This window comes from Mycetomoellerius zeteki, unplaced genomic scaffold (genome assembly GCF_001594055.1).
Source record: "Mycetomoellerius zeteki isolate Tzet28-1 unplaced genomic scaffold, Tzet1.0 scaffold41, whole genome shotgun sequence".
Lineage (NCBI taxonomy): Eukaryota > Metazoa > Arthropoda > Insecta > Hymenoptera > Formicidae > Mycetomoellerius > Mycetomoellerius zeteki.
In genome coordinates this window covers 705,399-777,487 of record NW_017257403.1, presented here as the reverse complement: position 1 = coordinate 777,487, position 72,089 = coordinate 705,399, and the positions used below count along the sequence as shown (strand labels likewise).

Here is a 72,089-nt window from a genome sequence, read left to right as displayed (position 1 = left end):
ACGAGAGTCCACACTTACTGCACCGCGGGATAGCTTTCAGTTCGCGAATATTCGCCAGCCATGTCTCGAGTGTCCCTATAGTGCTTGCACAAATGATTTCGTTGAATTTGTATGAGAAAGAGGACGAGGGAGAAAAAGAAAGAGGGTGTCCAAAGAGTCCTCGACATAAACTAGCGCGCAGTTCTCGAGAAAGTGCAGTCGGAATTCAACGAGAAGAGAGAAGCCTCGGCAGGGAAATAAAGACAGAGAATCAGGCGGTGTTGAGCACCACTGGATATAATTATGACATCTAATTAGGTTTTTAGCGGTTGGCGGCTGGTTCGGGCTGAGCGGCAGCCATCCAGGACTCGAGAGCCTGGAGTCGAGGTCTTTTTTTCCGTGAGGCCACTCTGGCTCTGGACTCTGGGTTCGCTCGTTCCGCGGTGCTCGTCGTTCCTCGCCGATAGAGATTCCAAGCGATTTCCTTTGTTTTGTCCCGTTCCCTCCCTTTTTGCACCGCGACTGATTCAATCGACTCCCGTATGTCGGCGTGGTTGCCGCCACGATGACGATATCACCGACTAGTCTTCGCGAGAAGTTGACCTTGGACTCGACTTCGTCTCGGTGGAACGTGGTTAGTCTTACCTGACAAAATGTTCGTTCAGTTTTCATCAAGTCTGCACCCTTTTAATTTAGTTGAATCCGGATCGATCGCCAAGATAAAGAAGAAAAGAAACAACGATGACGCGAATATGATCAAAAGAGAATGACATGTTATGAATGATTCAATAACGATGACGCATCTTGAGAGGTTTATTACTTAAAATCAAGTAGATTAATATATCACTGATATATATACGTAGTTATATATATTTTTTTCTCTCAAACGTCTTTATTTCGTACATACGGATACGCGGATGCAACATGAGGTACGAAGAAACGAGAAGCGGAAGGTAAGGTGACGGAGGAAGAGGAGGAGGTGGAGAGGGAATTGGAGGCGAGACGACTCCCGGAGGATTAGCATTGGAACGTGAAAAAGTCTCTTGTTAGATGGCGGTGGTACCCGTTCGTTCCGAGACGTCATTAGGGCACGCCACGTGAAGCCGAGAGGCCCCAAGATCGGGATGCGATAACGGAAGAGCGAAAGAGAGGAGACGAAGACGATCCTCAAAGAAGATAGAGAGGGAATGGGGAGGGAGAGGAGGCCCGGGCCCGATGGGTCCAGGTGAATACGAAGAGAAGAGAGAGGGTCGAGAAGAGATGTGGAAGTTGGAGCGATGGAAGCAGAGACGGGGGAGGAGGAAGATGCATGTCGGACCCGGAGAAGGAGGAGTGGAAGAGGGTACGAGACGAAGAGTGATTGAGCTGTAGTCGATCTTGCTGCCCTGTCGAAGTCTCGAATGTCTTGATGCCAAGCAGTCGAAGATCGAGTTCGCTCTCGATACGGAGAGAGGGGTCTTCTTTTCTCTTCCTCTAGCATCCTTCCGCCACTACGCCCTCCCCCGTCTTTCTCATCCCTTTCTTTGCCGTCTGCTCAGTTGCGTTTTCGCTCGTCTCTAAGTCGCGCTACTACAATAGAGCGTCGATCTTGCGAGCGTGCGTGCGTATACGTGAGTGCGATTTCACTCGAAAGACATAATCGGAAGACATAATCGCAGATAATGAGATAATTGAGGCAAACTTAAGATAATATCTCATGATTTTCGCGGAAGATCAGCTTCAAATAGATGTAAGTAGAATTTTGGATTTCCCTTCGACTTGTGAGTACATCGCCAAACGCGTTTAATCGGCCCTGCCCAGCAGATTCGAATCTCGCGCGTTGCCCCTCCCCGATAATGTCTTTTTCTGTTGGCGCGTATCCTGGTATACTGGCGCACGTGAAATTCCTGCATCCACAAACACATACGCACGAGCACGCGCACCACCACGTGGCGCACGAATACCCTTACGCAATTTTGTACACATCCCGAAGCGGGCGCTCCTTCCCCCTTTTGCTTAAGAACGCTGCCGGACGAACGTGAGAGAGACTTGGCACGCCCCTCCGTATCTCCGATAATTACAGAGTAGTGCATCCAAATTTATAATGTCCTTGCTAACTATCGGCCACTCCTACAGAGTTTAAGACACGAAGGAGAGAGGGGGTGAGGGAGGGATGAGTCAAAAAGAAAGATGTCCTCGGAGACCCTCCTGAGCGATGGCGATCGTCCTAACTCTCTTCGCTTCGCGCTTCTTATAAATTGTTTCGGTGAAAGGTCAGCGACTACTGTTCGGAAGAACGACAGCGGTGAAATACTTTCTAATCATCTAATACGTTTTATTGCCAAAAAAGAGACAGCTGATCGCACTGCGATCTACAAAGCCACGAGTTCACGGCGAACGATCCGTGAATTACAGAATAATGCAAAAATGGTTGCCATCAGCCGAGAGAAGATGGGCCTCGCACAATCTTCTATCGCAACAAGGATATCGCGCGAAATTAAATGCGGACACCCGGTACGTAATATATCGCCGTGCAGCGGGCGGCGGACGGCGGGCACCTGCTAAGAAAGAAAACTCACGAAGGGATACGATAAAGGGGAATGATTGTGATCTGAGACTCCGAACGCGATAGAGCCATAGATCATCGCGGACCCAGGCCGGCCCCGACTTTGCTCGCTCCTCTCCCTCGGGGGGTACCATTCGAGGAGCATCACGATGTATGCGCAGGGCCGCATCCGACGGTGGGCAATCTTCTCTCCCCCTATCTCTGATGACTCGTGCGAGTCTCTCGCAAGACGTAAACGTTCGAGATGACGCAAAATACACTATTTGGAGCGTCGATGCCACTTAAGTCGAATGCGATCATATTTGGTGACGTAGCGCAAATCTATCTTCGATTTATCAAGCGATCGCGGCGACAGCATTCGTGGTAATTATGACGCCGTCTTGTCTTACGCGGCAGCTTCCGAGTGCAGTATCTGACGATCCGACTAGTCGCGTCCCGGTAATTTATTTACTCATATCGGTTTACTCGTTATCATCTGTGCTTAATTTTTACCGTCAATGTGCTGGTCGTAGCTCTTTCTTGATTTGTAGCTCTTACCAATAATAATATAATATTAATGACAACCTAGTGGATCTGACAGAGAAATATCGCAAATCGCACAGTAGATCTTGTCTCAAGGAAACGGTCGCTCATTCTGTCGTGATAACGGCGATCACGCTCGCTGAATGTCCGGGCTCTATCCGCCGGCGATTACGCGACTCTGCAAGATCCGAGCCGGTAAGTCGCAATACTATTTCCTTAATCGCCTAAGTCGCGGCAACGATAAAGCGTATATCGCGAGTAATTCGCCCCGACGCGACGCGACGCGATTCGACGGACAAAGGCTCCTCGCCTCTTGCTGCGCCGTATAAACGTCCTCCCATCTTGGTCGCGCGGTCTCTTTCGCCGCTCTCGTTTTCTCTCTCATCCTCTCTCTTTCTCTCTCATTCTTCTTCTCTTTTTCTCTTTCTCTGTATCTTGCCCACGGTGGTGTAACCGACGTTGCCACGTCTCCGCCGACGATGAGTGGTCGATGGAGAAAGGGCAATGCGATGAAGAAGGTCGTAGGAAGCTGATCGAAGGGAAGAGCCGTTAAGTCGGTAGCATCCGAGAAATGATCAGTGGTAAGTAAGACCCGATTGCTCGCTATTCCGCGCGATAATACCAGAACCGGAAACTGTCGGGCAATTCGCGAGTCTCGACGTAAACGCCGTCATGAGCGCAGTATGATGTATAATCAATTATGATAGTTTGTCGATTCGGATGACAATTTCTATGCAATATATCATGTTTATTAACCAGAATGAAAAGTTGATTTCAGGATTGCTACAAATTAGTCATGCTAAAATTCCTAAAATACTTTAACTTTCCCTTAACTTCCAGACGAAATTTCATTTTTCTCTTGATGCTTTCAATAATTTTTAACATTTTTTGAGTTTTCGTCCTGATTTAGAAATCAAATATTTTGTTAAGAGAGTAATTTGACATATGAGTGTAGATTACTGTTACTGTTGCTGACACTGCTTGCATTAATTGTTAAGCTGGTACATAGTATTCCAAAACTGCGTAGGTGTGATGTACGCATATTAATCTTTTTTGAAGCCAAGAATTTTAATTTTCTAGAAAATTTTGCAAAATTCTCTAGAAATCTCTGACTTCCCTGATTTCTCTGACTGTTTTCAATTTTCCTAACATTTCCAGTTTTGTGATAACCTTGTAATTAATTTGTGATAATATATTTTAATACTTTATTGTCTTTTTAATAAAAAAAAACGTACTTTTATAAATATTACAAGCACGATAAATATTTTCAATGTATATTTCTGCAGGATATTCTTTACGATATCAAATATGAGCAACTCTTAAATGTAAAGACTCCATTGCGAATTGCTACGAATCCATTAGTACGCTAAGCTCGTAATGATATCGTTGATAAAGAAACGCATTTGAAAAAAGTATTCGCAATATTCGGGGCCGTTGACGTTGCTGTAACTTTTCGTGCAAATTGCACAAGTCGCGTATAATATAACGTAGAAATGGAGCCGCGTCAAGATTTTACGACGATAAAAGGAGGAAGCAGTTCCTGCTAATTGACTTTCTCGGCGCGCGAGAATCGACGAAGTATTTCGAGTCGCGGATTCCAGGGCGATGGGGGAAGCGTCGTTTCGGAGCTCGTGATTAAGAAACCGCCGGTGTTACGAGCGCGAGTATAGTCCTCATAAAGGAGCAGCACAGGGAAGCGACGCGCCACGAAGAGACTTCGGGTCCCGACGCAAAAACAGGACCCGGCGCACCGCTGTAAAATCGTTTCGCGTGCAGGGATGCATCTACTGATTCCCAACGATCGTCTTAGAAGCTCGCCCGCCACCGAAAGGACGTCTCAAGATCACAGAAGTGACCGAAATTGGTTCAGACATAAACGATACAGATATAAATCTCTCGCACTTCAGCCGTCCATTGACAGAAGGAATGGCGACAATCGTTGCGCGAAGATCTTCGTAGAAGTTTGCGGCTGCGTGTCAATGCGAGGAAACGAAGCGGGTGGCTGGAACACGCCATCGCCGAGGGGGCCACCCGAAAGAGAGCCAGGCGAGCGAGAGTGGAGCGGCAAACTAACTCCGGTCACGCGCGGCGGCTGTAATCACGTCAGCGCGGTACCCTGCTTCCTTGATTGGACCGTAGGTCCGGTCTCGTCGCGTTGGTCCCCCGCTCTCGTCCCTGTCCTCTCTCACGCGCCTGCAAACGCGCGTACACACGCGCAAACCTCGCTCGGTCGGTCCTTCTGTATACTCCTCTTTCCGCGTTCGCAGTGCCCACCCTCGCTCTTTGTCTCCCTTTCTCCCTTTCTCTCTTTCTTTCTCGCGTTGTCCTGCACTGGAAGCCGCCGCGCACAAATGAGGTTGTCGCGTCAGCGCGCGCGGTCGGGACACGGGACGAGTTTCCTTTTTCTTCGCCGGGGCTCTCTCATCCTACATTCGCCCGATATTTCTTCCTTTTGTCGTCCTCTACGGCGTTGCGACAGCTTCACTTCGCTGCTGATCGCATTTCTGGTCTATTCCTGCTCCTTGTTCTTTATACAATTAAATTCGGTCTTTTCGGAATTAGTCTTTTCAGAACATGTACAAGACAAGAAAAGAGATATTCATTGACTCACGTATATCTAAATAGGATTACATAGCGTGAGAAAATTAATTAACATATTTGATCATGTTCTTTCGTTCTTAATTTTAAAGACAATAAAATTCCAAAATATCTATCGTCGAATACACAGAGAGGACAGTTCTGTTGAAGCATCTAAAAATTAGCTGGGTATAGATCTGAAAACAATTTTGTTGGACATCAAAATAATTCTGTAAGACGTTCAAACTGACTGTTAGAATATATAATTTTTTGCAGCATTGCTTCACCATGCTCGACATTCTTATGTAATTATTTTTATGGTTTAACAAAATTATTTTCAAATCTGTATCTATCTAAATTTTTAAACACTTCAGCAAAATCATTCTTTCCGTGTACGAAATAGAACATATTCTTCGTTTATTTATCCGTGGCACTTACGAATATGCTTCAACAAGATTCAACAATACAACACATAATTTTATAGCAGTATACAAATTCAATCATGAAATCATTCGTCAGCCGTCCGGATAATTTTCGAAGAGAGAGAGAAACGTCGAAAAGTCGTAAATACAAGATACGAGCCACCCCAGAGGCGCGATCACGCATGCCGCGGATACCGAATACGGTGGTGCTACGAATACGGCTTTATGACCGGGCCACCATAAAACGCGGATGTAGTACAACTCGAGTAGTCCCTGTAGGTGTAACATTCGCGCGCAGGGGCGATGAAAAGGAAGAAGAGCGACGGAGTGGAGAAAAGAGAGAAAAAAGGGAGAGAGATACACATCCGGGAACGGCCATGAACAACTTTATTATTTTCAAGATGTTACGACATCGGTGGAAGATCCTGAGACTTCTGTTCAGAAAAGATAGCGGATAATATACGAGAAAGAATATACGATGGTGCAACCGGGAGCAGTCAATGAAATTTTTGCTTCCGTTCGGATGTAACTCGTATTTCCTAAATGCGGTAATCCTGGTACAAAAAGTCATGTTTAGAAAATTCGCGTTTAGAGACTTGTAATCTTCGAATGTCCCAATCTAACCTCCCCCATCCCAATGAATATAGTTGTTTTTGAACGCCTCTGACTAAATTCGCAAATATATCAATGAGATATTGTTAATATTGTTTTGTCAGTTTTAAACATCATGTTTTAATTATATTCCTATAATATTATAATAATAATATAATAATATATGTAGAGTTCCTACAATAATATTATTATAGAATTTCCAGTAATAATATTATTATAGGAACTCTAGAAGGCAGCCTGCAGCCTCACGCGCCAAGCACATGTACATACTATTAACAAAAATCGCTATTTATTATTTCAATGATTTAGAAAATCGCATTTCAGACATGCTTGTTTAAATTAGGGTAGAGCGGAGCTATTTGAGCATAGGAGCAAGTTGGTCAAATGCAAATATCTAAATAACCAAAATATATATAGATACGTCTATGCTTGCGTATATATATGTAGTACACAAACAGAGATTACTGAAATACAATAATCTGTGTCCGGCTGTCAACAGCCAAATACGTGTGCTTTTTCGTTTTTGTTTCGTTCGTTTATATCAAAAGTAAAATTATTAGGTAAGTATTCTTTTTGATCTACATGGTAATTAAAGCGATTGATAATAATCAAATGTGTTTCTTGGATATAAGTTATTATCGTATTTTTTAATTTTAATGTTTAAAAGTTGCTATTTTATTTACAGTTTTTCAGTCATGAAAAAGTATTTCAGTCAACACCGATAGAGGCTTTTTGGGCCAATATCTCATAACTAACCTTATAAACTCAGCTGCTTAAATGAAATCTGTCTTTATCAATGCTTTTTATTCTATGTTAACCATTAAACATATATATTTTACGTTTAATTATTATTATAAAGAGTAAAGATTTTAGTTTTTCTAATTTTGTTAATTAAAGAATTTAAAAAGAAAGAATATTAAAAATTATTATGTTTAAAATGCAAATAATAAAAATTTGATTAATATACACATAATCCTTTCATGTTTTTAATAATATATAACTTCATTAAATGATTATCTTCATGGCTCTCAACTTATCCTTCGAAGATGCTCAACATGCCTCATAGATGGGACACATTGGTCCACTTTGCATCCTTGCAATTAACGTAATTTTTTTCTTATTTACGAGATATATTAAGGATTTATAAGTACTTAATTATCGAGTCAGATGAACATGTAACGTTTTAAAGCATTTACCATTAGTCTATCATAAGTGTGTGAAGATTTATAATAATTTAAAGAAAAAGTGTCACAACTAGCCCCGTTCTACTCTACCTAATTTCTTCATTTTTTTTTTAAATCTGTGACGTCCTGATACTTTGGTGCTCTAGGTCTCCTAAAAGCTCATAGATAAACGCACTATTACTCGTGCAATTAAGTGGGATGTCTTTAATTTACTTGTAAAAATTTTAACCTTGCCAATTATTAAAATTGTTAGATCTTTTCCGTGCGTGTAGCTGGGTGCGGCAACGCGTATTTAGCTACGTTGTGTAACTACTTAAAAACAGACAACAGTCTTGTAACGGGCCCTACAATGTTCATTCGAGAACCACTCGGGGCCTTTCGGGCCCGGTTGAACATCATTACGAGCATGATCGAAGGCTGCCGCGTGTACGATGAAGACCTTCAACGATTTGCCACACGCACATTGACGCTGCCGACTTCTTTGCGGCAATCCAATCGTCGTCGCCGGACTTTGTCATTACCGCACGCATTAAATTCGTACCGCGGGCCCTGAATCCTCATTTTACCCGAATCGCAGGCTAACAGGATGAAGCGGTTATAGTTGCGTGCTGCAACAACTGAGGGTTGAAAAGGACTCGCGCTCGTACATCTCTCACGGGCACAAAGTGAATCCTTTTGTTGAATGATAAAGAGGGAAGAAAGGGCGATGTGAGGACGGAACTCGGCGCAACATGCCGGGTACGGAAAAGGCGGGGGAGAAGCTGCCGCGGGGGGAATAGTCAGTACAGCCCAACTACAAGTATTATGCATAAACGCGAGATTGGGCCTCATTACTGGCACGCAGCTGCTTCCAGGCTAATAAGCCGTCACAGCTTCTGTGCAAACGCGTCTCGATGCAAATTTTAGTTCTCCAAGGTGCTCCACTCCGGGGAGAAAGAGAAGGTCAGTCGGACGACATACTAATGAGCGAGAGAGAACGAAGGCGAAAGGAGGAACGGGAAGAACCTCAGGAAATACATATGTCGCTAAAAGTCTTTATGAAGAAGCGCTACGATGAAATTCTCTCATTCTCTCCTTCTCTTGATGCATATCGCGATAAACGAATCGTACACATAATTCCGACGCATGGCAACAAGATCGCTTGACTTACACACCTTTACAGAAATTCTGCTTTATTCACTATTTATAAACGAGCATGATAATTTGGTATTTCACGCTCTCTGATCACGATCTACTTCCCAGTAATACACATGTCCTTCCACCCACGAAAAAATTCCTGGTACGGTTAAAAGACGATCGGCTGAGGAGAGGCGTAGGAGGGTGTGCGTTATCCCGAAAGTTTAGTAGCTGGCGCGAAGCAGCGCGAGAAACCGGTAGTAAAGTTATTCAGCGGAGAAAAGAGAGAACCATATGAACGTGATAGAAAGGGACTATTAAGAGAGGAGAGAAAGAGAGAGAGAGAGAGAGAGAAACAGAGAGAGGCTGGGTTAGTATCCGAGTACCCGAGCGATCCTCACAGATAAGGGCAGAAGGTGTAACTTACTAGGCCTCTGGTATACCCCGATACATCGTGCCTTTATATATCCACCAGCCTCCCGTTACCATGCCCCTTCCGTGTGTGTATTCTTCTCGTCTCTCTTTCCCCTTTTTCCCTCCTTTCTCTTTTCTATAGTTGAACCACGTCCGTTTCTGCTTTTCACCCATTCCCAGCGTCTCTCTAAACCTGTGTTGTGGCTATTACGTAGGCTTATAAACCCTTCGAATATGTAACAAGTATATACAAAAAGATGTGTGTGCGTGCGGGCGAGATGATCACTACACGTGTATACAAAGAAGCTCCAAAATACGTTGCCAACATGTCGGATGATTCTGCGAACGGAAAATAAAGACAATGAACTCCCGTGTTACCAACCGTTAGGTCGCGGTTACAGCAGCAACATTTCGAATTATCGAATGTTTGATTTAGAGATTCGCTCGAAACAATCGGCCGAACTTCTTATTCTATATTTCTAGAAGATTTTTAATATTATATAGCAACAGGATTATTGAACTAATTGAAAGTAACATCAAAGTGCATCTTTTGTTTCGTCTTTAAGTGGGCAGATGGTCACAATACCTCAGGTATAGTCTTCTTTAAAATCTTGTTCTAGAAAAGGAAAACAAAAAGTACCGCTCAGACGCCTACAGATCTTGAAGTATATTTTTACATTATTTTTATATTTCTCTCTACATTTCTCTATTTCATAAGGATATAATTAATGTAAATTTATCTATAACATAATATACTATATATATATAGTAAAAAATAAATTTTTTATTATAAGCATATCCTACTTGCATATCTTTAAATCACCTATCTACTTAAAAATTAATCAGTTGGTAATTCTTTCGGAAGATAATTGACGAAAAGGAACAACGACGAAAAAAACAGAAATTAGACGAGTGAGAAGACATGGGAAAGTTAAAATGCTTTTATTTACAAAATATCTTTTTACTCTTTGGATATACTTCCTTATGAAGATATATAAGGACAAGGAGTCTTACATAATAATGATGATGGGTAATCGATTTCTCAATTTAAATATTAATGAGTTTTTGTAAAAGCATTAAAATTTTGTAAGGCATGTTCTACATAATATAGTTATGTACATTTCGAAACAAGCAAAACCGGTAAGTGATGGCGTGTGACGCGGGAGCAATCGCAGTACCTACACGCTAATAAATTGTAGACAGGTGTTCAGAAGAAGAACCGTGAAGCGTACCGAACCGTTCGCTGCTCGATAGCGAATTGTAAAGAGAACCGTAAAATCGTATCATGGAGCGTCTTGAGAGATGAACGTCGCGATCGAAACGTATATTTTCCGCGACGAATAAAAAATGTCCTCTTCCGAGTATTAAAAAGAAACGGACATCGCACAATGTAGCGACGAGTATGAAGCAGTGATTAGTTAAACAGTGTTTGTAAAAAAATTAAGTTGGTAGGATCGCCCTTATTTAGAAGCAGCTTTTTTTATTACGAACTCAAGGTCTTCGAGGTGATCGTCCTCGCCTGTAACAATTAGTTGGTAGACGGGGCGCGCGCGCGCAGCTCGTTGCGCCCAGGTTGCTTCGTTGTTCATGGGATCACGTGCTGGATCTCCCGAAAATTGACCATCTGCCGGAATAACGACTTAATTTGCCCGAGACTCCTTAGCCCGCAGCCAAGGTGGCGATCTCATCCGCTTCTTGGAAGCCTTCGCCTTCCGTTGGCATGCCGTCGAAACGAGTCATCAGTATATCTTACCGCTTATCGCCCAAAACTTGATTACAAAGGAAATTCAGAAACAAAATTCTCAAATCACATATGATGCTCTCAACAAGTCAAAATTATTATAAAGGCCAAGTTAGTTTTTTAAAAATTGTAAAAAATTTTAACTTCAATGAATATTGCGTTAAGAATTTATGAATTATCATATAAAGAATGTTAAATAATATAAGTAATTTCATAAATTAATGTATTTTTATTGCATGCTCATTTTTTAGCCAAGAATGACATTTCTGACGCAACGTATCAAGTGTCAGATGTTAAAGAAATAGCCATCAGATATGTATGCAAACAAATACACGCATATTTATCGAACGAAAAAACGTTTTCGCTGAAATATTCAAAAACTTAGCTAGATACAGATCTAAAAATAATTTTGTTAATCAAAATAATTATGTGGAAACTCCAGCATGATGAACAATGCTATATAAAAAGTTTTGATATTCTAGCAACTAGCTTAAGCGTCCTATATAATCCTATATAATTTTGATAGTTTAATAAAATTACTTTCAGATCCGTATTTAGCTAAATTTTTAGATACTTTGGCGCAAAACTGTTTTTTCCGTATAGTTCGGCAATAACTTATTCCGGAAGAAAGCAATTTTTTAATGATGGTTATCGAGAATTCACATTGAGATATTAAAAAAAAGTAAAAATTTTTATTTCAGTGAACGAATGATTAATATTATGTAAACCTCATCGCTGACGTCCAACATAATTTCGAAATAATTTTATTTTGAGGAAATGCCCTGTTAAGTTCTTTTTTTTCTTTATATCTGTTTTGCAACTATAAGTATACTTTTTCTTTTTGTTTTAGGTGAGTATTCCCGTTTCGCAAAGCAGTTACTTGTAATAGCGTTTGGTGAGTAGCGTGATCGATTTTTAAAAGATAGTCAGTCATCTTTTGAAAAAATTATGAGACATCGAGAAGTTAAAAAGGTTGATGGTCTACCTACCTATCAACCTTATATTCTGCATGCCATATGCGAAATGAAAATTTCATCAGCGATTCGGCTTTATATATTTGCGCACACCGGTTGGATTTAGACACGGGTGCATCTGGCACCACCTTCTCGCGTCGCTGTCGCTTTGATTCTCGTTTCTCCATGCACGTAATCGCCATCGCGCGATCCCCCGTGTATCCCGACGATAATCCTTTATCGCTAAAGAGCCGGAGAATCGTAGGCAGATACGAATGCGATTTTCAAAACCTGTTATGGTCGTTCCGGAGCCTCCAAGGTGGTCTACAATTGCAGTAATAACTCAATTATCCTCTCTGGGCTTCGTACCCGCCTATCTGCCTCTTTTACTCTCAAATCTTTCACTCCGCTCTTTCTCTCTCCCTCTCTCTCACTTCCTTCACCCTCATCGTCGTCGTTGTCTCTTTCTCGCTCTTTTTCTCTTCCTCCTCGCTTTCCGCTCTGTCTTTGTCCATCTCTTTTCCTCTTCTCTTGCGGTTTCTTCTTCCTTTTACCTCGATCCGATCCCCTCCTGAACTCCTTTGACTGCCACCCTCCTCTTATGGAGCATAATAAACCCTTCGATCCCATCACGATCTTTCCATCCACATATTATTAGGGCTTGCACACACGCCGGGAGTTCGGCTTCAGCTATCCTCACCGTCGTGTGCGTCATATGCGGATTAGAATCATTGCTTCACGATTAGCTTGTAGATCGCGGCAAATCAGAGATCTTTATTTAGTCCTGTATTGATCGATATTAATTTACTTTATAAATTTTCTATGCTGGGGGAATTTTTTAAAAACCTTAATATTAAATTAATTAGAAACAGTTCTGCCAGATATTCATTCATTCTAACTTCTTCAAATGAATTATATTTTTTCTTTTTCTTAATTACGTGAAATATACAAATAAATTTCTTCTTTAAAAGTTTTATCTCTGTCTTTACATTACTCGTCGCTATGTCCTTGTTATGTCGACTAATCGCAAATCCTCAAAGCTCGAGCGAGTCTTCAGGCGACACAGGCATGCATAAATCAGGACAATCACTAAGAGTAAGAGAGAGAAAGGATGGAAAGAGGAGCAGAGGAAGCTTTTGGTGCGAGTTAAATCATTATCTATCGTGGCAGATTCGTGAACGTGGTTTCGCCCCGATAAAACATATTTTCTCGTCACCTACTAGCAGGAGAGGAAATTGTGTAGATAGATGAGAGAGAGAGAGAGAGAGAGAGAGAGAGAGAGAGAGAGGGGTAAAGGGTGACGAATGAAGAAAAAGGAAGACAGGACGCAATGGAGCGAGTAGAAGAAGGAGAGACAGTACGGTACCGCGTGCCGGAGGCACCATGGGTTCGGTCCAGACTAGAGGGGTTAAGCCAAAGCCCCATCGATCATGGGATCCAGCCAGTCCACGATCCCATGACTCTGACCATAAAGCTCGGTAAGATCCGCGCCAAGAAGGAGTGCGAGCGAGAGCGGGAAAGATGGACAGAGAGAAAGACAGAGAGAGAGAGAGAGAGAGAGAGAGAGAGAGAGAGAGAGAGAGAGAGAGAGGCAGAGAACGAACGAGTTGGACCCTGTAACCGTGAACTCTGCACGCCGCGGCTTTATGGCGGCACGACGACGTAGAATTACCCCCGTCGTAAGCAGGTATATACTTAAATCTCGCGCGCATGCATGTAAGTAAGTCGCGCACGAAATTACGCTGACGATCGGGGATCGTTGGAAAATCTCGTCTCCCTGGGACGGGGGTGTGGCGCGACTTATCCATGTGAGTGCTGACGCATCGCTTGCAATTTCGCAATAACCAGTACAAGCATTTACCTGTGCATACTCGCTCTAGATCCCTCGATGTAGTTTAAACGTGTGATAAATAAGCTTCTTGCTTGTTAACGAGACGATAAAATTATAAACAAACGCGATATCTGTCAAACATTTTTTTTTCTCCATTTAAAAACGAGAAGGCAACTCGTAATAATATATATCTGCTAAATGTACATCCATGTTTCTGATCGCCACATCTATTAGTCATTGGTAAATGTAGGAACGTTTAAATTATTTAGCGTCCGATGTTGGAAGTGGATTGCGCGCGACGACACGTCGACGCGTTAAATGACGCGAGTCACGCAACGTGAAGTCGTGCGTCGTTCCGAGGCTACTAATGTAGTAGAAAGTATGAGACCGATTTAAAATGCAGAAGGATCAAAGCACATTCTGTGGCGAACAAATAGCAGCATTCCTTTTCAGATCATTTTCTTGTCGTAATTTTTGCATCTCGAAATTCGTCGAAATAAAAAAGTGCAGCAACCCTTCGGTTCTCTGCCAATTCTCTTCCTCGACGTTCGCCTTCTGTCATCATTGAAGATAGCTTACTCTCTTTCTTTCTTCCTTCCCTCCCCTTCTTCTTCCTCTCCTCAATTCGTATCTTCGCTCTCTACCGCCTCCTTCCCTTCCTCTTCCTTCCTTGCCAAACCAATCTTCCATCCCTGGAGTAAGACATTGAGGCACCTGCTAGAGTCCAGCTCAATCAGGGAGTATAGCGTGTCGGCACCCAGGCAGAAGGCAGTAGTGGGAGAGCTTGTACGGCATAGCTGTAGAACTGTATCCGGACGGAGCAGGGGCCCTCGACCGACTGGGTGGTCCTACCGCTTCAGTTGTGTTCCGACGCGCTTCAAGCCAACACTACGAACACTATTTCTGATCCACCGGTGTCTGTTATCCGGCGGCCGGCCTATCGAAAAGTAACCTCGCAAATTAAACCGGTATTCTCGCGGCGTCAGTAGCACAAATCGACCGATCGACCGACTGATCGATCGATCAATAACGATCATCGAAGATCTGTGATAATTCCGCTTTGTTTTGTGCCTTAAATCGATATTGTGCAATAATAATTGTTCGTTGACAGAAAACGGAATAGTAAGAAACTTATAGTTAAGTAGAACTGCGACTGAGCAACTCACAGCCTGTCATTGCAGAAAAACATAGATTTTATTGATTTTGTTGCAGTCGTATTTCAAAGACTTTCGTTCAAAATAGAAGTGGACATGCATACATGCTTTTGTAGTGCTGATAACGATGGTCGAACGACTTTAAATAACTAAGAATTTAAACAATAGTGATTATCAGCGATAAGCTTGGATGTCTTCGAGTTCCCTATCGAATAGATGTGAGAGAGGCGCATAGCAAAGATATACTCATGAATAATGCAGATGAAATGTTGGTCAAAATTCATGGAATCTGTGGAAAAGATAAACGATGGGAATAGTTCTTTCCTGTTCGAGCGGAACGAACCGATAGTAAGGTGCGAAGAGTGGAGGATGTATAAGAAACGATAACGACAAGGTGGCGCGGGGTGTAATCAAATGCAGGTTTATTTAGAACGGCTTTGATAAAGTGGTTAGTGCGAAAGCGTGGATCGGGCCAATCATACCTGATTGCCTGGACGTGAGTTGTGCGAACCGAGAAAGAGAGAGAGGAAGAGGGAAGGATCGAGAGAAGTAGAAAGAGAAGGGAAGAAAGAAGAAGGGAAGGAAGAAAGAGAGAGAGAGAAGGGCTAGTCCGTCCACCACCGTGGCTCGTTGCGCACGTCGAGAATGAAGACATCTCGTGCCGGTGGATGTTACGTGCCACGTGATTCATAGTAGCGTTTCCTGTCCTCTTCATTTTGGGCAATCAGCCGATCGCACCTGTTTTCATTAAAACCTCTGGCAGATAATCGAAATATGATTTCGTTAATAGAGTGCCTGCGATTTCAGGTAAAGGTGAGTACAAATTGAACGATCTGTCGTCTTTTTTATTTTAATTTTCTATGCACTTGAGGAAGCGCAGGTAGCGGCAAGAAATTTGATTAAAATTTAATATCTCGTAAAACGAGATACTAAATCGTGACATTATTAATAATAAACAATTTCGATAAAGTTCAAAGAAAATGTATTTAAAAAAAAAAATAGACGTTATGACCTGGTTATTTCCTGGAAAAGTTTTCCCAGTCCCTTCTTGGATGAAAAGGTTTTAATGTTTTGGTCCCTTCTGGCCCAGGTATCGACCGTAGCAACTATTCAGCATTTTTTCTTTTCTCAAGAGTTTCACTGACGTGTCCGGGCATGCTAGGCTAACATTTAATTCCTAATTCCTATTCCTGAACGGTTACTTTACGAAGCTTTATGGCTAAAAGACATATTTCGTCGCTTTTTTGAAGCAGTCTCGTTTTCGAGCAAGAAATATCTTTATTATTGTCATGGAGATGACTGCGTTGTGAAGAGGAGAGTATTAAAGGGAATATGGCGTCGATGTCGAATCCAGTTCTTCATTATTAACGACACGTCCTCGTCGCGTCGTATTTATGAACGAATACTATTTCGAATATTTTACTGACATCGGTATACTGTAATAATTTTACAGTGCTTCAAAATAGTATATAGACTCTTATGCCCGTATTCATAGTCAGGCCTTGTACTTAAGGCTTCCTTAAATATAAGGTCCGACTATGAATACAGGCCTTAGATATCCAATCAACAAAAAAAGAAGGATCTACGAATTCCAAATTTTTTTAAATTATGGTCTCAACAATACATAGCGTAAACATTTTTTTTCTATAATTTTTTTGATAGTCATTGAAAGTGTTTTTGTTTTACGAAACAAAAAAGTACGGAATGGTATTATAAACATAACTATAAAGACCTGTACAAAAATATTATGAGCTATAAAAATATTTAAAAAATAAAACAAAATTTAAAGAATAGATATAATAAAAAATTAGAAGTGATGTCAGTTTTGTCGATTTTATTATGTTTGTTAATATTTCCTTTCCAATAAAATGTGTTCCAATAAAATTTACGTACTATAAGATTTTTTGCTACTTTTTTTATACTTTAACTGAATTTTCTTCTAATTATTTTGAATTTGTCCTTTAGAAAGATTTTTTGATGATAAATGATGGAATTTCTACATCTTCTACATGTTTAACATTGATAATGACCCGATCGGAGTCGTTTGTATTTTGTTTAGTTCTTATTAATTATATTTTGCTTATTATTCATTTTCAATTTTAATTTTATGGTTCTTCTCAATATATTTTCAATTAATTTATATTACTTGAACCGTGTATTTTTCTCTATATCCTGTATATTTCACTTCCAACAAAACTGAAAAACATCTGCTGACAGGATCATTGTTATCGTTTCTGTTTTACTTTTTCTTTCAATATAAATGTTATATTATTATTTATTCATTATTTTTCTGTTGACTTTAAAATATCATACCATTTTCAACGACTCATATAATAAAACGTCTATCCAAGCTGCGAATCATGCAAGATGACCGTGAGTTTCACGGATCCACGGCGCATCGCGAACGTTTCGTCCCGTAATGGAGGAACCACTGGTGGCAAGAGGCTATCGTACAGACGGACGGACACAACGCGGAGAACCAGTTCTCTCATTTCATTGCGTTCGTTGTCCGATAATGACGCATAGCGTGGCGAGCTGCGTGCGGCATAACGCGCGTGTGAAAGCACCGCGACGCAACGCAACGCGCAAGAGCAAACACTACACGAAAGTGTTCCTCCGCACGTCCTCCCACGTGAACCCTGAATATAAGATCGAGAGAGAATTATCCCGACCCAGCAGATACCGCGGCCACTAATTTACGGCAATCACGGGATTTTCGCAGACGAGAGGGCAAGAAGATCGCGCGCCTAACGAGTGCCGCACAGCGTGTTCGAGAGCCGAGAGGCTCGTTACGCGATTACCGACATTTTTCGTAAAATCGGATTTATATTTGTGGCCTGGCCAAAGAGTCATTTATGTATCCGTTCATTTTCTTATTTCATTTACATCGTGTATAATAATCATATAATAATCGCGACAGCTTAAAATATATATAAATTCTATACACAAAAATGGAGAAATAGAGATGAATAATTACAAATACTGACACAAAATTGTTAAAGTGAAAGAATATTTCATCATTACGTTCGGAATTTTATTGAGTTACATGTAGATAATAAATTGCCTTCCTGTTCAGTCTACAATTACTTCGCCAATAAAACGATAGAATTCTCGTTTATAATATGAATGATATCAAGTGCTTCGATACCATTTTGATTTAATCGAATGCATAAAAAAAAATTCGCAGATCGTCATCATTGAATTAAAATCAAGAGCACATACGAACGAGTTATTTGATACTAAGCTGATTAATCGATCTATCTTACGTATCATATATACATGCAGATGATATATTCGGTGTTCTCATTAAGAAAATATAAAACTTTACTGCAGCTATTTTTTTAATGATATTTAATCGAATCTTGAATCTGGATGAACACTGATTAAATTTTCATTAACTCTGGAATAGTTATATGATTTTTTTACATAAACGATCGCTTAAGGTGTTTTTATACTTCAATTAAAATCACTATTATTAACAACATATTTTGTATATTATTGATTGTTTTCCGATTTATTAATATTGGAGAACATTATAGATATGGATTTAGTCACAATTTTTTTAGAAAAGAGTAAGTAGAAATCAAATATAACGTTAAGCATGTTAAGGCTTACTACAACAATATTTCTAAGAAATAAAGATATATTAATTAATATAACACTTTTGTGACGGGTTTTTAATGAAGTTGTATATTTAAAGGTTCGTAATTAAAATAATTACAAAAAAAGATATGTTAAACAATATTCATACAAAATGATATTTTACAACAATTCATATTTTTTTCACCTCTAGATATAAAAATACTCCTGGCGATTACTCCCGAGTTAATGAAAGAAATCACTTAAATTTTATTAAAGGAAATAAACTCCTTATATCAGATATTTTCCGGAACACCCGGTATAGGCACGCGCGCGCGTGTAAAGATGTAAGGATACTCTTAAGTAACTCGCGCGAGATATACGGCGATCGGCGGCGTGTGTTGCTCGAGTAATTAGCGAATGCTTCGTCTGGGTAGATGTTAATAGATGCGTCTAATACGGCTATAAATCAGCGAGATAATGTTAACGGCTAAGAATTACGTTGTACGACCGAAAATAAAGAAACGTATTGCGGCGAGGATAATCAGTAACCAAGATTATCCAACATATCAACAAGACGCTCATCAATTTCCTTCATTTGAACATGCGCAACGTCAAGTTTGCATTATACGTGACTTTATCGATTTGTTCATAATGCACTGGGTATTACAAATTATATTCTTAACGACAAACTTATTTCAATCGTGAAAAACGTAAAAGTAAATAACCTATGTAATAAATTGCGAGAATAAATTTGACACTACATCGATACGTAACACTGTGCAAAGTAACGCGAAAGGAAATATAAGACGATAAGAGACAGATCAGATAAGTATGTAAAGTGATCGGAATTGTCGATAGAAACTATTGCATTAGATACGACATTGTGTGAAAACATAAGCGTTTCTCTATTGACTAGTCGGCGATCGTGAATTTGAAGATTTGACACATTTACGCACGCGACTTGTGCTGCGCCGGAGTATCCACAATGACTTCATTCGCGCCAATCGTAACGTAATTCACAGTTGCAATTGCGCGGCGAACAAAACAAACGCCTCCGACCGCGGTTGTTGGCGGCCGAGCTTTCTATAGGTATCGCAGCCGCGGGAACTTCGATTGGACCAGAGACAAGGGAAAAAGGAAGATTCAGCTACGTGATCAGATCCGATTCTTCTTGGAGGCCGTAACTCGCAACCGATCGATTCAATATAATTGAGCTTGAATACCAGCTATCTTCTGAAACCGTGATACTACCATATAATGATTGATAATGCGAGAGAACATTCTATGGCAGATTGTCTGCGAATTGTTATCGTTATAGTTTTTGTATTGCGAAGAACTGGCTTACTTATGTCGAGGCCAGCATGCGAGACGAACCTCATCTTGGAGTTTAATCCAATTCGAAAACCTGCTACCTTGCGGAGTGAACGGTACTGCTACGTAACGATTAATAATGATGAGATGAGACACGCGAAACATGAGGGATAAAGCGGGATCGTCGGCAACTTCCCAATTACTTCGGCCGTACGTACGATCGTAAATTTTTGGATTATGAAGAACAGCGCGCTGTAGAACGAAGATTTCCAAAAATATTATTCAAACGAAGTCAATTCGTTTCTTGATTGCCCAACATTATTCTCAAGATTAATGCCAACATCGTCGAATATTTTCAAAGTAAAAGTCGATACTTACACCGTTTCCTGTGAGGTGATAAAATTACACTTATCGAAGAAATTTGTGAAAGTTAACGTTAGGTGTTTCCAGAAGAGATGTACTGTTTTCAGGGCGACAAAGAGCACCGAGCCGATCCTGAAGAAACGCGACGAGTTGTTTGCTCTCGCTCGGATTTTACGGCTCCGACAGGCCAGGCCGGACAATTACTGGTTGTTAAACTCTGCGCCGGCGAGGCGATCGCAAAAGTCAGCGGCCATGCCGGGACCACCGGCAGCTGTAACTGTGCTGCTCTGCAGAATTGTAATATCACTCGCGTTTTGTCGGCCACGCTTTTGTCTCTCGTTAACAAAATTATTAATAAAAAAAAAAGAAGATCGCAAAGACGTATGTAAAAATGCCAAGAGGAGGAAATACGTTGTAGAGACGGCGATCCTCTTCGAGGCCTGCTGAATGTTTCGCCGTCAAGTATTAACGAGGGTGGTCAGTCTGAGAAGACGGGCGTGTAGATCCCGCTGGCTAAGATTCCTGCATTTCACGTTGCGGCGCACGTTCATGAGCCGCGGAAAGAAACGATGAAGAAATTACGCATGGGATGTGCGATGCGGATCTCTTAATTCTGACGAGACAGGCGCGTATACGCCACCCTCCGCCTCCTCCGCTCGAGTTTCTCTACGAAGGGACGAAGCATGCTCATGTCCGACGGACAACCCGCAATTATCTTTACTAAACTAGAGATCTCTACGTGATTACAAGGTTACTCCGGTTATAGTTTCGCGGACGCGGATCCCTCATCCTCCCGATCGAAAACATCTCCCGCAACTTGTAACTCTCTTTGAATACCAAGCATGATCGATGGAGCAAGAGGGGACAAGATACGCCATCCCTTGGAATCTATCGCGATTTATCTTTATTGCTATATTTCTCTAGACAGTTTACGATGTAGTGATGGACTCGAGATACATTTAATCACTTCAAATGTATAACGAAAATTTCATACCATTTTGACTATCATTTAAAACTAAAATATTACTCTCTAAATTTTTTCGAATGGAATTTCACTCTAAAAATGGGTTCGGGGAAACGCTATGAATGCCATTTATGTCATCTATCTTCATCGTTCATTAAATATAAAACAAGGATAGACTGACACAAATAGCATTTTTATTTTCAATCTTTAAGTGAGATTTCACTCTTTAGAATAAAATACATTCTACTCTAAGTTTTAGAGTAGTGAAAGTTTTAAAAACCTCGAAGATATTAACTATTATCAAATTGGCACGATGTCGTATAAGCCGTATATTCTATCCATTTTTTTAATTCAAAATTGTAAGAATTTCTAATTTCGAGTAATATCTGAAGCAACATTCAAATCTTTATATCATTAAAATATTTGAAATTTTTCACAGAAGAATTTTATGCACGATTTGCAATGACTGATTTACGTAATGGGAGCGATCAGTATCCAAACGTACGTCTTCAACATTCTATTGACTCAAATCCTTTACAAACGCAAATACAGCCACAGAAACAGTGGAAAGAGTTCAACAAGGCTTTAAAAGATCAAATATATTCCTGATTTCTTTGTCTCTCTTCCTCTTTCTTTCATCTCTTCAATGATTTAGCCGGTTCTTAACAAAAAGAGAACGGCACGTGCGAACGTAACGTACTCTCCATTAAGCTGTATGCAAACATTCAAGCATTCGCGATCATGCTGTCCGCGATTTAATTTCGCAGTATTGCAGATCAGCCGACCGTAAATCTATTCGATTCGCAGGTATTGTTAAAGGTTCGCATATATATATAGACGAACGATCGTTTGCGACTTTTGACGAGTCGACAGAATGGATTCGACGACGCGTTCAAACTACCTGCGACACCTCGAACTCCTCGCCATTGTTTCTGCGGTCTTTTGAATAACGGCGCGAGCCGATCGCGGGTAAGACGGGGCGTGTGCCGTCACAAAGCTACTCCGCCTTGACGAGAGAAAGGGTTGATTGCTATCCAAAGTGATCTTGAGCCATTAATGAATGTCCCTACATCTAGAAAGCGAAGGGATCGGTTAACCTGCTCCCCGTTGATTGAATCAATTCAGTTAATATGGCAGGCAATCGAGAATGCATACGGTGTTTTTATCCTCTCGATTTCTTTGCTCGGAAAGACTTGTTCAACGACGGATAAAAACGAGTATTTAGACATTGCTTTATTAACATGTACGCTTAAATATACCTGATTCAATAATTTTTTGGAGGATCCTTTCAAGGATATTTTCTTCAAAGAAACTACATGCATGTTGATACATTGATAAATGCTTTTAATCAATCTTTCTTAAATATACCTGATTTAAATTATTTGTTGTATCTAATTTATCTACATTTAGCGCTCGTTTTATTTTCGCTTATATCAATATGTCAATAGAGATGACTTAATTTTGTTTCTATTAGATTTTATTTTTCTATTTCATGATTACCTAAAAGCTTATTGCGTGTTTACATCAGTGAAAGGATAATTCAATTTGAGTTGCTATTTATTTTTTTCCCAAAATTCAATAAAATATTTAGGGTTACATATTGAATTAATATTTATAAAGACTTAATATACTATTTATTAGGATATCGTGAGAGTGACAGACTCATAACGGACAGGTCGCGAGTTCAAATCCCGCTTCCTATATAATTTCATAATCCGTACTGACTTAGCGAGAGTCACAGAAGAATTCTTTAGATCTAGGTGACTCTTTAATTAGGTTCAGATATATAGAGACTGATATGGTCCACCCATCCCCCTATTACTATTGTAATTAATACACTAATTATGCATTGATTCGATTAATTTTAACAGAATCCGAAAGAGCAAGAAAGAAAGCGATATATTGACTAAAGAGAGACAGCGATTTTTAATAAAGAATTGATCATTCAATTCGATGGCGCTTCTCCTTTTTATACGAAAAATACGCGCGTTTCTCCTGTCTTTCTTTCACCTTAATTTTATAAATTTTCATTCTCAACGGAAAGGGTTTGCCGAAGCGTAACTGAGTCGATGCGACAGGATCGGCGCGCTTTATGGCGCGACAATATCATTATTTTATATGACCACGCGAACCACGCGAGGAAACTGAGGGTGCGTGCGAAAGCATTGTGGAGGAAGGAGAAGGAAGTAGAAAATCGAGTCGAGGTTCCACAATGAGCTGCGGGGGCCTCCCGTTTGTTTGCCAAACAATCAGCGGCACGATTTGGTTGCAGTGAAAACAACGAGCAATAATCGACCGTTCTTTCGTGCGGCCAAGTGGAAAGATGAGGGCACCTTGACGAGAACCCCTTTCGATCGAGCGGTCGTTCGGAGTCAATCGGTATCGATTGTTTTACAATATCACGAATCATCGATCTATGTGCTGACTAATTGGAAATACTTGTTTCGTTGCTATTGCAGAGAATATTAATACATGAATATGAAGGAGGTATTTCAAGCCTGGTCGATGAGGCCGTTTATCGCTTAATCATCACCAGGGAACACGACGACTCCTAGACCACGCTGCACGTTTAACGCCAATAATCCCCATGCGCGCGCGTAACTCTATATCTCTTCTCGTCTCTTCATCTTCCTTCCTCTTTCGCTCCTGCCGACAATGCGCCAGTCTCTATAAATACATACGTACATACGCGCGCGAGCGAGCGAGCGTGAACACGTCGCGACTGTCGCCACGTGTGAAGCAGAGTTCCGAGGATCTCTTTCGCCCCGTTCTCTCTTGCTGTCTTCAGACATTCATGAACTTGTCTCTGTTCGGCCTTCGTCTTCGGCTCCTCTGGCTTTTGCTCCACGTTCTCTGCGCCCTTCTCGCGCGAGACCCGGGAGGAATATTCCCGGTCGACATTTTTCTCGTAGGAATGCGGAGTCGTTACGTTCGCGAAGCGTTACGATCGAAACGCCCGAGATGTTCTGTACCGGTTCCACACATGCGCCCGGGAAGATTCTTCCGTCGGGGAGAGAGAGAGAGAGAGAGAGAGAGAATTCGAGATCGTCTCGCACCATTTCGCAAAGTTGGAGTCTCAAAGGTCCGCTAATAAGGCTTAACACGCTGACAAGCCTTCCGTTTATTCAGAACTGAAACGTAGGGTGGATGACAAATTCATGTCTCGATGTAATGTCAAATTTAAAAAAAGAGAGTCTTCCTCCAATTAATTACAAAATGGAGAGGCGAGAATCGTGCCAGAACGCGACCGCAAAAAGGGTGCGCTTTCTCCAAACGTGGGCGCACATTCTGTTAAAAATATTAGAAAGAAGAGATGAGGGAAGAAAAATGCCGTCGAGACAGCAAGGTTACAATTTTTTGTCGATGGTCTCAGTGCTATAATAGACATCATGCGGTACCCTATTCGAGCTACCGATTCAGCAGGCCTTCCACGAAGGGCTACGACCGAAAAAGGTTCGGTAGCATGAATTAAAGACGGCTTCTGGGTAAGTAGGCGCTTAATACAATAGATTCTACTGCCAGACCTCGTTATCGTCTTGATTTCTGTCTTCCATCTATCTCTGTGATTCCACGCGCACTCATACTTCCTCGTTAAAGTATTTCTGCAATTACCGATCTACTTGAAATGTTAAGTTGTCAATATCTTGCAATTCTCTTTGAAAAACAGTGTGTTCTTGTAAAATGTCGCGAAGTTTTTGCAATTTTGATCTTAGGCTGTCTTAGATACCTTAGAATGGGGATGAAAAGCTAATCGTTTCTGTTTTGTTGTAGTTAACACAGTTGAAGCTATATAGCAACTGATCGATCATACGGAGCTTCACGTTTGATCGGATGCGTTAGCTAATTCTTCTTTAGGACCTGTGAACATCACAGACGCGTCATCCTGGTCCTTCTCAAAGACCCCTCGGGACGAATACTCGGGCACGAGGATACCCGAAGTAACACGAACGCAATCATGAAGACGAAAGCATACGCATGCGCACACCCGCGCTGGAGGACTCCGTCGTCGGAGCAGACATCTCTTTGTTACGGGGTCCAGTTCTTTCCTCGTCGTAGGAAAGGCTTCGAGTCAGATTCGAGCTTAGATCGTTTTACTAACACTTGGGACATCTTCTAAACGACGAGATTTTTCTACCATCATTTAAAAAAATGCTAAGAACAAAAAATAAATTATTTTCTGGACTGGCTTGAATGTTTCCTCGTTATATATTCTTACCCAGACTATCTTCTCGACTTTTTTCTTTTATAATAAAAACAAAGATTCTCGCGAGCGTTTCATTAGCGAAGGATATGATAATTTTGCTCGTAACTCTAAATCTCTACAAAGATAACAGTGTTGATCGCGTGGAGATCGGATCGTAATCGTTGCTACCGGAACATGAACGCAGGAACGGCCGGTAGGTCGGACCGACAGGAACGTGTACGCTAGTTAGTTAGTCGCGCTCGTGTTAGTAGCCGCAGGTAGGCCGTCTCCACGGGTGCAGGACGCGCGCGGATATACGGAGAATATAGGGCCCGACCGAGGGAGATACATATTTGTTACGGGACGATGTCGCTCCTTGGCGCGGACGTGATTCGCCTTCGCGATTCGAATAAAGACCTCCGCCTGGGTGACTTCGTTGCCAGAGTGAAGCTCGCTTGGAATCGCGAACATGCCTCCAATAGGAAGACGGCGATTGACGGTCGGTTTCGAATGCGTCCAGTATTCAATCCCTGTATCCTTTTTTTCTGTTTCCCCTTTTTTTTCTCGATCGCGTGTCTCGACTCGGTAACTACCTCGATAACGTTCCGCGGAATAGCGGTATGTTTTCACTAATTGCGTAATAAAAACGCGACTTTCCCAATCCATCAAAATGTTAACGCAGTTAAGAAATGCTGAATACATAGCAAGTTTTATGTAAAACTATATTTTTAAGGTCATTATCACTTTTTTAATAGCTGTTACAATCAGTCATTATATACACGCACAGAAAGAACGATTTTGCTGAAGTATCTAAAAATTTAGTTAGATATAGATCTCAAAGTAATTTTGTTGGACCATCAAAATAATTACGGGAATTTCAAGCATGATTAGCGATACTGCAAAAAGTTTTAACATTCTAACAATCAATTTGAGCGTCCTACATAATTATTTTGATGGTCCAACAAAATAATTTTCAGATCTGTGTATTTTCAGATCTGTATTTAACTAAATTTCCATGCGGAAAGAATAGTTTTGCTGAAGTACCTAAAATTTTAGCCAGATATAGATCTAAAAATAATTTTATGGAACTTAAAATAAAAGTCTTAAAATAAAGCACAGACTTTTGCATAACGCTGCATAACACATAAGGTATAAGACATGAGAAAATCAACCATTTAAAGTTCTTCATTTCATACTCTGTCGATTCTCTTATACTTTATTTGTTATGCAGCGTTATGCAAAAGTCTGTGCTTTATTTTAAGACTTTTATTTTAAGTTCCAATAGTCTGTGCTACAGCCTTAATTATGTAGGATATTCAAACATGATGAGCAATGCTCTGCAAAAAGTTTTGATGTTCCGACGACCAGGTTATTAGATGTCGGTTTTTCTCTTTCGAAGCGAATATCGCCAGAACTGTAAGAGATAGAAAAACCGATTTTCTTCTAAAGAATGTTTCACCCCCTAAAAGTGCGTATGGGCACGTATTAAAAAATACGTGTCGCTTATTTTTGTCTGGAGAATAACATATTAAAAGCTCATTAAAATCGGAGGGGGATAGTTGCGTCCCTTTCCTTGTTAGTAAAATGTAGTCCTTTCTGTATAGTATAGATCGTTTTCGCTTGTATCATTGTCTACGATCGTATTGATATAGTTGTTGTCAATCGTTGACACGATCGGCCTTCGTAATTGAGATAAAGTTGTTCAAAGAAAATTTCGTTTTTGGGGTGGGGCTCGTTAGGAATGGAGAGTACGACTTCAACAACTACCAATCTTGTCGATTGTCCAAGAGTCTCTTTAAGACGCTTCTGTCAATCAGGATTTAATTGAAATTCTGGTAAAGGAGATACCGCTGTCTGGCTCGCACGAACTCGAATGTCGACGTTCTCCGGTTCGACGTGTACTAATTAAACCTCGCATTGTGCGCTGCACGAACGAACTAATTAACGGTAAAAAAAGACATTGCGCGTGCCCGCGATGCATGCCTTGGATTTATTTGCCCGCGTCAAATGATTTAATTATAAGGTGCGGGTAGCGGGATCGCTGAACAAAATTCATCGGAGATTGCATCGGCGAGCGGATCGTAAGTTCTTGGTTAAGTGAAATCCGGGAATCCCCGACAGAGGGGGGAGGGATAACGGCGCCCCGTCTTAAAATTTGCGCCACCGATCGCACATCGATCGCTACCCGTAAGGCGGTAATTACTCCGGAGGGAATTTCGTAATCTCCGCCACGCGCTTAATCGGTAATTAAAGCTTAAACACGCAGCCGTCGCTGTGCCCCTGCCACGTCCCTCCTTCTGTTTTCTGCCACCCCTGTCTCTTCGCGTTCCATTCTCTCTCTCTCTCTCTCTCTCTCTCTGTCGGTCTTGTATTCTTGGCATTACAGTATGTTTTTTTTTTTCGCGATCTTCACTAGGGCACTCATTAGGGGAAGACCGGCGCAGCGAAGGGGAGTTCTGGTCAGTTCGTAATTAGTGGCACTAACGAGGGACGCGCTTCTTGCGACGCGTGTACGCGCACCAATGTGCAAGGCCAGTACATTGCCCGCGAGAATAAATTTTCAATTTTCTTTTTTCTACGAAGAATATCTTTTGGCTTATTGAATCGATTTAAAAAAACAGAACCGAAATTTTCGTCACTACGTTCAGAAACTATAAAATTTGTTTTGGACGATGAATTATTGTTAGATTGATATAATGTCAATCATAATAGTCATATATTCCGTAAATAGATTAGAGTGCACCGCAGTTGTTTTAAAGAAGTAACGAAATACTGTAATGTATAGAATTAAGATCCGAAGTCGACCGCGATGCAGTCTCGATCGACCAGCCCCAGAGACCCTCGGCAAGTTTCACCTGTTCTTTTTTCCCCATCTCGAGTGCTATCTCTTTTAAAGGGCCCAACGCACACGTAGACGCTCCTAGTCCAACCGGTCCACAGATACAGCCATGCCACCGTGTTCAAGGTGTTCATGGCGTAGCCGAAAAACGTTCTGAGAGTACACGAGGAAGAAGAGGTAGAGAAGGAGAAACGGAGACAGATATACTTATATAGGATATATATATTTATGTGTATGTGTACAAGTGTACGTATATGCATGAAACAGAGACGAGACACTGGCGTAGCAGAATTATTTATGATGCCTGATAGAGACGCGGTTCTATTCCTATCTTCCTTCTTGTGCTCTCCCATTCTTTCCCCCTTTCACTGCCTCTTCGTCTTCTCTTCTCACTGCTCGCCAACTTCATCCTCCTGCGCACTCGTCAACTTTCACATCTCTATAGCTTGAATCGGCTTAATGACGAACAGACTCGACGCGAAATGCGAATTGTGTATCGCGTGTTGTTGTAAGCACGATTTTAGACGTGCATCATTGAGAGGAGATCTTGTAGATTCAGTATTGTGACACAGAGAAAATAAGCCAGCAAATAGAAGTAATTTCAACTAGATGTCATCGAAGATATCACTAGTTTTTTTTCTTACATTTTTACGCAGGGGAGAAATTTTCTTTCATTAATCATTGTGTCTGAAAGTTTATATATATCCTTCTTAAAAAAATTAAAGTCCTTTTATCCCAGCATTGGAATTTATATAAGAAATATACAAGTTCAACTTTCTATCTTTATCGTTTCTTATCTATTATTATTTTTGAAATTGAAGAGAGGTTTGTACATTCATATTCTGTTAATTATTATTGAGATATTAGCACAAATTTGCTCGAATTTTTATGTGTTTTCTTTGATCGATGGATATTTTTTTGCTTAATATTTATTTTTATAAATTCGATTTGTAAATTTTATAGTTCAAATTATAATGAAAAATAAATGTGCAATAGTCGATACAGCTTGCATTCTTTCTTTTCGAAATGGCAACATTGCTAGAGAATGCATGATTATTTCGTAAATAATATGAATCACCTGTCTTAACCCAACGATACATATGTATTGGCGAACAGGACGAAAATGAATACGAGCAGATAATGAAGGTTAAGCGTTTGCCTACGGGAAAGTTATACAGGTCGATTTTTAACGATGAAGCTCGTGCACGCCATGCTTCGTGTCGAGACGGCGATCATTTTTTTTTAACGCATTCTCGAACACCTGCTCTCTATCCAAGTAGATTATGTTTCCATAATAACGGAGGATTGATCAATGACAGTTAAAAACGTGCTCGCGAGTAGAGCGGAAATTTTTACTCTTTTTAAGGTAATGACAATCATCACGTTCGTACACGTTCGTCATCGTTGACTCGCAATTTCATTATGCATTTAAGTTAGTTATTACGTTAAACTATACGCCAGTCAGTCAGTTTATAACATAAATTATGTCATAGCAATATGGATAAAGAAACCTAAGCTAATATTAATAATATACAGTCGACAATTACGAAGGTAATTGTTGTATAGAACGCCATTATATCGATGATTTCTTCAATTTGTTATTCGGGTATTAAAAATTTTGACTCCAGACACGCCTTACAGTACTGATAGTTTCACAATTAGTTGTTCAAGTAAATATAAATTATCAATGCCATAGTATGTGTGTGTAAAACTATAATTTTTAACACCCAAACAATAGTTTGAAGAAATCATCGATGTAGTAGCGCACTGTTTGGACAATTATTGTCGTTTCGTAACTATATATAATTAATTTTAGCAGCAGTAATATTACAGTGCTTCTCAATTTAATTTCTGATATTATGCAATCCAGCTTCAATTTCAAGACTGACAAGTATTCGGCGCACAGTTATTTGAACTAGAAAATTCACACAAAAAAATATTATTAAGCACCAAGGTCCACTTTAATCGAATATGGCTTCTTTGCTTAATTATGTAATCAATTTTAAAAGATTAATAGTAAATATAGCGTGATATATATCGTAAATTTGTAATACTTCTTGTACGCACCGTAATACTATATCGTTACATGAAACGTTTTTTATTATAAGAAATTTATCATTACAAGAAATTCTTTATAAGAAATTTCGTTCCTCTCTGAACCGAAAGAGGAAGGGGGAACAGCAGTACATTCATCGTACGGCGGGCGAGAGCCCCTGCGCTGCGGTTGCCCCGCGAGCGTAATAACTTAATTACGCGATGCCGCGGCGGGATAACGTTCGGGTGTTAAGCGTGGGGGCCACAGAGGTTAAAGCGGAGCCCCCAAAGTTCCCGCTCGCGGAGCAAAGTGGAGGAGGTGGGTGGACGGGCCACTCCGGACTGTAGATACTACGAGAAACGTGGGCGTCTTGCTCTTTGGCCCGCGGGAAGTTTTTTGTGGGGCGGACAGAGCCGCATTCTCTTATTTATTACCCGGAATATTAAGTTACCCACGTTATACCACGGGGCACCGTAAGGCCCCCATGGATCCTCGTAACTATCACCACCACCACCACCAGCAACAGTAACAACAACAACACCGACATCGACTGTGCTTCTCTGGATCGTTCCATTCTTGTCGCTCCTCCCGTCCGAGAGATCGTGGATGCGAAGAGCACGATACCCCGTAGTGTGCTCTCCGGCTTCACCGAAGGGTATCGCGGAAAGTTTCGTGGGAGGGTAGGCACACGGAGAAGCTATCGCGGATCGAGGATCTAAATTGATTTTAGATCTCGGAACTCGATTGGTGTCCGCTACGAGTAACGCGGCGTTAATTAAGAGAGACTGCACTGCCGTCTCAATACAGGTGGATCCTCGCATTATGAAATTACGACGTTATTTCTGCCACCGGTATTTCCATCGAGCCGTTCGTCGCGCGAAATCGGACGGGCATATTTGTTTTGCGTTAAAATCAGAATATCAGATGTCAAACAGTAATAGAATTTTGTTTATAGAGACATATAGTTTCGCGTGTAAAGAAATCGATTTTCCCTTCGAGAATGGCACGTGATCGCGGTTAACCGCAAGTTCTGTGGCAAAAACGGCAAAGCTATGGAGCGAGGTGCATAATCGAATCGACGACTTGTCACGACCACGATGGAGACAATGTAAAATTTAAAGAGAGACAGGCGGCGGTAAGAGATGCAGGTGGAGGAAGGGAGCGAATGGAGAGCGCGAGGAGAAACGGGATGAAACTGTGCTTTTTGCGTGCACACGGCGCGGCACGATGTGGCGCGGCGGCGGCAAGACAGGGCCAGGTATACTACTCGCGCTAAGGTCGGAATACGAAACAAAAAGAAAGGGAAAAAAAAGAAAGGGAAAAAGAAAGCGGAGGAAGAGAAGCAGGCGAAGGGCCTAGGGTTCGCAGCCTGTTTCGGTCGTTCATAAATCCTCCACCTTAGCTTCGTTCCCCCCCTCCGTCCTTCTTCCTTTCTTCCCTTTCGCGCTTTCGCACACGCTCGCACACACGCGAACGCAAATGCAGCTGAACACGCACCACCACAACCCACCTTACTTTCTTATCCAATTTCTTATCCCTCTTTCTTTTCCCCTCCCGTTGCCTGCGTCATTATAGTCCGCGGCCTCTCATTTGTTTCCCTGTCTAAGCTCCCATTCTGCAGCGAATAGCGGGGGAAGTCACCCGCACAAAGTCGGATAGAAGCTGGAGAATGAAGTGAAATGCACACTCGGATCTCGGTATGGCGTGCGAAAACGGGATACGTATAACAATGACATAAAATTGGTGCAAAAATAAACGCGAAGATTGCATCAAGGTGCGAATAAATTCGATGAGTTTATCATTTTTGTGTGCTTACCTCGGGACATTTCGAAATGATTAATGCTATTTTACATCTAACATAATGTTTATCGTAAGCTTCTTAAGCCTACTCTACGATTATGTAAATGTAGTTGTAAGTGATTGTAAGAGTTGACCAATCATAATCGAATTCGAGGAGATTATTCGATTGTGATTGATCAATTCTTACAACTGCAACCATTTTATATAACTACGCTTACGCAATTGTAGAATAAGCTTTATGATCCTTGCAACAGCCAATCAGAAATGTCAATGGTACCATGATGCTTCTGATTGTCTGTTGCAAGAATCGCAAGGAGCTTACAATAAACATTACAATAAATAGCCTTAAAACATTAACAATATACGATCAACTTTACAAAATCAAGCACCCTTTCGTCGATAGATTGGCACGTGCACTGTACCATATCATGCGTATCGTGCACGGCCTAGCTTCGTAAACAGTTCGTCACTGCGCAAATTATCTCAGTTGTTTAATACGAAGATGACTCTTCGACAGAGCGAGCTTCTCCGAACGGACCGTGTGACGAGATACCGAGCTAGCGAGTCTCACTCTCGCGATTATCCTGTAAATATATGCTATTCTCCGTTTACCGAAGTCATATGCATCCCGCACGCTTATTCGTCGCCGTGCGATTGGATGGCATAATACTCGTATCAGGAGACATGGTAGTGTCTTGCGCTAAGAGCACGATATCTACCGTGGATCTTTACGCGAGCCATCGAGTTTTCCAGAACCGCCATTATTGAATCTCAATAAGGGCTAAACCGATCAAGTTCTAAGTAGAGTCAATCAATAGCTTCCACTCAAAATCTATAATGATTATGGAGACTACACCATCCCAGCTAAGTAACGCAGGTTCGACGCACACGATCCAATTCATACGCATCGGATTGCGTAACGATCTCACGTGCATTTCCGGTGATCACAATTACATACATTTCGCTGATTCAATTATAGGAACAACTTTACGACGCAGTTTCCAGATCCCGATACGCCCCTGGTGCCTATTGCATCCGGGGCCCGTGCACAAGGTGCCCGGCGGGGCCCCTGGGCTCGCGTTCACGATACGTATCCGCGATACATCGAGAAGGTGATACGCGCTCGCGCTCGCACACGAGTTGGTATGTTGGCGCGTTTCGTGGTGGAGGGCAGCGGAGGTGGAGGTGTGTCGACAATCAAGATTACGTGGGCGGATACACGCGCGGCCCAGCGCCGGCGGCCTGGCAGCCCAGTGCGCGTCCCGCTTCTTCTTATTCTCCACTTTACCTTCTCTCTTCTTCCGTACGATCCATCCCGTCCCGTTCCTCCTCCAGCGCTCCCGGCCGGACCCGGGCCCTGGGACCCCCTCTGGGTCCACCTCGACTCGCTCTCGCCACCGACGCGTAGCTCGCGTACCAGTCCCCATCCCCCTCCCCCCCGCACTATTTACAATTCGCTCAGTATCGCGTGCAAGTGCAAGCATCGAGCGCGCATCCTCGCTTCTATACATCGAATCGTGAACCGGCTGGCTACGACGATTCAGAATTGAATCGCTTCGCCTTTCAGGGGATGCTCGCTAATAAAAAAGAACGAGATTAGAATTTGGATAAAAAATTATTTTAATAAGAAGTAGATATATTTCTAAAAACTAATTAAGATAAAATGAGAAAATATTTATTCAAACTATAAAATTATATTGTTAAATATAAATGCTGATCGCGTATATTAAACAATTTCACATATATGTAAGGCTGGGTCCACAACCTTGCTTTATAAGAGGCCGTAACCCCGGATCTACAATAGAGTTTTAAGCCTTAAGCCATAAGAAATGGAATCATAGTCGATTATTCTCCTCGAATTCGACTGTAATTGAACAATTTCTTACGACTTAAGACTTAAAACACTTATTGGAGATCCGGGATAAGCCGTAAACTTTAAGTTATAAGTGACGACGGATATATCGGCCACAGAACTTATGCTTTTAGGCCGTAAAAATTGGGTTTAGCTCCAATTGGTTTAAGTCTAACGGTTAAAGCCTAAAGACTGTGCAAAAACAGTTTAAAGACAGAAATTATTGTCTTATGCCTGGCTTATGCTTCAGTCTTAACCTTAAAATCCTAAAATTCAGCCAATGGAATACAGATTCAGGATTTTAGGATCAATTAAGACTGGCAGCCCTATTGGCTGAATTTTAGGATTTTAGGGTTAAGACCGAAGTATAAACCAGGCATTAATCTCTTTCGACTTATGACTTAAGGCTTCTTAAAGCAAGGTTGTGAAGCGAAGCCTAACCTAACATTTATTTTTATACGGAAAGTATAAATTTCCAATTTCATTTTTTACGGAAACTATATATATATGTGTGTGTGTGTGTGTATCTTAATAATAAATAATATATCCTTAAATAATGATACATAAGCATCTCCAATTAATAAATTTAACTAATTAACGAAAAAGAAATTGAGCTTCGATATTCAATCAGTCATCGATATGATATTGGAGTTACACACGTGTCGTTGTAACGCAATTAAATCATAAAATGTGAACCCGTCGATTGCTTTTGAAACTTCTGATTGGAATCTCTCCGTCTGTGAAACCATGGTCCAGCGACACCAAGATCGTATTATCCCTTTTTCTCCCTCATGCTGTCCTCCTTCGTGCCCGAACACATCACGGTGTGTTAGTGGTGGAGAACGCGAGATAAATTCATGAGCGCGATGTCCTCACGACCACGTAGCCGCGCGCTTCGAGCGGCTTGGCCATGTAAATGTAAAGAGGGCTTTGCGAGAAGCGAACGAGCGGAGCGCATTTTATTAGCGCGCGAACGGGTAAGGTTCGAGAGATGGGAAGGTGGAAAAGAGGGAATCTTGTAGGTTCGCGCTTTTGGACCGATCTTGCCTCGCGCGAGCACACGCGTGCGATTACAGCGTTGTTTGTACAAGTTCTCTTACATACGGAATCGATGAGGTAAAAGAATTTAAGGGAGAGTCGAGACTGAGACAATTTGTATGCAAGATCAAACGTCTACGTGAATTAAATGTCTACTTAAAGATTCGTACCGTCTAAAAAAAATAAATATTTGCAGCGCGAGATTCCTCCGTTGGAATATGTCTTTTACAATTTTTATGCATTACGTTATTGTCATGTTTTTCAATCTTTTTCACAGCATATCAAATAACAAACCAAATTTCTCGAGATACATCATTAAATGCATATTCTTCAGCGTAAATTCTTTGTATCAAATATCGTTAATACAGCATTCAAAAATAATAAGTAAACTTTCAAAATGTTTATTTTTTATCATATTATTTTAAAAGTAATTTATCGCAATGATGATGATGTTGCTTTAATTAAAATAAGAGTAAACACAATATAATTTAGATAATTTTTACCATTTTAAATCATTTTTTACTTCACGTCAAATTCGTTTTTATCTATTTCTAAATTTTTCCGCCTTTTTTTACTTTCTCTAAAATTTTCGCCGCACACTTGGAGACTCTTTGCGACACGGCGGCTGAAAACCTCTGTTTTATTGCAACAGTATGTATACATGCGAGAATCTATTTTTAATTAGCAGATTAATTTTTTTAGATGGAATTTTTTAAATTCTTACGTTAATCATTAATTATTTCTTGAAATTCCAATATTATTTCGTCTACTATGAAAAAAAACAGTATCACGAATACACGTGATTTCACACATTCGAAAATAAGATGTCTCGCGTCACAAGTTCAATATTGTAATCAACATTGCCAGTAGCAAAGCATAGACCCGTCATTTATCCCACATTGCGAGCGCAGATTGGAGAACGAGCGTAATTTCAGATGAATGGAATGAAGCGTGGCGTCGCGATAAAAAAGGGATTCTCCGTAGTTTTGTGTCATGTTCGCGCCATGTTGTACATTAGGCGTGGGATATACATCTCGCGCCGAGCGGACAGCGAAGATGAAGAGAGAGACGGGCAGATTCGCCAGGTAATTGTACAAGGCAATCACGTGCACGTTACGGCGTTCTACTTAAAAAGCGTGACAAAACGCAGTAGCTCTTCTAACTCCGTACGCGGAAGGGAAAGAAAGGGAGATAGAAAGGAGGAACAAGAGAGGCCAGAGCATAACTAAAATCTTCATCATTGGATCAAAAAAATTTCTCTCGACGCATCCATGACACAGAGAAAATCGCGAAAGATGTTTGAGAGCGATGTTTTCTCGTAATTTAAAAAGAGATAAATTTTTTTAAAGTAACGTTTGGAAACACGAATGTAAAACCACCTCGAGCTTCTTCGTGTCGATAAACGTCCTTCGATTCTTCAGTCAATAGAGTCATTAGTCACGGCTCTCGATGTACCCACCATATTCGTATACCTGCGATCCTCTACGGATGCCGATCTTTTCTGCCTGCACGAATGAATGCATTCCATATGGCACTTATCTTAAAACCCTCGTTATGTTACTTATGTTTCGTATTTTTCGGAAATATTGTTTCATATTTTCTGAAAATCACTAAACAAATATTGGATACATTCCAGCAAGAGGCACAGATGACACAGTGTAACACAGTGAATTACTATTTCATTGTTTGCTAATGTTAATCCTTAGTACACACGATAATTTGTTGGCCATTTACTACACGAAATGGATTATTTGTGTCCTGGATTAATTTTCATTACTTCTACAAATATACAAAAATTATTACGTGTGTGTGATTTTTATATATATATTTCAACATGTTTTAACAAAATATTTATAAAATTATATACTAAAAAAAAGAAAAGGGTAGAGAGATTATTATTTAATCAGATACTTTTAGTATTTTAAAGAAGGAAATGTGCAAGACATGAATGACCCAATTGTGTATACTACACTGAAAAAAAGATTGGCTGCTGCAGCAAATTAGATGGTAAAATATGGGGCATAGCATTTTTAATTGGTTGCAGCAGCCAATTTTTTGTTGCGTTAGCCTATCTGCAATGTCAGTATAGGATTTCGATAGATTAACACAACCAAAAATTGACTGCTGCAATCAATTAAAAATGCTATGCCATATTTTACCATCTAATTTATTGCAGCAGCCAATCTTTTTTTTCAGTGTAAGTTAAGTATATTGCACTGTGTCATTTGTATTTCTTGCTCGAAAATCATTATGGCCGATATGTCTCAGGTAGAAATTTCATTCATTTTTTGAGTACTTGTTGGACAGTTATATTAACTCTGTTTAGTAACGGAGAAGTAAAACTACTTAGGATCTCAATCAAGATCTAAAAAATTAACGCTTTTAGAAAACTGTTCGACACGACAAATAAAACGATTTTCCAACGTTAAAGAGTCAATGAATAATGCAAGTTGCAGCGCGTAACATTTTTGCGCACAAATTACTTCGTTAGTGGCGCCTGGTCGACGACGATGTTACCTGCCTGCTTCGCATGTCGATTTTACCGAAACCTGAAAAGGCAGCGATGACAAAGAGAAGCGGCGTAGTTTCTGTGTTACAACCGGAACTCGAAAGACGGAGACTTGGTAAACGTCGCACGTACAAAACCTACGAAGGGATGTATCCTTGTATAATTGAATCCTACGGATAAACCGCGTGTTTCAGCTGTGTCGGAACGGTGAAGCAACAAACTCTCATCAAAGAGGTGTCAGCTACACCTTGAAATATCTTGTTATCGGGTAAACTGTTTATGGTAATAAGCTAATAAGTCATTTATGGAGACACGTAGAGTGAATATTTGACGAAATGTAATATTGACACGTTCATTTTAATATAAATGATATGAATCCTTGGAAAAGTGAAGCTGCAAAAATATCTATTCAGTACTGCTCTATAATTTAGCGATAAAACTCTTAGAAAATTATTTATCAGGACTAGAAGAATATTTATTATAAATAGTAAGAATATTTATTTTTTTTATCTTTACTGGTTTTTCTTTTGTTATTCATCACGCACTTAATCAACGAAAATTATTTGTTAGGGCTAAAGAAATTTTTATTTTATTTTAATTTAATGTTTACTAGATTTTTTTCGTTATTTATCACGCACTTGTACTTTTTAATTCACATTAGTGTATAATTACACTATCTACTGAGCAGATTTCATATCGCTTTTGGAATCCTTTCGCAATCGCGAAGGATACGTCGAGCAGAGGTGGAGATTGATCGAGAACCGCGATAAATCTAGCGGCTGGCGCGATAAATTTCTTTCGCAGAAACACAAAAAGCGCATTAACTTTATTCGGTTATTTCGTACCACGCGACAAAACTCCTAATCGCGTGTGAAGAGACTAAAGAGTAAAAAGGAAATAATTGAAAATAATCATAACTGCACGAAAAGAACGATTTTGCTGAAAGATATTGACAATTTTGTTGGATACAGATTCGAAAATTTTGCTGGACCATAGACATAAGATAGACCCAGCATTAGCTATATATACCTGAGTTCATTCATTTTATGCAAAAACACATCGAATGAGCTTAATTTCGTCAAAATCGGTGAGGAAGGTAGAATTCTTGTGAGTATTACCAAAGTACGTTTACTGTCAAGATGAGCGCGCAGAGAAGGGATTGCCCCGATATTTTGCCTCTAGCACCGTTCTGCCAAACTCGACATATACTATAGAAAAATATATAGGTGCTGGGTCTATCTTATATGTCTATGTGCTGGACCATCAATTTCTAATAATTTTATTAGAAATTCAAATTGATTGCTAGAATATCAATTTTTTTGCAACATTTTTTGCTCATCATTTTTTAAAATTTCCAATAAAATTATTTTAATGCTTCAACAAATTTATTTTCAGATCTGTATCCAGCAAAATTTTAGATCTTTCAGCAGAACCGATTGATATCATTGATCTGCGGCTAAGAAATTTCAACACATCGCATGATAGTCAATAAAGTCTCATACAAATGTAATAATATAAACGTGAATATAATACATGAATGTCAAACAGAGGTAGCGGCATTTGTAGTTTACAGTGATATCTAAATCACAGAATCTCGGAGAAAAATATCCCAACGGGTGTTAATAGCGTAGGCCGCTAATTCGCATATAACTTACGAGCGGCACGGTCTGTCTTCTACGAGGTATCCGAGGACGAATCTCTGACTCAAATGAATTAAACGCACGTATGCGAGACGCGCGCTACGCAGCGTTCGAATAGCCTATAAATAACACTACGAGCGAGCATATAGTGCGCCGTTAGGCCGGATTTGCAGCAAAGGCGCGGCTCCGATCGATCCGCGATGTTTCGCATATCGATAGACTGGCGACCGATCTCGCGTGTAAATACCTCGATTAACGAGACTTTGAGTGATCGTAATCGAGTTTTCCAAACTCGTCTTGAAAGCATAACACTGATTCTCGAGCGCATAGTCTTATTCCCGTAAGACGTGTTTCCCAAGTCTCACTCGTCGTCTTATTATTACTCCCCGCTGTTACAACGCGTGTTATTATTTTTCAAACTATATATATAATCGATGTGGGAGCTTACTTGTAAAATAGTTCATAAACAATATGAAGAAAGTTTTTAGAATTCTGCATATGCCCATAACGATTTCTCGCTCTACGAGAAATTCACTTGACTCGTCGAAGTCGCAGAGGGGTGTAACTCGAAGGGCCCGAGACGCGCTAAATATAAGATTATACGACTTAACCCCGCGATCCCGCGCGTAAGCGCCAGTCGCGGAACTATATCTGCGAGTTCATCGAAAATAATTCCAGCCTTTAGGCCCGCGACGTTTCACGACTTTTCATAGTAGGGGTTCACTACGTTCACTATACTGACTACTAAGTCGCCGACACTTTCGAGTCGAGAAAACGCGATCCTGGCGTAGGGCCAGGATCGCGACCATAGATCACCTCGCGAAGAGTGTGCAGAGTTGCGAAAAATTAACTCAAGCTCGGCACGGAGTTCCACCGACGTCAATGACTGGCTTATGGCGTAAGTCATCGTAGAAATCCGCGAGAGATATGGACGTGAATAGCATTGTTTATTTCCACTCTCATCACCGACCCCAAACGTTTTCACAATATCTTGCCAAGAAGATAATCCAAATCGCGCAACAACGATATTAAAAATATTTAAAAAAAATGGTGATCCCTCAGTGTCACTTTTCTTGAGTCATTATCTCCATCTTTCTTCCTTCTCTTCTTTTTCATGGTCGCGTTTGAAGCGCGTGCCACTCACACTGTCGTTGCAGTCTTTGCACCATATGGTTTCCTTCCCTTTTCTACATGCCGTCCTCGCGACAGCACATTCGGCAAACGACACAGCGATAAATATTATAACTTGGGATCTCGTGAATACACCGCACTTTCAACGTCTTCAAAGCTCGCCGTATGTCCTTTGGATAACATAGAAAATAATTGCGCCACTTGATCCAGCCAATAATACGAGTATTAATGATGTAGGATTCCTTGGGATCATAAAAATTGATACGACTCTCATTATAAAGCGTCAATTTTTTGACGAGTCACAGGATTATCGTTTGGCAAATTATAAGGAGTCATCTTACACCGACTTGCGCATATCCGACGTAGAGAGGGATGAAGTTTGGCTGAAGGCCTAATCTCTCGCCTTTCCACATCGCGCTGATCGGCTTTCGGCTCGTGCTTAAGCCGCATCCTTTTACCCCGTTTCGGCTCGGCTCTCGTACCCACACGAGCTTCTTTCCGTCGGGCGTCGTCGTGGTCTCTATATTTCTTTTTCAAGTTCCGAGGCAACAGGGAAACCGGGCAGATGTTCTCGGGCACCGCTTAGCTCGCCTCATTACCACGAGTCACGTTAATGAGCTTGCGAACCTTAATTCTTCACCCAACTTCGCCGACCCTTCTCCTCCTCTTTCTGCCTCCCGAGATTAAACCGACCGAGACGTCGCGTGTCTGTTCGGCGATCACTGAATTATCACCGTCGAAATTTCAAGAAATTCTCATCTATTCGATAATTCTAATTATCGCAAGCTGCACTTCTGTTGCGCAATTTTGCAGTGAAAAATTTACTCCGAAATTAGTCGAAATCACGCTAAGCTCTGTATTAATGAATGAATCTCGCATTGACTTTAGAAGCTATAAACGAAAAATATGAGATTGTAAGAGCTTAAACTTTCAAAAAAAAAAGATTAGAAATCAATGAGAATCAGCATTGTTGAGCGTCGCCGAGAAAGAACGAGCGGTGATCGTAAGAATTTCAAGAAGATCTCTGGGTTTCTGAGGCGGATGGGTAGATAAAGATAGATGTGTCGGTTTCCGGTGTGTCGAGTTAACGACTCGAGTTTTATCTGTCGGTGGGGGACGGAAAGCTGTAGCGTGAAAATGAGTGGAAGAAGAAAGTCACGGATAGATCGTGTGCGCGAGACAATGAGACTGAATTTCGAGGATACGGAAACAAAGAAGAGTGTGGAAATAATAGGAACAGTAAATTAAAAAAAAGGAGAAAGGAAAAAGTAAAACTTTCCTAGATATATGTGTCTTCAATACATAAATGAGAATCATTTTATGTCATATTATTAGATAAAATAATTGGCTTGAAATTTCAGTAGACTTTTTGCGAGAAATATTTTGAAATATTTCACCAGAGAAAATAAATCAGGTACGTTGGGTGTATGTCTTTGGTTGCATGGATATTTTAAAAACTCGCAGAGTGTGACAGACGCTTAAAGCAGTGGCTGCGAAGGGAGAAGAAAGAGAGTAATAGAAAAGGAAGGAAGGACAGCAGCCAGAGGCAGAACCATACTTCGAGTCATCTGGCAGTCAGCAGGATTGGAAATAGACACAGCTCGCTCTTTCTCTTTCTAGCTTTCATCCTTTCCTTCTCTCTTCCCAGTACAGGAACTCTCAATCTCCGTCTCTCTTTCGGCCATTTCTCTCTCGGCGCGAAAAGAAAAAACGGAGAACATGAATATGCCAAACCCGGCGGAGTCGACGATGTTTTCATTGTAACGGTGTCCCCGGTCCCTCCTGATTCTTTCAGTCGAACTTTTTTATGGGATCCGCTACTAAGCAGCCTGTCAAAGCGTTCTAATTTTTGTCTCGACGTCGTCGCTTTATTAAGGGAAATAATTAAATCGTTAGAAAAAGTGCATGATTATTCGTCGCAATTAACTTCAAACGCTAATATTTTCATTGTTTTATGTAAATTAATTAATATTACTGTGTAACAAACATAGTTATTTAATAATTTACAATCTTTGGTGTGTAATTTAAAAGCGCTAATACCGTGAGGTGTTTTTGCATCTTCTTGTCCTATTAGAGTCACGGGAACGATACGCAATTGAGAGATCCCTCGACCTGTCAACGAGTATCGTGACAAACGTTTTAACACGTTCGACCACTGTAAGCGGGCAGCCAACAGGCAGTAATCAAAATCCGTGGACACTGAGCAAAGTCAAACAGCCGACCCGGTTGTCTTTACTCAGCAAACTCGTGGAAGCGCGGAGCCAATATTTAGACAGCGACCGACTCAAACATCGTAATCCGCCTTAAAACGTTGCGACACGCGCCAATCGTTTCTCCGTCTCTGTTCCGCAGGATGCTATTTACTTTATCATTCGCGATGCCGCAATCACTGCCGGCTAATTAGATCTTTATATTTGTCTTGTGATATTAGGACTTCTTTCCCCACGTGGTACTCTCCTTTCCATTTGGTTGCGAGATTCGCTTAACTAAGAAAATTTCATTCTCTCGTGACCTCAAAGAGAAGTGTTGACGTTCGATCTTCTTCGTAGCTTAGCTACAAATCTGTTTCAATTACGAGATGTGACATTTTTGGGACTTAGCACAGACCACCTGACCCTGATCGTGAATTGGCCATGGCTCATTGTCAGCGCGATGGCATATTTATGAGAAACTTTTAAAAGAGAGTTCATAATGGTACTTAAAGGAAGAATACGAAGGATTAAAGGAAGAATATCTACAAAGAAAAAAACACTCAAGTATCTAAAAATTTAGATAGAGAAGGATTTGAAAATAATTTCGTGGAACCGTCAAAATAACTAAATAGTACGCTTCGATATTGATGGCAATGCTGCAAAAAAAAAAAAAATTTTCAACCAGTTTAAATGTTCTAAATAATTATATTGATGATCCAAACAAAATTATCTTCAAATCTGAATCTAGCTGAATTTTTAGATACTTTAGCAAAATTATTCCTTCCATATAGTTTCGAGATTATTTTTTGACTTCGGACGAAAAATGTAATGTATTGTATCTTCTTTTAACTATTTATTTTAAAGCATTCAAAACCTATTACTATACATAGATTTGTGTACCTATATCAATGTATTTATTTGAAATATATTGAAATATATAGCATTATAATATTAATTTAATATTAAGGACGCGATAAGCGCACGTTTATTATCTTAAAAGACACAACTCTACTCGCACGAGACTGCTGTTAATGAAATCTGTGTGCGGAAGAACCCGGACGTCGAAGGAAGAGGATCTTTGAAAGCACTGGACACGCATCGTTTCTCGATGTTTCGAGCGTGGCGAATTGCCATCATTCAAAACGAAACGCACTGCTTCTTTTGCGGCGGTTTGTCTCCTCTCTTCTGGACCGCGATCCTCCTTTCTTCGAGGTGAACGAGCGCGCGCATTGTGACGTCAGTGAGAATGACAAACAAAAACGCATTATCTTATCCCGCGAACAAAGTTATACTTTGATCATATGACTGTGCCATTGATGGAAGACACCTGTCTGTGTCAAGAAGCGACACGAATAGAAGCTTTGACGAAGAGACACGCGCCATTTGTCGCGTTTACGAAGTGTGTCGTAATTTCATCCGTCAAACATGAATGCTTTTTTTCTCTCTCCCTTCGCTATAAATCACAAACGTCTCGGTAGAAATACGTTTCGTTAATGAGAGTTATATGTAGGGAATGAAGAATAGTATTTATCGAGATCTATTAGCAATTTTTGCGAACGGCTTGCCAGGGTTGCCACAAAACTGGAAATGAGGAAAATGCGAAGAAAATTGAAAACAGCCAGAGAAATCAGGGAAAAGTCAAGGAACTTTCTGGAAAATTAAATTTTTTATTTTTAAAGAACTTTGACATGCATACATTACACACATGCAGTTTTGAAATACTATCAACTTAAAATTGAACAATTAAATGAAAGTAGTGTTAGCAACATTAACAGTAAATTATTGCTATGTTAAATTGCTCTTTCAACAAAATACTTAATGCTTTTCACAAATCAGCATAGATACAAAACGTTTCAAAATATTATTTATTGAAAGTCAGGGAAAATCATATGACATTTTGTTTGGAAATCAGAGAAAAGTTATGAAATTTTAGGACAAGGAATTTGTGGCAACTCTGTTCGTTCTTTTATAAATATAATAGTCGCGAGTGAATTAACGTTGCAATTCCAATTAACTTGCGTCAACTTTATGCTTTTCAGATTATCCAGCAGCTCGACAGCGATTGGAACACCCGGTAACGGCAGCGGGGGTGGCGGCGGAGGTGGAAGCGGAGGTAGTGGAGGCAGCGGAGGCGGTGGGGGTGGGACTACCGGCAACGGGACTTCCGGTGGTGATTTTCTGCGTAGAAGTCATCCCCTTGCGGAACATACGGCCCTACATCCCGCTTACCGGATCAACTACATGGACCACCTCTACCATCAGCTCCAGGCCTCCACACACAGTCCCAACGCCTCACTACACGGTAATTATCCGACTATATATATATACATACAAATAGAAGTGTTAGTGAACAGAACAGGGCACAAGAAAACTATCCGTTATCCCTTCTACGATGAACCGGAAGGCCCCGTAAAGGAGCCCCGCATTTCCGCCGGAAATCTCTCCTCTAGCGTATAAAAGCGCTTCTAACCCGATTCATCACGCGTGATCTGTACCGTGGTAATAAAGCGCTTTATTTTCCTCTTCGAATGACAACTAAGACACTACGGTGTCCATTTCGTGGACTCAGCCAATCCGTTGCTGTATTTTACGCGAATATTACCTTCTTTTTTCTATTTTCAGGACTGGGTGGTTTGGGGCCCGAATACCTCTTACACGCGGCAGGTCCTGCCAGCACCCTCGCATCGTCCGAATTCCCGTTCTCCATTGATGGTAAGTCCATCTCAATAACGTGTATCCTCTCTTTAATGTTCATGCTGACGTGTGTACGTGTGACTGAGTTATGTGTGCCGTGCCTAGCTAACACACATAGGTATAGTGGCACTACCGGCAGGTAGGAGATCGACTGGTTAAGAGGCCGAGAGGCTAAAAGACGACCGAAAGGGTAAACGGGGCCTCGTTAGCCGCCACCGCCGCATAATTGAATCGACTCGGAGCGACACGACCTCATTAACACCTTAGCGCCTACCCTACAGGTTGTCTCACATTTCCTCTTCTCGCCCTCTTTATGTTCTCTTTCTAACTCGGACTCAATTTCTTCACTATGCATAATTCTTACATATGTATGTATGCGTATGTGGGCGTATCGTGTGCATTTGTATGACTATAATAATATGTATATGCGATTTCAATAATCATGATACTGTAATTGAACACTTAAATTTTCTATCTAGCTATCTTAACGTCAAAATATTGAAGTATTTAAAACGTTGAACCTAAGACTTTTGCAGTAACAGAAAACTATTTATAAGATATACGAAGTTAAGAGTTGAAATGATTGCGGTCTTCGATTTAGCACGCGGACAGAACCTGTTTGAAAAGCGCTATAGTTGCCGTGGCATGCTTCGCGTAGAAGCATCGGAGGAGCCGCGCCGATCGGAGTGGACGATTGCACCAATTTACATGTCTCAATCCCATGTTCGACCTGCATGCGCGAAGGAGCGAAGAGAAGAGCTGGAACATATCGAGCGTGTCGGGATCCTGGAACTCGCGGAGAAAAGGGGTACTTTGGTAGATCGAGCGAGGGATGAACGGTAAGGAACGAAGGAGAGTCCACATTCGCATATTCATTAAAGTCTGCGAGAACTGTGCGACGCGATGCAAACCGGATATGGTGGAACCCACTCTTTGGTCTCACAGCAGAGACCTAAGATTCCCATCGCGAGTCTGGGTATTCGATCGACATGTAATAAATTACTTTATTTTAATCGCCAATTCGATTTGCTGCCTTTTTGGAAAACAATCAAGAGGATTAATTTATAGAAGATATAATTTCTCTGACATCGCAAATGACAACCGGATCGAATATAACACCAGAAAATCGCGGCAGTAAGTTTGTGAAAAAGCAAGTGTAGCAATGTGAGCCGATAAATCGCTCATTGAGCATGCATCCCATGTCATGCGGAAAAACCGCACAGCAGTTTAAGCCGTCGGTTTTCGTTCCGCTGCCGTCGCTGACCACCGTAAATTTGATCATTGACCGAATTAATAACCGATGAAGGGGACAAAGCGGAGCCCTCCGTGCGGGCCGGCGCGACGAGACAAGGAGGAGGAGAGCGAGTTTTGCAAATAAAAAAAAAAGAAAGAAGGCGAGCAAGGGGATCTCCAACTGCGAGTAACTCTATACTCGTTGTGCGCGAACGAGCGATCAACCGAGTGGAAATTGAGGAGAAGGGTAGGCTCGCTTCTCGTGCTCGTCTTCTGTGTGTATCGCGTTGCTCCTTACACAGAAGAAGAGGAAGGATAAAGAGGCAGGAGAGGATGAGAGAAGGAACGATGAAAGAAAAAGGGGTACGAAAGCGAGGTAGAGAGCACTCGCGGCTTAATCCCGCGATGGCAGAGCAAGAAATCGTGTTAGGGGAGGGAAGGAGCGGAGAAAGAGAGAGAAAGAGTTGATAGTGCCGAGAGAAGGACAAGAGAGCGTAACCGCCACCATGTAACCAACGATGGTAAGTACAAGCGAGCCGCCACCATACTCTTAAGAAAGTGGTTTGTATATTACGTCGTTACGCTGCGGTCCCAGGCAAATCGCCGCTAAAACGTTCAAGCCACAAGATCGGGCTCTCCTCTCAAGTCTTCTCGATTCTCCTCTCTTTCTCTCTCTTCTCTCTCTTTCTACACTCAATATTCTTGGTTCTCCTCAACCTTCCATCCAACTACCTATGTACCCGATTACCACCTCAGCGGTGAATGCTAAAATGCGTGTTCCGAGGAAGATCGTGTTAGCACATGACAGTGGTAATTAAATTATAAATTCTGTCAGCTTGTTTGACATAGGAATGACGAGTGAATGAGATTGAAAAAGTAATTGGAAATTGAAAGTTGGAAGTTTCTATTTACGTGAATGTCAAGATAAATCTATCCTTTCTTTCAATTTCAGTTTCAGCATCGTCGCGACTAGGAAGTCCGCGAGCCTCAGCGATCAGAGCGAGTCGGAAAAGAGCACTCAGTAGTTCACCGTATTCGGACAGGTTCGACATCGACAGTATGATTCGATTTAGTCCTAACAGCTTGGCGTCAATCGTCAATGGTTCGCGAAGTAGTAGCGCGAGTGGAAGCTACGGACATCTTTCTGCTGGTAAAGTAAAATTTCTATTTATAATTCCAATTAATTAGACAACTTAATCTTTAATAAACTTTTAATAAAATATTAGTAAAGATATTTCTTTACTAATATTTTCATTCGTTCATGTGAGAATCTAGAATTCTAATTCTTAGAACTAGGAAAGATACAACATAAGTTAAACCGAGATTAAAGTCAATCTAACTTGGAAGAAATGGATATAAATCAGTTTAACCCGCACGCGAGTACTTACGAATTAAAGGGCAAATGTATACTGTCAGTGTCGCTCTAGCAAACAGATATGCTTTTAAAGAACGATCGAAGGCGATAGGCGGCGACGTATTACAGTACCAGAGCATGAAGCCATTATATAGGCGGTAACCTTCTTGCTCGCGAGTTAAGAACGCCCGGTAATTTGCGATTAAATGAAGTAATTAATGAATTAAAATTCAGACGGCGTGGCATGCTGGTCGTTTGTCGGCGTTTGCATCGTCGAATACCCGCAGGATGTTGCTGCTCGTTAAATTTGCCTTCGATGCATACGCCATTGTAAATACACATCACCTGTATCGTTGTATCTCCTCTTTTATTTATTTCGATTTTATTCTATACAATTTTCAACGTTCTTAATTTACATTTCTATAATTGTTAACGGAAATTAAATTCACCGGAATTCTTTGATAATATTTCAATCGTTTATAATATTTATTCTGAATTTAAGCGAAGCTATATCAATTTTATCATAGTAGCGATAAAAGCATAATCGTAAATATAATTAATGTATAAATATGTAAGATTATATTCGGACGAATACAAGCTTCTTCGAGTTACCATGTATGCATAGTATAATAGTACAGTTCTACCTACGCACGATTATTTTATAGTTTCGTAACAGAGGCTCACGATTGAAATGCAAGCTTAGCCTACGTGCCGGAAGTTCGACGTGTCGTGCTCGGACTGTCGAAAGAACGGACATACGGCCCGATTTCGTTGTTATTCTTATATCGCAACCATATTCGAGCGATTCGATGTTAAAGCATTAAACATCCGATACTCATAAACTGCTAAATATTCGTAAACACCTAAACATCCTTCAAATTATAATTTCATTATATCTTATATAATAATATCTGAACATCTTTCATTTTTTTAATATATTACTGCTGCAAAATTATCGCATTCTTGGCATTATGATCGCGAAACAAACTCCACATCACCAAATAACCATATAAGATATAGATAAGAAAATTATATAAATAGTGCTTTATAAAACAAATCGTTATTCTCGTGTATACATGTATCAGTAATTAATCAATCTACATTGTGTTGCAGCAATGAGTCCAGCATTAGGCATGCATCCTGCCAGCATGACGCCGCACCTGCAGCAGTTACAAGCTCATCTTTTGAGTCGTGCGGCTGCGGTGGCGCTTTTACCTCACACGCATCCCCTTCAGCCACCCGCACCACCGCCACCACCGCCGCATCCTCATTCTCACCCCCATGCTCACGGATTGTCCCCTCATTCGCAATTGTACCCCGGTGTGCCACCTCATTCCACATCGGCGACGCTCAGTCCGCACGGAGCCGGATTGCCCCCGAAGAGTGAGGTAAACGAAAAAAAAATTGATAAGACTAATACTATCACAGGTAGCCTGTAAGTTCCAAAATTTTGGATGTTCTTCGATGCAAGTAACAGATAATGTTATAACAGAGTTGTCACAAATTTCTCATCCTAAAGTTCTATTATTTTTCTCTGATTTCCAGACAAAATTTCATGATTTTTTCTGATGCTTTCAATAGCATTTTGAAATATTTTGTATTTTCTCGTCCTGATTTGGAAACCGTCAAATATTTTGTTGAGAGAGCAATTTAATATAGCAATTGTTTTACATTAATGTAAATTATTATTAATATTGTTGACACTGTTTGCATTTAATTGTTAAGTTGATGATATTCTAAAAGTGTGTAGATGTGATACACATATTAAATTCCTTTAATTCCAAGAATTTTAATTTTTCAGAAGATTCCCTCACTCTTTTCCCTGATTTCCCTGACGTTTTCAATTTTCCTGGCATTTCCCTGGTTTCCAGTTTTGTGGCAATCCTTATATACAATATATAATTAAGTCATTTTTTTTATGGCAAAAACGATACTTAATCGATATGACACTTAAATCTTTAGTGTTAAATTTAACCTAATTTGAGTTGTCCTTTTTATACTAAAACAATGGATAAATTTGACGTTACATAGTGTCAATTTGACTATATGTATAGTCAAATCTAATTCAAATTGAACTGTTTTAAACTGTACAAAATAATTAAAAAGTATAAAATAACGATATATTAAATAGGAGCAGTGGTGACTTAAATTAGATTAAATCTGACACCTATAGATTTAACAGTGTTAGATACAACGAGAGTATTGTATGAACAGACATTAACTCTGGACAAGAGGAGAGCGCAATATGCTCGCAATAGCAAACCCGGGAGTGCCATTCGATCGTTATTGCGAGTCGAAGGTACGGCGATATACGCTCGGTGGCCCGTCATCGATATTCATTGGGAATAAATAATTGTACTCTGGTACCCCCCATCAGATGCCCGCTCGACCTTTCTTAGCTACGTCCCGTTGGCTTCGTCTAACGATGGGCGACAATGGAACAAAACGAAGACAGAGAAGGAGAGAAAGAGAGACGGAGAAAAAGATTGGGTTACTCTCTCGCGAGTGGGTCCTCGGGTTACAAGCAATCTCGCGCACATTATTTCGTCCGATTCCACCCCCTCCTAACGTTTATTTTCCCACCCCGTCCGATCCTTCTTCCTTCTTTTACTCTGACCGTCGCTTCCTCGTCTTTGTCGTTTCCTCTCTACCGCCATCGTCGCGGCGCGGACCCGCGCTGATTTATTTGCATCCGCGCGCTCGCCGACGTAGGCGCGGCGTTTTCATTTTCTGCCCCGCGTCCACACGCTGTAAAGTTTACCGGCGTGATTTGCATCGGTTTGCATTTTGCTTTCCATCGTCGTGTTCTGTTGTCGTCGTGCTCCTATACGCGTGTCACGTACATACCTATACGAACGAGAACTCTCACGATCCATGTTTACGCGATATTTTTGTTATGGAGCTATATGTATATCTGTGCTATAGTAAAAGATCAAACAGGTTTCTCCATTTCTCAATCTTTTTCATTGCCTTTTAATATCGAATATATTCGCGTTTTTAATTTCACTAATGAGGAATCATTTATATGTATATTAAAGATATACAAGTTAAATTATCCTAAAATATAAAAGTTGCTACGTAAAAAAGATTATTAGCATACTAAAAGCTCTCACGTATCATTAGTTTTTTTTTCTATTGAAAAATGTATCGTTACTAAAAGCACTTATTATTACTTTTATCTCTTCTAATTTATTTAAAAACTAATTAAGTAATAAGAATTTCTGCTGAAAGATTTATTACGCATGATAATAAGAAGCAAATAAAATATTCTTAAAAATGCTTACATTAAGCAATATGATATTTTACATTTCTAATTCTATTTTTATTGATCTACTTTCAAATATAGTAACCAGTGCGCTTGAATACCTATTTATCGTCTGTCAACCTGTATCGTAACATAATGCAGAGATGGAGAAACCTGCACGTACGCATACGAGCTCAATTAAGTATTTGGAGTTATGTCTCTATCAGAAAGAGAGACTATGTAAGATTGAAAAGAGAAAAGGGTATTATAAGCAATGCGATTTATGACACTTTGCAGCAATCAACCTAATCATTGCATTATAAACGCGATAATTGTGAAATTGTGTGCGTCACGCGATGCGATATGAATTCATAATAAATTGAATTCATTATAATTATACTGTAATTAATGAACGATTGGAACTTGTGAGATTTCGTTTTCCCAATGAAAATACTATACTCTTGGAATTATAAGCATTACATTCACGATTCCAAGCTCTCCGAGCATTTAAATAACAAAAAAAAAATATATAAGAGAATATTTATTTAACACCTCTCTTATTTTCATGTACAGAGCGTAGAGTCATGCAGGAAAGCATCGGAATCATCGACTCGCTCGGTGACAGCCGAGGCCGATACTTCCTCAAGGCGGGCCGCCACCAAAGTCAAGAGGGAACCAGCGACGACGACAACCAACGCAACCACCACTACCGCCCCACCGACTCACCCTCAAGGTCTTAGTCCGAGCGAGGACCTCAGAGATGAACCTGGTGATTTCATCGAAACGAATTGTCATTGGAGAGACTGTGGTCTCGAGTTTCCTACACAGGTAATATGCGGATATATGACGATATCTTAATTATTTATTTCTTCATTAAGGCAAGAATGATAGGAACAATTACAATTTTTATACTGCAATTTTTGGAACTTCAAACAGAGCATTAATAGGAATAATTAATTTTACGTATACTGAGAAAAATGATGTCGGTTGAAAATGGATCAATTAGAATCAATCAAAATTCTGGTTATCTCAATTCTAAAATTCTAGTAGTTTAACCAGAGAATTCTGATTCGTCCATTTTCAATCATAATTGAAATTAATCCAACTAGACATTTTTCTCAGTATAGCGTTGAGATATTCCTTGAAATTATTTAAAGAGAAAGGGAGAGAGTTAAAGATATAACACGATAACATCACTATCTGTACATCTCAACGAAAGGCTCGGTCTTATCCACATTAATCTGGCATGCATCTCCTCCCAAACAGGATGATCTCGTGAAACATATCAACAACGATCACATACACGCCAACAAGAAGAGCTTTGTTTGCGGTTGGGAGGAATGCTCGAGGGAGGAAAAACCCTTCAAGGCTCAGTACATGTTGGTCGTGCACATGAGAAGGCATACGGGTGAAAAACCACACAAGTGTACCGTAAGTAAAGTACTTACTTGTTTCTCCCGACCGAAAATTTTTTGTTTTAATCAATTACACATAAATGGGTACAAATACTTGTGAGAAGTGACTTTCAAAAATCTTATAAATCGCGCTATTCAGCGCACGTTTTATTTGATCTATCGCAGCCAACTATTAAAAATGTTTAAATAAAAATAGTAGTCAAAATTGTAGAATTTATAACATATTAATTTGAATATATCTCATTTTTAATTGTTAAATATATCTATATTAAAAACAATTTTTGTAAATTTTGTTTTTAGTGATAAAAAAAAGTCAAACTTACATAATTATTATAATTTTTCATATTGTATGGTTCAATAATGGGCAAGTTTTTTTATTAGATTTATGTTTGCGTTTCTTCGGTAAGTTTAAATAAAATTACGTATAAATTATAAACACGTACGCACCAAAATTTTCTATAAAAAATAATGACCGTCATTTCAGATATATATACGATATACTTATGTATATAGGAGATACAATACATATATATATACACAACAGATAATACATATATAGATAATACATAAAAATATATAAAAATTAAATTAGTATATTCATAAATGCTAAAAAAATATCAAATTTATATACAATAAATGTGTTTTTTTTATATAGATATAATTTTGAAAGAGATTTGCCATCATACGTGGTACTTAGATATTCGACCTTTCTTGCAAAATTTTAAATAATTAAAAAATTTTTAATATAATCTTTTATTATTTAAATTATAATATTTTTGTAAAATTTGGAGAAGTAATTAAAAGAAAAGAAAAATATTATTTACTTTCTTTTTAAATAAATTCTAAATTTTGTAAAATTTCAAGAAAATATAATTAAACAAAAAATAAGATTTTTTAATTTAAACTAATATTCTATACACTTTTGACTAAATTTTGAGAAAATGAAGTTTTCATTTAACTTTATATTTTGGAATTTTGGAGAATTTTTAAAATTTTAAAAGAGAATTAGAAATAAAATATTTTTTAATCTCTCTCCCTCTATTGAAATTAATTCTTAATACTTTGCAAATTTTCGAGGTGACTCACCGTTGGGTCGAATTGCGTTCATTTCGATCTTCACAGCAATTTCTCGATGTCTCTCGATGCATCCGTACCACTCCATTGCAATCGATCGTTTGTACATTTACCGGCGCTCTCCACGTTCCATCATACTCGCGACTAATGCGCGTCCGTATGTAAATTCTTCCAACAGGGACAGTCATGAGCGAGATTAATTAAGAATGATAGTCGCGGCGATCGTTCGTGTGTTCCTGCATTCGTCACTCCCGACTTGCTACGCGCGACGCGTTCTCGATCGGCGCAGGCGTTTGAAATTCCGAGAAATATCGACGCGTCTGTCAACAAGACACGAGCGAGATTATTCGTCTCGATTAAACCGTCGCGGTGTCGCGACGGCTTGTCTCCGACGTCCCATCCTTTCGCGCGCTCGTCAGAGCGAAATCACGAATCGCAAAATGAAGATTGCAAATGGCGCGGCGTCTTTCCGACGACTCCGACACGACGCGACGCGACGCGACGTCAGTCACGAATGCTGAGACTGTTAATTGCGGTTGTCCGACCGATTCGTACTATGGGACGATTAACGTCGCCAAATTCGATGTTCTCGACATTCGTTCGTACGTGGGATTCATCGCGGGACGGGTAAACAAACGTGAAAATCGCGGGACGATCACTTTACGAAGTTACGACGGCGCGAACTGATCGGCGCGGCGATGCGGCGCGTTTTCAAAATTGATCGTTGATCATTGGCCCGCGTCATCGCGCATCGCCCCCCTGTCGATCGACGCGGGAAATATAACGCGTCAATATGATAAGACGTCATTAGAAAATAAACATTTTCTCCAGAAAACATAATAGAAATCTAGAGAATAATTGAATAAGAGAGAGAGAGAGAGAGAGAGAATCGAGGATTTTTTAATGCAACGTGCAGCACATTTCTTAAAAACTTTTTTCTTCTTTATTAAATAAACAATTACATAAATATATAAATAATGTAATTATTAATATGGCTCAATCAGAATAAATCAATAAATAAAAGAGGTCTAGGGAATGGATTCCGATCGAAATTATTTCATTTTCTCCAGAAAACGTAATAGAAATCTAGAGAATAATTGAATAAATGAGAGAGAGAAAGAGAGAATCGAGGATTTTTTAATGCAACGTGCAGCATTTCTTAAAAACTTTTTTCTTCTTTATTAAATAAACAATTACATAAATATATAAATATATAAATAAGGTAATTATTAATATGGCTCAATCAGAATAAATCAATAAATAAAAGTAGGGCTACGAGCCAGTTACAATATAAAGAATATTTAATAATCATACAAACGTTTCGACGCCGATCGGGTCATTTTCAATGTAAACACAAACAATATTACATAAATTATCGGAATATTCAAATTATAATATCCAGTAAAAATATCGGTTATTTCGTATTCGCTATTATGTGCGGTCCATATGTAAAAGCATCACTTGAATGATGTAAATTCTTCTATATAAATAAGGACTTTCAATTTTAAACAATAAAATAGAAATTCAGACAAGGCTAATGAGAGTCTATTACGCTGATGTAAGAGTGAAGAGTTAGGAGATGCAGATAATACTCAGGTGTTAATGATTATCTTCATTTATTGTGTCGAACGTTTCTTTATTAAATGTTTTTTTATTTATTTTATAATAATATATTTACTGATTGCCGAATAGCATATTCGAATTATAATTAATTTATACGCTTATATTACTATACATATATATAATATATTGTATTAAGGAACTAACTAAATTTTAAAATATCCTTTTGAATACAGTTCGAGGGTTGCTTCAAAGCCTACTCGCGGTTGGAAAATCTCAAGACTCATCTCAGATCTCATACTGGCGAGAAACCATACACTTGCGAGTATCCAGGCTGCAGCAAAGCTTTCAGCAATGCCAGCGATAGAGCAAAACATCAAAATAGAACGCACTCTAGCGAGGTATTATCCTTTTTCTTATTAACTCAAAAGTCAAGAGAAGAAAAATATTTTAAAAGTTTGAAAAACAGTTATAAGATAATATTAGTTTCTTGGATTAGCTATCATTGTTGAATACATTAGTCTACAATAAAATGTTTTTTTTCATTACTTTGAACCAGACAAGGTATTTCTGATAGATTTTTGGATTTTAAAACAATATTGCAAGCTAAATTTCACCGGCATGTCAAGTTTCCGAAATAATTGAGTTTAATGTGTAAAAAAAACTATATTTTGCACATTGAACCTCAATTATTTCGGAAACTTTTTACGTGCTGGTGAAATTTGGCTTACAATATCGTTTTCAGCATAAATTTAAAATAAGAAACACTTTGTCTGGTTCAAAGTAATCTTTTGCTCGTTTTTTAATTAAATTAATAAATAAACTAGTGCGTATGTGTGCGTGTATTATCTTTTGCCTATGATAAACATGAATAATACACAGTGATTACTATCTGAAAATTTTATATATATTTAATTATTCCATTGGTATTCCTTGTCCAGAAACCGTACATTTGTAAAGCTCCCGGCTGTACGAAGAGGTATACCGATCCGTCGTCGTTGAGGAAGCATGTCAAAACCGTTCACGGTGCCGAATTTTACGCAAACAAGAAGCATAAAGGCGGTGGTGGTGGTGATGGTGGTGGCAGCGACGAGGCTGGTGCAGGAGGTAACAGTCCCAGCAGAAGTGAGGATCTGCCTCCGAAGACACCCAGTCTCTCGAGTCCTAGCGTCAAGTCCGAAAGCGAAGCGAACAGTCCGCCCGGCATCATGCAGCAACAGGGTAGTCCGCTGGTAGGTGGTTGTAATGACGAGGTCGCGGGAATTGGCACTCTTACCAGCGATGGAATCGCCCTTACCGAAGAACCATGGAATGAAGAGCCTGATGATTTGGATATCGCCGATCTCCCTGTAGCGCTGCGTGCGATGGTGAGTCTTTTGAGGATCATTCGAAAGACACTTCACTCTCTTCACGAGTAATACAACTCAAAAAACGTCATTTCTTTAGTTATTACCGTGAATGAGTCAAATTTTAATTTGCCGAAGCGATATCTCAAGAGTCTGTCATCAATTGATGTTACTAGAAGTTTGGAACAATCTAAAATTAATTTTCAGATATAAAGAAAAAATTAAAATAATTTGTATTTAAAAAAAATTTAACAGAAAAAGGTTTTATTTTTTTAATCAAATTGTTATAGCAAATTGTTAGAAAAATTAAATATTTGAATTGTCATTGTTTTTATAAATTATAAAATTTCAAATAGTAACTTTCTAACATATCTATAAGTGTACGTTGTATATGTGTAACATACATATGTGTGTGTATATAGGTATATACATACACATAAATATGTAAATAACATCGAATTTATTTATAAATTGTAATTATGTGTATATATATATATGTATGTGTATGTATATATATATATGATTTACTAATTACAATTTATAAATACATTTTTTTTGCTGCTACTTATTTCATTTCATTTATATAGGTTTTTCTCTTTATCAATATTCGTTACGGACAACATAGATTATTCATAAATAGAAAAAAATATTTAAATGTTTATTATTTTATAATAAAAAATATTCAAACAATATTTTGGTGAAATTTGGAATTTCTCGTCATACAATGACTGCGTCTTCGAAGTTATGTCATCCTTATACTAGTTTGCTTATTTGGTTCCCAATGAAACCTGCCGCTGCTGATACTGAACAAAAAAATTAAAATTTATAAGTAAGATAAAATTTATCCAAAATTTAAGAAAAAACAAAAGCATCATGTTATAATTATATAATACGTATAGTAAAAATTCAAAACGTTCATAAAAAATAACCATTTGCTTTATGAAATGAGTTCAAATAGTATATTTGGAGGAATAAATATTTCAGATGTTATTAATATAAATTTTGGTAAATATTGCGATTAACTGAAGACCCATTAATGCCTTTTCTCATTCAACAAAGAAAATTCTAATAAAGAAAAAATTATAATTTCTTTTAATTAAGTTATATGTATATCGTTTTAGTTCAAATATTTTAGCAAATATCTTACTTGGTTTAGCAACTATATCCGTGACTCCGGTAAATAACTCGAAGAGTTTAGATGCAGCAAAATATCCAGCACTGACAATAATTCCCAGGAGCACGAGCACTCCGAATAACGGAAGCAGCATCGACTTCACGTTCGTAGTCAATATTCGACTCAATATCATGATTAAAAGCAAATGATATTATTACATCCAAATAAGACTCTTGTCAGAACTACAACTTGGATTGAAGAAACTGTGTATATATACCACAGAAGATGTCAATCACTAATTAAAATTATCAGAATAGTGACAATCAATAGCATGACGCGACCTCATACTAAAAGGGATTGGTTCAATTTTTCAAAAGAAGATATTTATAATTCCTAGAAAAAAATAAACATACTTAAGCTTATGTAAACGTTGAAAACAATGTAGTTGTTTTTAAATTGTAGTAAATTGTGTTTACTTTAATTTTTTTATTAATAACACTAAAGCTAATGTTTCTCTAATAATGAAAAAGTTTTCCTTTCAGAACTTAAGAAAATTTCTTAACAAATAAGTTTTTATCTTCTACTGATATAAAAGTAGGTATGTTGTTTTTGTATGTTAGGAACAGCTTGTGTTTTGAAATTTACTTCGACAATTAAGAAAATTATTCATTTAATTGACGGCTTCAAACAACATTTCAAGAATCGATTTTAATTTTGTAACTTGCATCCAAAGAAGAATTTTAGTCTACTGGCTAAATGGCATTTTCACGTTACAGACATGGAAAAAGAGTATATGATGTGATGTAATATATATGCAGCTTAGGAAGCAATACGCGAATTATGTAGTTCTTCAAGCTCCAGCAATATCCTATTTTAACTCCTAAAATTTTGTTTACTTGAGCATAAAAGAAATTTTCAACACTATTGAAATTCTATATTTTAGTGACAAACAACATAAAAAAATAAGATTTCCTAAAAGCGCTCTTAGGACACACAAGCTGGCCTTATAATATAAAAAACAACATGCTTTTATATCAGTAAGAGATAAAACCTTATTTATTAAGAGATTTTCTTCAAAAATCCTGGAAAGACCTTTTCATTATTAATGAAACATTAGCTTTCGTGATATTAATAAAAAATTAAAAAATATATTACGGAACAAAAAAAAACTGATGCTTGCTTTGGGAAATAATTTATCTATGCATTAATTCGTGAAAAAAAACAAGGATTTGCCGAAGGCAATTTTATAATTTGAAGTTATGACTTTTTCAAAAAACATTTATTTCCAATTAGAATTTGTAATAATATTTTAATTGATCTGTGATTTATTTTCTGTGGTATTCCGTTCTTCAATTTACAGTTACGACACTAAAAATAATTCAGATGTAGAAACGTTGTTTGTTTCGGCAGTAATAATCACAAACATGAAAATACTCTCATTTGTTTTTGGAATTAATCTTGGCTTTATCACTGGAATCATCAATCAAATAAAGTTTCTGAGAAAATTAATTTTTTTAATTTTACCATTTTTGAAGTAAAGGGAGCGATATATAAATTTTACTACTTTTAGGTAGAATAAGAAACGTCTTAATACAGAGTGATTCTTTTAAGGTTTGTCTTTCCTACATTTCTCCTGTGATATTCTTCAACCTTAATTCTTAAATAACATTGTTTTGATTATTCACAGGTCGGCGGTATGGAATCGCAACAACAATTGCAAGTACCGGCGCCCACGTCGAGAAATCGCCTGAAAGGAAGACTGAACGCCAAGGGTATGCCGAACATGCCGATCGTAGGCGTAGCAAACATGCGCGGGATTCGCGGAGTTGCACCTCAGGGTAATATCGGTGATCTCAATAAAAGGATCACCGATTTGAAAATGGAGGGCGGTGGTGGTCAGACGCGGCAAACAAGTCTGTCCGATCTTCAACTGAGATTGCAGCCGTTCGGTGAGCCACGAAGGGACAGCAACAGTACCGTCAGCACTTATTACGGTAGCATGAGATCGACAGATTTCAGTAGCAGAAGAAGCAGCCAAGCAAGCGTCGTTAACGCCATCAGAATGGGCCCAGGACCAGAAAGCTTATACGATCCGATCAGTCCGGGTACGTCCAGACGAAGCAGCCAGATGAGCACCGCTTCTAGCAGAATCGATCAAAATCATTTTCAGGGACCTTACTCGACGAATAATCTTGTTGTTCAAACGCAGAATATGTCCCTTCAGGTATGCTCCGTTACGATTTTTACACAAACTCAATAAAGGATGATCTTAAATAAAGCGACATTCTTTTGCAGAATATTCAAGCAATGCCAAGCGACTGGAATAATCCGAGCGGTCATTGTACTCAGCCATCGAGTGATAGACGAATGTCCGAACCTATTCGTAGTAACCCAGCCCAAAGGACTTCTCCTCCGATCCCGCCCAGGCCGAGATCTGCACAACTGCCCGAGCTTCAACCTGAGCTTCATCCGAACCAGGAGGTAATTTTGGACGAAGTGGGTGAAGGTGAAATGGTAGAGAACAAACTGGTTATTCCTGACGAAATGATGCAGTATTTGAATCAGGTAATCACGTTAGAGTATTTTTTTAATAATTTAGGTCCACAATATGTCTCTCACGCTAATTTCTTTTAATCTCCAAATTGATATCACTACAGGTTCAAGCAGGCGGAAATCAAGTCAGCTATCGCGGCAGTCCTCTGCCAATCTGCCAATCCCCGATATGTACAAATCCTTTGCATTATCAGCGACAGATGCAACCCACGTGTAATTATAATCAGTCACATCAGCAGAACTGTTATTCCTCTCAACAAGTGGTACAACCTTGTCCGAATTATCAGAGTCCCTCTTCTGCACCTTATGGCCAATGTCCGAATTCACGTACAACTCAGCCTCCGTCGCAGTATTGCCCGCCGCCTAATTATGGGTCTCAAGTAACAGGCGGACAAGTAGCAAGCCCAGCTGCGGGTCAAGTCATGTCACCGAGTTCTCATTATACCTCGGCTCACGTGAGCGATCAGCCATTGACATCCCCTGCAGCTGGCGCTCTGGCACCACAACACGCGCCGCAAAATCTGCCCCAGAACTCTGCTCAACTCTCCAGAAATTGTCCTCAGAGCCACGCACATCATGCTTACTATCCTAGTTATAGTTGCGCGAATCAAATGAATGCGAACTGCAATGGCACCGGTGGCCAAGCCGGTGGTCATCATTCTAATCAGACTTGCACACAATCCAATCACGCTGTACAGATGCGGCTAACGAACAACTGTCAACAATTGTCGCCGCATTGCACTCAGCAAACCGCGCCCATACCCAATCCGTCGAATATTGCTCATCCGAGTGCTCAGTGTAGTCAGCCGTCCAGTCAGTGTACAAGGCCTATCGTAACGTCCAATGGTCAAATGCCCAACGTACACTCTGCCCAATCTCCGGTGACTAATCAGTGCAGTCCGATGTCACCTCATTGTTCTCAATTGAACCATGCGAATCAAGGCAAACCGATGAATACGCTTGCGACAAATCTTCAAAGCTGTCAACAGCAGACTCAACAATCGGCCACAGCGTCCTGTTTGCAGATCAACAATTGTATTCATCCCAGTGGTGCTCATCGTCAAGTCAACGACGGTGGTGGTGGCTCAAAGAGAACGTCACCACAACTTTGTAACGCTCAACAAACTAACTGCAGGATGCAACAGCAGCAACAAACCTGCGCGCATAATTGTCAAACCAATACGAATCCTCCAGCTCAATACAATTGCAATTGCGCATGGACTTACGGAAATCAATGTTATCACGGTCAACATGGTGGATCGTTGCCGGAGATACAATGCAGAGATATTAGCCAATCGCAACAAGGCTCGCCGATAAAACCGCCTCAAGGTATGAGACAAGATTCCTATCGCAGAACATTGGAATATGTTCAGCAATGTAGGAACTGGTCGATTAACGCTCAAACCCATGAGACCAACGTCTCCAGCTCGACGCATCCTTTGTCGTTGCCGCAACCTTTGCCAGCTAGTGCCAATATGGTTGTCAATGACATGACATCTTCGCTTAGTTCTTTACTAGAAGAAAATAGATATTTACAAATGATTCAATGACCCATGTCTACTAACGAGAAACATCAATTTAATTCCACTATCGATCGATAAAACAGTTGCGCTTAAACAATTTTTTACTTGATTGTTACAGATAATAAGTTTTATGTTTAATATAAAATTTGCTGTACATAAATAAAATTAAAATATTAAACATGAAACATTTGACAAAATTTACGGGACCGTGTAACTTTATGTAAAAACGGTCATAGCTTGCAGATTTCCAGATTCAATATTGACCTTCAACCCATATATATGTCTCAATTTATTGATTTAAGAATTAAAGGTTGTGAATAAAAAAGAATAACATAAATATGTAACACGCGTTTCGAAAACAATAAACTAATACATTTAATAAAATTAAAAATGACACGTGACTTTATACATATAGGAGCAGTACACTCGTACTTGGCAAATTCTTTATGTCCAATCTTGACTCTTTTCTCGTATACGGTTTATAAGAGAAAAATTGTTTAAAGAATTAAAAGTTTTAAATGAAGCGATTATATTCGATTTGGAAACTAATATATATACTTTCGGCAAAATTTAGTATGTTACGCGATAAAAAATATTGACAAATTAATAATTAAATAAACTTAATTTTACATTTAATTGGAACTATTATTATCCCATCACTATATCTACCCTAGTAGTGGGATTTAATTAAAATTTTCATATCAACATTCACTAATTTCTCCTTTATCGTTCACATCGTAGCGATGAGCTACCAGACGTAAATAAAATAAATAATCCAGATAGCGCACAGAGAATTTAAAAGAATTCAGTCGTACGTCATCAATTTTGAATTCGTTTTTAGATGCAAAAAGAATTCTTTTTCTGAAAAGTTCTGAAAAGAAGAATTCTTTTTGCATCTGAACATGAATTCAGAATTAATGACATACGATTAAATTCTTTTGAATTCTTTTTAAACTCTCTGTGCTATCTAGAAACATTTAGACTCCGTTTTTAAATAGCAGGATTGGTTTCATAACATTAACATACACACACACACACACACACACACAATCAATATATGAATAAAATTTGTACCGTCGCGATGTAAGACTACAAAGTGCCTTAAATAACATGCATTTGATGAGTGCCACTGATGTAAATTATTATACTACAATTGAAAATATTAATTCACGACATTAAGTACCTCGAAAATTCCGCTCATAGTAAGTTAGAAGTAGGCAATAGATCATAAAGATAGTCCATATTTTATCTACGAATAAAAATAAAATATTGTTTCTCTTTGATAGAAGACAAAATTATCAATCACGCAATATATGATTGATCAATCTTATTGTGCGGGATATTTTTTGAAAAAAAACTTGTGTATTTTAAATTATTGTAAATATATTTTTATAATATTATATACTTTTTGTACATCAATTTTAATATGCGACAAGCGTGCCAACATAGCATTATCTTATTATAATTAAGCTCAATAAGGTATAGTGTACATCGCCGTACAGTGTGATAAAAAAGAAAATTTATAAATAATCATTAGATTATCAAAATTAATAAAAGTAACAAAGATTTTGAATACAAGAAATCGGATTAATCTCAATAAAAATTCATTTGTAAGAAGCCAATATTATGAAATAAAAAGTGTAGATACCATTTAAGATAGCACTATTAAAGATGAGAAATATAAACGTAGGAGTGTATACGCGGACGTGTTCTAAAATGTCTTTCATAGATATTATTTTGGAAATTTTAGAAAATAAATATTACAACACACAATTGCCTTCGACCTGTAATAATATTAAAAGTGTTTTTAAATATCTCCAGTAAATATTAGAATATAATAATTAATGGCAACTATAATAAAAGATGAATATTTTAGAACGTATTTTAAAAATCTGAAAACACATCAATGTATGCCTAGTGCTGTTTTTGTTATACAAACGAGTTTTATATGAAATTAAATTTTATTACATTGCAATTACGATGTTAATTATTTTGTGAATATTATACATATTTACTATGATAGATATCATGAGCTAATGAAACATGTATGATAGCCTATTTGAATGAAGATATTAGAACGGAGCCTTGTAGAAGTGTCTATGCATTTGCAAAATTGTTAATTATTTCGAGAATAAATCATATCAAATCCAAAATTATATCTTCTTAATTAAGATATCCTTTGCGCTTACACATATAAAAAAGCACATATCTAGTATTTTATATTGATTGAAATAACTTTATCATTCTTCGACGAAATAGTGGATCATCCCATTTGTTAAAATTAATACAATATAAAAAAATAAATTGACATTTATTAATAGCAATAAAATCATATTTTTATTTTCTAATTTATTCCTTTTACAGTTATTTAATTGGAGATTATGACGATCTGAGATCAGATGTACATTGAATTCTTTATTTATATATTTATCGAGTTATGTTCTATCCAATCACACATAAAGTATGTTATCCTTTGATAACTTTACATTATAATAATGTACATTTAATCGGTACGTATACATATGTCATTATCGTATAGAGTAGAGGACAATAAAATAAGACAAGGATGTATATGCAAGCTATAATGAAAAATAATAGTTTTGTTTCATTATCTCAAAGTATGATATATTCAATATATTATACATATAAAATGTTTCGTACCGTTACAAAACATTGTAAAGACAATGTGAATAATCCACCGATGCTTAGGCTGAAAGACTTGCTGCTTCTTATTACTAAAAATAGTATCAATTTTTGTATATGTATATTATAAATACACTTTTTTGTTTAAATTTAATTGTATCAAAAATAGAGAAATAAGGGACATTAAAATATCATTAAAATACTAAGAAAACAATACTCTGGGAAATAAAATTCTATATTGTTTATATCCAACACGTTTTATAAAAGACACTATTTTATTAAAATGATTGTATTTATGTATTCTTTTTAAAATATTCTTTTTAATATGAAATGTATGTAATTTTATTAGCTATTAAGGGGATACTGGAGTGGCCAAATTGTCGGTATTTTGCAGATCGATATAAATCTGCGAATTTATATCGAAACTGAACAGAATCAAAAATCCTTTTACAGGATTAAAATAGACACAAAATTTGAGAGTACTGCAATAGACTTTATACTAAAATCGGGAAAAAAATTAAAAACTTACATTTTTTTCAACTCGTGGAGCTGTCACTTGACGTAGACGTTTCCTTAATACAAAAGTTTTATAACTCGTATGAACCAAACGATAGTGCAACACTTAGCGCATTACATACACAAACAATACTAAGTTTATGAAACTAAAAACTTCAAAAGAAAGATTTATATCGATCTGTAATGACATACGGGTGATTACTAATGGTTGTACCAACTACTTACCATAAGACTTACCTACTGCATGACTTACCGACTGCACTTGTAATTTACTAAACGCTCCTTAGATGGCAGTTGCTTCGTCCGGCGCGCGAGCAGGTCCGACGTACATACAAAGGCCCTTGGTGAAAAATTTTTCTCAGATCTTATTTGTATAATTTTTCAGAATATCTGTGTGATTTTATAATCTTTTCAGATTTTTTTATAACAATTATAATACTTTTCATAAATATTTAGAATGTCTACATCTTTTTTCAGAATTTTTTAAATTGGTAATTATGAAGTATCCTAAGATTTTTATTATTTTTTGTTCTACAAATTTCTGATAAAGTGTTATAAAATCTAAAATAGTTAAAAGTATTTTTTTTAAATTGTGGAATGAGAAATCTCAGAATATTTCAGAATTCACATGTATGAAAAATTCAAAGAGAAGATGTACACTTTCCAAGTAAATCTAATGATTTCCGAAAAACGTTCCAATTCGTATAAAGATTATGAGAAAAACTTTTATCACACAGATATTCTGAAAAATTATACAAATAAGATCTGAGAAAAATTTTTCACCAAGGGCCTTTGTATGTACGTCGGACCTGCTCGCGCGCCGGACGAAGCAACTGCCATCTAAGGAGCGTTTAAAGTAAATTACAAGTGCAGTCGGTAAGTCATGCAGTAGGTAAGTCTTATGGTAAGTAGTTGGTACAACCATTAGTAATCACTCTGTATATATATTTATAATTCAATTTAAAATAATTCTCAATATTCACTTACGCGTGTAAAATAGTATACTAATAATTTTTATACAACTCTAAATTTATTAATCTATTTAAAATATGAAACAGGATAGGAGATAAAAAATGTTATCTTACTTGTAAGCGCAGTTGTACAACGATTTGCAATGTCTCCGTATGTGTCGATAATGGCAATTTCGTTATTGTCTTTTAAATCATCACATATATATTGAAATTGTTCCATTAAACATATTATCTATTTGTTTTAATAAGTTTTTATGTTAAACTTTTTGTAACTCATTTTCTTACTCATACAGCAAGTAATATTGTTGCATGTAATATCACAGTAATATTATAATATAACACTGGTGCAATATTACATAATAATCTATTAATAAAATTGCATAAATGTCAGTATAATATAAATCTTTAAAAGCTTTTTCGCGGTATGGCATATCCGGATTTTTATCAATGTTTTTCCAATGCTTTTTTCAATATTCGTAACATTTTTATTAATAAAGGTACATATATTTACTTGCTACCAATATGTTCTTTAACGCCTAGTTAAAGTGCAATGTGTCTACAACATTGTATTGCAATATATAATGTTACAAAGTTGCAGCAAGTAATGGAATAGTGTAATATTTGAATTTTACGGTAATATTACAGTACAATGTACTGTACTACAATATTTGTATAATATTGTAATAATATTACGTTGCGGTACATCGCGTTGCAATACCTCAGTTTAAATACTGCATTATTATACTTTCATAATTCAGTCAAATAGTTCATAATTCAGTGAAATAACACAAAATATCTCGTGAAATTGAAACACATTAAGACTAATAGTTAAAATACGGTTGCCCATTAAATAATCGATCTATAAACGCCAAAAGAAATTCAACAGATGTTTTTTTCTCATGGAATATCATCCATGAGAGAGGTATTGAAGTGAAAGTTACGCAAGCGCATTAACCGTTTCTTACTCATCAATGGCGCATTTATCTTCATTCTTTTAATAAGTGCAGTTGTAAGTTTATTATGTATGGAACTTCTAATTTTGTTATTATCTAATTTACATATATTTTTTATATGATACGTAATTATGTAACAAATATAAAACAGAATATAATAAATAATTTTCAGATATATTTATGTACTATACAGTACTAATACTAAACAGTAAACATCCTTATTAAGTTTCCCGATTAGTCGCCGGTAATTCTACGTCTATTATAAGTTTATGAAATATGTATTGGATTTTACTTAGCAATTTTAAACATTCCACAGACACATACTGAAAATTCGTATGCGATGTTGCAAGTAGGAATAACCCAGGTAGCAAAGTTTGTCATTTTGACGTCAAATTCAAGTCATGTTTGTATGAATGATGTCAAGTGACCAAAAAGTGATCACAGGTTTATTTGACGTCATTTCAATGACGTCAGTATGATGTCATTTTGTAACGATTTTCGTAACGATTTTCGTAACGTCATAAGTCGCTAGTTGGGTAGTATAATGGTCAGTAAAGGACCAAGATATAACATCAAAATGACAAACTTTGCTACCTGAGAAATAATCCCATGGAAATAATTCTAATCTGTAGAGATTCTCAATAAATGTTTCTTTTTTATGTAATAGAATGTCGTCCACGAGAAAAGTTTTATAATAAAATTTGTGCATGCGCACTAACCAGAGATTCTTATTTATGTACTTCATTTCGTTATGTATAAGCATATGCGATTCATACAGAGAGAATTCTTTTAAGAAGAAATATCCTGTTTGTACTACACAACTACAAAGTATAAAGCACATGTATAATGTTACTTTTCATATATACATATGTTATACATATAATATATAATTTTGCTTTTTCTTCTTTTTATATTTTGCTAGTTTATCTATTGAAGAAAGTTAAAAATTGAAAAATGTTTTAGTAACTATAAATGACTAAATACGAGGAATATAAATATAAATAGTTATTTCCACATTAAAATGATTGATTAAATATTCTCTATATCTCATCTTTATTATAAATTTTAGAGTTAATTTTATAATTTAAATTAATTCGATAATTTAACTGCAAAAATACAAAATACCAGTGAGAGTAAAATATTTGTCACTTAACACTTTTTGTGGGGTAGAAGTCGACGGTTAAATAATCGATCAATGTCGAACGAAATTTAACAGATGTTTTCTTTCATAGAATATTATTCATGCGAGAAATTATAAAGTGGAAGTTACACAAACATACTATTAGTTCGTCAGTTTTCAGTGTTTATTCATGTTTCATTTGAATACATATATACTTGTATGCTACAGGGTCGGATAAGTTAATTTTTTTTAACTGAATAAAATTAAAGTTAATGGCTTTACAAAATTAATACAGTTAAGTTAAAAATTGAAGGAATAAAAAATTAACTTAACGAAAATTAATTGAATTAACGTAAGTTAAAAAAAAATTAGTTTCGAAAAAAATTATTTTTGAGGTCTAAATGTCCTAATTTTTCTTAAAATGAGATTAAATAATAACTACAAAATATAGATTATTAAGTAAATTAATTTTTAATTTTTTTATTCATATATGATATAACATAACTTTTTAAGTTTTTACTTTTTAATAAGCCTTAAATCGTAAAAAAGGACCAATTACAGTCAAATATTCTCATGGCATTCGACTGTAATTTGTCAATTTCTTATGACTTAAAACACCTATTGTAGATCTGGACTAAGGTTTATGACATAAGGCATAAGCCAATCAGAATGTATTAGCATCTTAAGAAATTACTTAAGATGTAAATAAAAATAAGTATATATCAAAAATGGAAGAGATTCTATCAAACAATAATACATACGAAATTATTAATAAAGATCCGACTAATAAACTTACCAGTGACTTACGCTCCTTACTTGTTAGATGGAAAGGTAAAAAGTTTATTGACGACTCCATATATCGAAGATTACTCATGACGAATGGTATCATTTCCAGAGCATACGATTTAATAAAGATTCATAAACAAGGTAACTCCTTAAGAATTATTATGTAATCAATAAATAGTTCACTATATTATTTTTCGTTATATCTGCATGATATTATTAATGATTCCATATCGGGAGCCCCCAGCTATACTAAGAATAGTTTTCATCTTACTGAAAAATTAAAGGATGTTTGTATTGAGCCTGATTACATGTTTGTTTCATTGGATGTCGTTTCCTTATTTACTAATGTTCCCGTAGAATTGGTATCTGATTGTATTACAAAAAGATAGGAATGTATATCCATGAAAAATAAAATACCTTTAAAGGAGTTTTTAATTGTTGTTCGTATGGTTTTAAATTCTACTTTTTTTATGTTTAACAATAAATTTTACAAACAAATTTTTGATACTCCTATGGGGTCACCTTTATCTCCAATTGCTGCTGATATGGTCATGCAGGATTTGGAAGAAATAGCAATTGAAAAATTACCAGTAAGGCTCTTATTTTATTTTCGATATGTGGATGACATTATTTTAACTGCTCCATAAGAGAGTATTAACGACATTTAAAAAATTTTTAATTCATTACAGTAGATTGCAATTCACTGTGGAAGTTGGTATAGATGGAAAATTAAGTTTCTCAGACATTATGTTGATTGTGGAAGAACAGATACTAGTTTTTGACATGTATATCGTAAGGCGACTTTTTTTGGCAGATTTCTTAATTTTAATTCACACCATCCGCTTTGTCACAAGAGAGGCGAATATACGGTTTTGTTGACAAAATTATATGTTTGTGTCATCCTCGTTTCCAGCAAAATAATTTTATTAATGCAATTAATATTTTTTTAAGTAATGGTTATCCATTGGAATTTTTTTTTCTATACAAAAAAGAATAAAGTTCCACATTGATTCTAACAATAGAACTGTTGCCAAAAAAAAGTCAAGGAGAGATTTTTCACAATACCTTATGCGAATTAGGTATCTGGAAAATTTACTCCAATTGCTAATAGGTTTCGTTGTAAATTAGTTTTCTCTATCCCACATTCACTAAGGAACTTATAAGAAAGGGCAAAGACCAGTTGGATCCTTTATGCAATCAAAACGTTGTCTATAAGATCCCTTGTGATGATTGCGATGTTAGTTACGTAGGTCAGACAAAAAGATAATTAAAGACAAGATTACACGAACATATCTCCGATATTAATAAGAAGTCAAAATCTCCAACGGTGATTACTAATCACCGCATTGACCAGAATCATAATTTTAACTGGGGTAACGTTAAAATTTTAGACATAGAAGCTTCTTATAATAAGAGATTAATATCGGAGATGATTCACATTAAAAGACAAAAATATGGGACAAACAAAAAAAATGACACAGATTCTCTGCCAGAATCATATCTTAATATTATACAATCTCTTTCCCCTTCCTAACATTGTCCTCTGTCCCCTTCCATTTATTGTCTTTTCTTTGTTTCCTTGTTTCCTTTTTATCATAACGTCTCCTAACATCGTCGAAGATATATGTTCTCTCCAATATATCGTATTATGGTTTACTTTTGCCTACTATGTACTACTTAGTTAATTTTGCGTTTTTCTCTCAACGTTTGACTCACATCATTACGACAAATCAAAAGGTATATATTAGGGCTCTAATTTTATTCTGTTTTTCGAAGATACGTGTAAACGTTTATCCGTTTATATTCGCTTTCAAAAAAACGTTTACTTGAAGATAAACGTTTACACGTTTAATTAGCATATCCGTTTATAAAAGAAACATTTTTCCGAACATACGTGTTTTATTATACATTTAAACGAAAATACATTTACATATATATTTAACATATCCATTTATGAAAAACATCTTTTCGAATATTTTAACGTTCTTTAATAAAATTAAAAATCGAATTTTTTGCATTTTCTCAATTCGTCACGCTCCTTAATAAAGGGATAAACATTTATATAAAAAAAGTGAAAATATTCTGAAAAACGTTTCTAATAAACGGATATACTAATTATACGTGTAAACGTATTTTCGTTTAAACATATAATAGCGAGCCCTAGTATATAGGTATATGTATGTAATTTAATTGGTACTAAATTACTATAAAAAATATACATACTTGATAATTTAATTTTAATTGTAACGCAATGTCAGTTTATTATTTTTATATTGATGTGAATTATTTGTAAGATTGTAGATTTTAAAAAATAAGATGAGATCACTTTTACATCAATCAAATGAGGCTAATTTTACATATAGACCACACACATCAAATAATAGGGAATACAGAAATAACCGATACGTTTCACTGGATATTGTAATCTAACCGAATACTTCGACAACTTATGTAATGTTTTTACATTGAAAATGACCCGATCGGCGTCGAAACGTTTGTACGAATATTAAATATTCTTTATATTTTAATTGGCTCGTAACCCTTCTTTTATTTATTGATTTACTTAAGATGGTCTTAAAATATGAACGGAATACACGCCCTTACGAATATACGCCCTTAGACTTATTATATTTTATTATTTTTCTAAGGCATAAAAAATTTTTAACTTAAAAAGAAGTTAAAAAGTTAACATTTAAAAGTAACTTAGTTAAGTTAAATTTAATGCATTCAAAATTAACTAAGTTAAGTTAAAAGTTATTAACTTCTTTTTTTTAACTTTTAACGTTTTAACTAGTTACTACCTAACACTGGCTACATATGATCTGCTGGATTGGGGTATATGTTTTAAAAGTATCACACGCAGTATACAATGACAACGTTATGTAATATTATTCTATAGCGATTATATAATTAATATGTGCGTGCGTGCGTGTGTGCGTGCGTGTGTGCGTGTGTGCGTGCGTGTGTGTGTGCGCGCGCGCACGCGTGTGTGTGTACTTGCATTTCTATTTCTTAAATGCATAACATATATTTCCTACATTGTCTATACTAAATTAAATAATGTTTTATAAAATATGAAATAATATATTTAAATATTAAACAGAAAATTACAAAATATAGTATTAAAACAATATCGATTTTCAAGGCAAAGCATTAAAAAAATTGAATAAATAATATATAAATGTAGTATTAACTTAATCTAAGAATATAGAAAATGTGAAAAATATAGAAAATGCGAATATTAATTAAAAAAAACAGAAAGAGAGAGAGAGAGAGGGAGGGGGAGAGAGAGAGAGAGAGCTAATACGTAAAATTAAGTCATTACTCAATAAAATTAAGTCACTGCTCAATTTATTTTACTCTATCTTATTATGTAAATTACTATTGAATATAAAGTAACATGCAATGCAAGTATGTATATTAGTTGATCTTTTTCTTACATTAAGTATTATTGTATTTATTATTAAGTATTATTGTATTGTATAATATTTTGCTCATTAT

General features: G+C 37.9%; 1 protein-coding gene across 1 annotated transcript; it reads left to right on the top strand.

Annotated features, from left to right (window-relative positions):
* Positions 1-43,790: 43,790 nt before the first annotated feature.
* Positions 43,791-61,710, top strand: ci (cubitus interruptus). The gene is made up of 12 exons (XM_018453767.1): positions 43,791-43,888; positions 44,529-44,791; positions 45,112-45,201; positions 47,369-47,566; positions 48,884-49,158; positions 51,588-51,842; positions 52,281-52,445; positions 55,300-55,464; positions 56,005-56,430; positions 59,211-59,747; positions 59,819-60,088; positions 60,181-61,710. Exons 1-12 carry the CDS (start codon positions 43,791-43,793, stop codon positions 61,624-61,626), a joined length of 4,188 nt encoding a protein of 1,395 aa, XP_018309269.1. The 3' UTR covers positions 61,627-61,710.
* Positions 61,711-72,089: the final 10,379 nt, after the last annotated feature.

What these genes read in the sequence shown, in the direction of transcription:
- ci (XM_018453767.1), top strand. Translation starts at nt 43,791, where the DNA reads ATGACTGTGCCATTGATGGAAGACACCTGTCTGTGTCAAGAAGCGACA. An exon ending in CTGTAGCGCTGCGTGCGATG is followed by an intron (nt 56,431 to 59,210) that starts GTGAGTCTTTTG and finishes GATTATTCACAG; the next exon opens with GTCGGCGGTATGGAATCGCA. An exon ending in CGCAGAATATGTCCCTTCAG is followed by an intron (nt 59,748 to 59,818) that starts GTATGCTCCGTT and finishes ATTCTTTTGCAG; the next exon opens with AATATTCAAGCAATGCCAAG.